Source organism: Pseudophryne corroboree, chromosome 7, assembly GCF_028390025.1.
Source record: "Pseudophryne corroboree isolate aPseCor3 chromosome 7, aPseCor3.hap2, whole genome shotgun sequence".
NCBI classification, from domain to species: Eukaryota; Metazoa; Chordata; class Amphibia; order Anura; family Myobatrachidae; genus Pseudophryne; species Pseudophryne corroboree.
In genome coordinates this window covers 505,175,301-505,247,389 of record NC_086450.1, presented here as the reverse complement: position 1 = coordinate 505,247,389, position 72,089 = coordinate 505,175,301, and the positions used below count along the sequence as shown (strand labels likewise).

The following is a 72,089-nucleotide window of genomic DNA, read 5'->3' as shown; positions in this document are numbered from 1 at the left end:
GTGCCCAGTCTCCTGCGGAGCCCGTCTATTCCCCATGGTCCTTACGGATTTCCCAACATCCACTACGGACTACGAGAAATAGAATTACCGGTGAGTAAATTCTTATTTTTAAGACAGTTTGTATAAGCATCAATATACTGCCATTATTCCTAAAAGGAACCATTAAAGCCCCCATTAGGAGCTCTATAAAGAGAACTAATTGTTCTTCCATTTAAGATTCTGGTTCCCCATACCCAAACCTATTTAATGACAACTAGGCCTGTTTTTCATTTATTTATTTTGTGTTACCCCTGATAAAGTCGATAAGACGAAACGCGTTGGGTTTGTCAGTCAGAAGTTTTAAACCTATTTTGTGAAGATACTCCCTCTCAAGCTTGCACCTTATAAGAGGTGAGGGAGTATCTAAAATCAACATCTTACAACAAACGCATTTTACTGAATTTTTAAGATTCTTGTCAATTATTACATGATGAACTATGGCCCTCATTCCGAGTCGTTCGCTCGGTATATTTCATCGCATCGCAGTAAAATTCCGCTTAGTACGCATGCGCAATATTCGCACTGCGACTGCGCCAAGTAATTTAACAATGAAGATAGTATTTTTACTCACGGCTTTTTCTTCGCTCCGGCGATCGTAATGTGATTGACAGGAAATGGGTGTTACTGGGCGGAAACACGGCGTTTCAGGGGCGTGTGGCTGAAAACGCTACCGTTTCCGGGAAAAACGCAGGAGTGGCCGGAGAAACGGTGGGAGTGCCTGGGCGAACGCTGGGTGTGTTTGTGACGTCAACCAGGAACGACAAGCACTGAAATGATCGCACAGGCAGAGTAAGTCTGGAGCCACTCTGAAACTGCTAAGTAGTTAGTAATCGCATTATTGCGAATACATCGGTCGCAATTTTAAGAAGCTAAGATTCACTCCCAGTAGGCGGCGGCTTAGCGTGTGTAACTCTGCTAAAATCGCCTTGCGAGCGATCAACTCGGAATGAGGGCCTATATGTAATATTTCATTTGTTCTATTGTATACTATTAAAATAATTTTTTATTAATTGCCCTTGGTCCTCTTGTTTGGGTGATTATCTGGTGAGGAGTGTCTGTTTCAGGTCCCCAGTTACAAACATTCTCCAGTATACGACTCATGCTTCTGAAAATAACGCTGGAAGATCCTGTATAAACACATTTTAGCGCACTTGGAAAATTATTTTTATTATCTCCTATATAATAGCCCAGATCTGTGACTTTGTGATTCATTTGCTAACGCTGGGCGGAGTCACAACACTGGGCGGAGTTAGTCAAATGAGTCACAGATCTGGCCAAATCTACAGGAGACTAGGAGCAGAAGCAGATGGTATGGGCATGGCACAGGCAGGGGTGCATACCTCCCAGCTTTCTTCAGGAGCTTTCTTCAGGCAGATGGAGGGACACACACTCGGCGAAAAGGGGGCGTGGCTTAACGGGAGGGTCTCCATTTTCGTCAGTGAGGGGCTGATTATGAGTCCGGGGGGCCCAGGGCACTTGTGACAGGGGAGCCCTATCTCATTGCTGTGCCTGCTGTGGGTTGGGGGCGTGGCCTAATCGCGGGACGCGAGGCCACGCCCCTTACGCAAATCTTGGGAGTTTTTTTTTTTTAAATGGAATTTTGGCCCCTCAGCTAGGGCTAAATCCAGAGGGGGAGGTCGCTCCCCTCTACACCATACTTGCCTACCTGACCCTCTCCATGAGGGAGAAAATGCTCTGTTCCTGGACTTTCCTGGTAATGTATGATTGCCATCACCTGTGGTGAAACACCTTTCTTATCAATTAACTAGCTCACCACAGGTGATGGCAATCATACATTACCAGGAAAGTCCAGGAACAGAGCATTTTCTCCCTCATGGAGAGGGTCAGGTAGGCAAGTATGATATACACACCCGCACAGGCAGAAGAAAGCAGGGAGACTGCTGCTTCCCTGCAACACCACAGACCTGCCAACACGCAGCAGCGTGTGCTGACTGTAGCACCTGGCTGCCGTTGTTGCTGGGGGAGCTTCTGAGCTGGGACAGAGCTACTCGAGCTGGGGGGCCCCCTAAAACTGTGGGGCCAACAATACGTACCCCCTGCCCACCCCCCCTTAATCCGGCTCTGCTGCTGGAACCCCCCTTAATCCATACCCCCTGATGCCCAATCTCCCTCTGTCTCCACTATTCACCGCTGCTCTGCTAAACAGAACAGCGAGTACAGGAGCTTTCCAACTGACCCCCCCGTTACCGCGGGACACTGCGACCCGCGGGTGGGACAGCGGGACAGACCCAAAAAAATGGGACTGTCCCGCGAAAAACGGGACATTTGGGAGGTATGGGGGTGTGTGAGGGGGTATGCCGTACAGACAGACGGGCACCGGCTCACTGTGTGCTTGACCCCCCCCCTCTCTGGCGCGGAGGAGCGTCACTTTCTGGCACACTCCACGCTTCTTAGCTGCAGTTTTGTGGGGCACCTGCCGCTGTGCAGGTTCCGTACTGCCTCTGTTATCTCCAGCCCCGGCAACCCCACCGCTAGCTGCAGCGCTGCCACCCACAGTGAGGTGCTCCCAGCTCCTTCACACACTTTAGCCGGCGGGTAACGCTGCAGAAGTCCGAGCTGCTTGCAGGCTCCGACCCCCTCCTCCCTCCAGCCGCAGCATATCCTGGGGGCTAACCAGTCACTCCCAGTCTCCCCTTAGCACAGTGCCCGGCAGCTGCGCGAGGTCTGCGGTGTGTGACTGAGGAGGGGGGGAAGGATGCGGACGGGCAGAGGAAGCAGGACTCCAGCCTAAGAGAGTCAGCCATGCCAAGTCTCCACCAGCAGCAGATCCCAACAGGTTGGAGTGGAACAGCAGCAGCCAGCAGCAGTGACTCCGGTAAGACACATCTGTCTGTCACCACTGTTTTGTCCCTAATACCAATCTCTCCCGTGCCCTGTGTTCTGTCATGTCCCTGTCACCCCTGGCCTTGCCCTGCCACCCTTATCCTGGCCCTTTCACCCTTATCCTGGCCCTGTCACCCTTATCCTGGCCCTTTCACCCTTATGCTGGCCCTGTCACCCTTATGCTGGCCCTGTTACCCTTATGCTGGCCCTGTTACCCCTATCCTGGCCCTGTTACCCCTGTGCTTGCCCTGTCAACCCTATACTGGCCCTGTCACCCCTGTCCTGTTCCTGCCACCCCTACCCTGGCCTGTCACCCCTATCCTGTCCCTGTCATTTCTGTCCTGGCCCCGTCGCCCCTGTCCTGGCCCCGTCACCCCTTTTCTGACCCTGTCACCCCTGTCCTGGCCCCGTCAACCCTGTTCTGACCCTGTCACCCCTGTCCTGGCCCTGTTACTGCATACCCTCTAACTACCTTTTTGGCAGGTACAGTACCCACACCGCCTCCAGACCTCTCTCCAATGCACCACACCTCCGCACCTTCCCCTCCACCACATGCGGCACTCCACCCCTCCCCCACACGCTGTGCCTCCAGACCCCCTACACCACCCGCGGCTCCCACTTCTCCGCCCCTTCACCACCCACAGCACCTCCAGGCCCCCTCCACCATCCACCCCCTTTATATGTCTCCCCCCACACCTGCCCCCCTCCACCCGCAGCATCTGCAGACACCCTCCTCCATCCGCGGTCCCCCCCTCACCTACCCCTCCCCCACCAATGGCACCACTGCACCTGCCCCTCCACCACCAGCAGCACCTCCGGACCTCCTTCCCTATGCGCCGCACCACCCGTACCTGCCCCTCCCCTACCCATGGCGCCTGCGGACCCCTACCCCACCCCTGGCACTCCCGCCCCTTCCCATCCCACAGCACCTCCGGAACCCTTCACCCATCCACAACATCCCCACACCTGACCCTCTCCCATCCATGGCACCCCTGCCCCTCCCCCACCTGCAGCACCTCCCGACTCTTCCCCAATCTGCATCCCCCACTCCTCTGCCCCTTCCCCACCCGCAGCACCTCCCGACTCTTCCCCATCCGGGCCCCACCCCCACTTCTGCCCCCCCTCCACCTGCAGCATCTACAGACACCATCCGCAGTCCCCCCCGCACCAGCTACATTCTGTACATCGTGCCCTGCAGGTGCTGTTCACGCCGTCGCAAGGGGCTGCACCTCCTTCACCATCGCACGCCCTTTCATTGTGCAATATTTAACCACTAACAAAGGAATGCAGGTAATACTTTATATAATACAAATATTGAACCCCAGAAAGGCATGCAAGGGTTAAGGGGGCGTAGCCCCTTGCGACGGTGTGAAGAGCGCCCGTAGGGCGCGATGAAGCACCTAGTATATATATATATATATATATATAAAATATGCAAGTGAATATATTTTTATATATATGAAAAAATTATTTTCATGATGCTGTAGCCTGTACATGATGCTGTAGCCTGCCCTGTCCTCCACTCCCGTACTTCTCCCGATGCACGGTGCTCTTGCGAAGCACACAGGGGCCCTTTCAAAATTTTGCTATGGGGCCCATAAAGGTCTAGTTACGCCCCTGGCTGCCAGCCAGGAGCCACTCACCGCCACCAGCCGCTCACCGCCGGCAGCCGCTCAACCGCATCAAATGGCGGTCAGATGGACCTCACCGCACCAAATCAGGTAATGTTCCTCTGCTGTCACCCTCTCTCCCTGTCGTTACTGTCCCTACTGTCACTCTCTCTCTCCCTGCTGTCACTCTCGTCACTCTCTCCCTCTCTCTCCCTGCTGTCACTCTTGTCACTCTCTCCCTTTCATCTCTCTCTCTCCCTGTCATCTCTCTCTCTCCCTGTCGTCACTGTCTCTCTCCCTGTCCCTGCTGTCTCTCTCCCTGTCCCTGCTGTCACTCTGTCTCCCTGTCCCTGCTGTCACAATTTCAGCTCATTCAGTGTGCTATAATGTGAATTTCGGCTCGTACCATGTGCTATAATGTGAATTTCGGCTCGTACCATGTGCTATAATGTGAATTTCGTCTCGTACCTGTTTTGTTCATACGTTTGTAAATCCAGTCATCAGGACACAGAGACATGTGAGTTCACTGCTGTGCTGTTTATTCCATCACCAACTCCAGGCACACTGCACACTGGAGCACCCACTTCCCAGCATCCCCCTGGTCCCAGGGACCATCACTGAAGATTCAGGCTTACACATGTTAGTAAGGGAGTGTCTACAAATATTAAGCATTCTAATACACTAACATCACATCCTCTTTTCTTTAAAGATAAGCCCTGTACGCTTCAATGCAACAATTAACAATGTCATATTAAGAACATCATCTAACACGTTTCAATGAGTCTCTCAGGTCTGCGTATTTCCCTTTTGGGTCTTTCATACACAGTCTGCGTTTCATCGACCATATTGGACCTTTCTAGAATCGTGGTTTGTTCACCATTATCAGGATCATCATACATGTCAGATGAAGGGTATTCTTCAGTCATGTTGTCTTCATTATGGTTAGGTTGAGATCTTAAATCCACCCAATTTCTTCTTACTTCCGTTCCACACTCTGTACGTATAGTATAAGATCTTGGTGCTACTTGTGCTTGCACAATACCTTTCTGCACCCAAATACCTTTCTCATGATCTCTGAGACGGACTTGGTCACCCGATTTTAGATCAGATAAGCTTTTTGCTCGCCTGTCATGGAACAGTTTCTGTTTCGCCTGTTGACATTCCTTACTCAGTCTGACCAACGCTGAGTTATGTGTATTAAGCAGTTCATTATGTATCGGGAGATTTGCGCTAATCCTCATTCCCATCAGCATTTGTGCAGGAGAAAGTCCATTCTGTAAAGGTGTATTGCGGTAGATTAAAAGACTTTTGTAGAAATCTTCTTTACCTTCTTGAGCTTTTTTCATGAGACTCTTTACAGTTTTTACTGAACTTTCCACCAACCCATTTGAGCGTGGATAGTGGGGACTTGACGTAGTATGGACAAATTCCCACTCATCAGCAAATTGTCTAAATTCAGCACTGTAAAACTGAGGACCATTGTCAGTGAACACTTCCTTAGGAACACCATGCCTTGCAAAGATTGACTTCATGCAATTGATTACGGCTTTACTAGTAGTTGTGTGTAGTGTCTTCACCTCAGGGTAGTTAGAGCAATAATCAGTCACGACAATGTACGTTTTCCCATTACAATCAAACAAATCTGCGCCAACTTTCTGGTACGGTCTCTCTGGCACTGCGTGAGGACTCCGTGGCTCGACTTGTTGTTTCGGTCTATACGTAAGACATAATTCACATGTAGCTGTAGTCTGTGCTATGTCTTGGTTCATTCTTGGCCAATACATAACTTCACGCGCTCTCCGCTTACATTTTTCTTCTCCTAAGTGGCCTTCATGTATCTTGAACAGCATAGTTTTTCTTAGTCGTACAGGTATGACCAACCTATTGCCTTTGTAAATAATACCATCGACAACTGTAAGGTCACTGCGGTACATCCAATAATCATGGATAGACAGCGGGCACGCATGTTTTTCTGCTGGCCAACCTTTCAGAATGATATCTTTCAACACTTTCATTGTGTCATCTGTCTCAGTTTCTTTCCTAATCTGTTCTTGTCTTGCAAGAGACACTGGTAGAGAAGCTACGATCATATTAACATAGGCTTCTATCTCTTCATCCATCAGACTTTTGGAACCTTCACTTTTGTCCACAGCACGAGAAAGTGTATCAGCAATGTACATGTATTTGCCGGGACAGTACAGCAAGTGTATTTCTGTAGTCTGATAAGCATTCGTTGAATTCTCATGGGACAGTCATGCAATGATTTAGTCATCATAGCTACCAATGGCTTGTGGTCAGTTTCCACTGTAAATGTTTGACCATACACAAACTGATGTAATCGCTCACATGAATATGTGATTGCTAAAAGTTCTTTCTCTTACGTCCTAGAGGATGCTGGGGACTCCGTAAGGACCATGGGGATAGACGGGCTCCACAGGAGACATGGGCACTAAGAAAGAACTTTAGGTATGGGTGTGCACTGGCTCCTCCCTCTATGCCCCTCCTCCAGACCTCAGTTTATTACTGTGCCCAGAGGAGACTGGGTGCATTACAGGGAGCTCTCCTGAGTTTTCCTGAAAAGAAAGTATTTTGTTAGGTTTTTTATTTTCAGGGAGCACTGCTGGCAACAGACTCCCTGCAGCGAGGGACTGAGGGGAGAGAAACAGACCTACTTTAATGTCAGGCTCTGTTTCTTAGGCTACTGGACACCATTAGCTCCAGAGGGAATGGAACGCAGGTCTCACCCCGCCGTTCGTCCCAGAGCCGCGCCGCCATCCTCCTCGCAGAGCCGAAAGATAGAAGCCGGGTGAGTATGAGAAGAAAGAAGACTCCAAAGGCGGCAGAAGACTTCAGATCTTCATTGAGGTAACGCACAGCGGTAACGCTGTGCGCCATTGCTCCCACACAGCACACACACGGCAGTCACTGTAAGTGTGCAGGGCGCAGGGGGGGCGCCCTGGGCAGCAATAAGGACCTCGAAATCTGGCAATAAACATATATACAGGCTGGGCACTGTATATAAAAGAGATCCCCCACCAGTTTTTGAATATTTCAGCGGGACCGAAGGCCGCCGCTGAGGGGGCGGAGCTTGTTCCTCAGCACTCACCAGCACCATTTTCTCCACAGCACACCGCTGAGAGGAAGCTCCCCGGACTCTCCCCTGCTTACCACGGTGAAAGAGGGTTTTAAAGAAGGGGGGGGGGCACATAATTTGGCGCAAATAGATGAATACAGCGCTATCTGGGTAAACATACTGTGTTTTTTCCTGGGTCATATAGCGCTGGGGTGTGTGCTGGCATACTCTCTCTCTGTCTTTCCAAAGGGCCTTGTGGGGGAACGGTCTTCAGATAAGAGGATTCCCTGAGTCTGTGGTGTGTCGGTACGCGTGTGTCGGCATGTCTGAGGTAGAAGGCTCTCCTAGGGAGGAGGTGGAGCAAATAAATGTGGTGTCTCCGTCGGCAACACCGACACCTGACTGGGTGGATATGTGGAATGTTTTAAGTGCTAATGTAAATATATTGCACAAAAGATTAGAGAAAGCTGAGTCCAGGAATTATGCATAGAGTCAAGCCCTGCCTGCCCCTATGTCGCAGGGACCCTCGGGGTCTCAAAAGCGCCCACTATCCCAAATAGTAGACACTAATACTGACACGGATTCTGACTCTAGTGTCGACTACGATGATGCAAAGTTACAGCCAAAATTGGCTAAAAGTATTCAATATATGATTATTGCAATAAAGGATGTTTTGCATATCACAGAGGAGCCCCCGGTCCCTGACACGAGGGAACACATGTATAAGGAAAAGAAACCAGAGGTAACCTTTCCCCCATCTCATGAGCTGAACGAGTTATTTGAAAAGGCTTGGGAATCTCCAGACAAGAAACTGCAGATTCCCAAAAGGATTCTTATAGCGTATCCTTTCCCGATCAAGGACAGGATACTGTGGGAATCCTCCCCAAGGGTAGACAAAGCGTTTACACGCTTATTTAAAAAGGTAGCACTGCCATCCCAAGATACGGCTACCCTCAGGGATCCTGCTGATCGCAAGCAGGAGGCTACATTAAAGTCCATTTACACGCACTCTGGTACCTTACTCAGACCGGCGATAGCGTCGGCTTGGGTTTGTAGCGCTGTAGCAGCGTGGATGGATACCTTATCGGCAGAATTGGATACCCTGGATAAGGATACCATTTTGTTAACCCTGGGTCATATTAAAGATGCTGTCTTATATATGAGGGATGCTCAAAGAGACATTGGCCTACTGGGTTCTAGAGTCAACGCTATGTCCATTTCTGCTAGACGAGTCCTATGGACCCGGCAATGGACAGGTGATGCCGACTCAAAGAGGCATATGGAGGTTTTACCTTACAGGGGTGAGGAATTGTTTGGGGACGGTCTCTCGGACCTGGTCTCCACAGCTACGGCAGGTAAATCAATTTTTTTACCTTATATTCCCTCACAGCCTGAGAAAGCGCCACATTATCAAATGCAGTCCTTTCGGTCAAATAAAAACAAGAGAGCACGAGGATCGTCCTTTCTTGCCAGAGGTAAGGGCAGAGGGAAAAAGCTGCCAACCACAGCTAGTTCCCAGAAGCAGAAGTCCTCCCCGGCCTCTACAAAATCCACCGCATGACGCTGGGGCTCCGCTGAGGGAGTCCGCCCCAGTGGGGGCACGTCTTCGACTTTTCAGCCACATCTGGGTTCACTCACAGGTGGATCCCTGGGCAATATAAATTGTCTCCCAGGGTTACAAGCTGGAATTCGAAGAGGTGCCCCCTCGTCGGTTTTTCAAATCGGCCCTACCAGCTTCTCCCCCAGAGAGGGAGATAGTTTTAAATGCAATTCAAAAATTGTGTCTTCAACACGTGGTGGTCAAAGTTCCCCTGCTTCAACAAGGGAGGGGGTATTACTCAACCCTATTTGTAGTCCCGAAACCGTACGGTTCGGTCAGACCCATTTTAAATTTAAAATCCTTGAACCTATACTTGAAAAGGTTCAAGTTCAAGATGGAATCGCGGTCATCGCCAGCCTAGAACGGGGAGGATTTTATGGTATCTCTGGACATAAAGGATGCATACCTTCATGTTCCCATATATCCACCTCATCAGGCGTACCTGAGATTTGCGGTACAGGATTTGCGGTACAGGATTGTCATTACCAATTTCAGACGTTGCCGTTTGGGCTTTCCACGGCCCCGAGGATTTTCACCAAGGTAATGGCGGAAATGATGGTGCTCCTGCGCAAGCAGGGTGTCACAATTATCCCATACTTGGACGATCTCCTGATAAAAGCTAGATCACGAGAGCAGTTGTTGAACAGCGTGTCACTTTCACTGAAGGTGTTACAGCAACACGGCTGGATTCTCAATATCCCGAAGCCACAGTTAGTTCCTACGACTCATTTGACCTTCTTAGGCATGGTTCTGTATACGGACCAGAAAAGGGTTTATCTTCCGATAGAAAAGGCCCAGGAACTCATGTCTCTGGTCAGGGACCTATTGAAGCCAAAACAGGTGTTGGTGCATCACTGCACTCGAGTCCTGGGAAAGATGGTGGCAGGTTCCATGTGAGGACTTTCCAATGGGACCTACTGGACAAGTGGTCCGGGTCACATCTACAGATTAATCAGTTGATCACCCTGTCCCCCAGGGCCAGGGTATCTCTCCTGTAGTGGCTGCAGAGTGCTCACCTTCTGGAGGGTCGCAGATTCGGCATTCAGGACTGGATTCTGGTGACCACAGACGCGAGCCTCCGAGGTTGGGGAGCAGTCACACAATGAAGAAGCTTCCAAGGTCTTTGGTCAAGACAAGAAACTTGTCTTCACATCAACGTCCTGGAACTGAGGGCCATATACAACGCCCTTGCGGAGACTTTGCTTCGCGACCTACCGGTTCTGATTCAGTCAGACAACATCACCGCAGTAGCTCATGTAAACCGCCAAGGCGGCACAAGGAGCAGAATGGCAATGGCGGAAGCCACCAAGATTCTTCGCTGGGCGGAATATCATGCGGGCGCACTGTCAGCAGTGTTCATTCCGGGAGTGGACAACTGGGAAGCAGACTTCCTCAGCAGACACGATCTACATCCAGGAGAGTGGGGACTTCATCAGGAAGTCTTCGCACAGATTGCAAGTCAGTGGAGCCTGCCCCAGATAGACATGATGGCGTCCCGCCTAAACAAAAAACTACAGAGGTATTGCGCTAGGTCAAGAGACCCTCAGGCGGTGGCAGTGGACGCCCTAGTGACACCGTGGGTGTTCCAGTCGGTCTATGTGTTTCCTCCTCTTCCTCTCATCCCCAAGGTGTTGAGAATAATAAAAGAGGAGTACAGACAATTCTCATTGTTCCAGATTGGCCGCAAAGGGCCTGGTATCCGGATCTGCAGGAAATGCTCACAGAAGATCCGTGGCCTCTTCCTCTAAGACAGGACCTGTTACAACAGGGGCCCTGTCTGTTCCAAGACTTACCGCGGCTGCGTTTGACGGCATGGCGGTTGAATGCCGGATCCTAGCGGAAAAGGGCATTCCGGATGAGGTCATTCCTACTCTGATAAAGGCTAGGAAGGACGTGACAGCTAAACATTATCACCGTATATGGCGGAAGTATGTTTCTTGGTGTGAGGCCAGTAATGCTCCTACGGAAGAATTCCATCTGGGCTGTTTCCTTCACTTCCTACAAACTGGAGTGAATTTGGGCCTAAAATTAGGCTCCATTAAGGTTCAAATTTCGGCCCTATCCATTTTCTTTCAGAAGGAATTAGCTTCTCTCCCAGAAGTACAGACTTTTGTGAAGGGAGTGCTGCATATTCAGCCTCCTTTTGTACCTCCGGTGGCGCCTTGGGACCTTAACGTGGTGTTGAATTTCCTTAAGTCGCACTGGTTTAAACCACTTAAAACAGTGGAATTAAAATATCTCACTTGGAAAGTGGTCATGTTGTTAGCCTTGGCTTCGGCTAGGCGAGTGTCGGAGTTGGCGGCTTTGTCTCATAAAAGCCCCTATCTGGTTTTCCATATGGATAGAGCGGAATTGCGGACCCGTCCTCAATTCTTGCCTAAGGTGGTTTCATCTTTTCATATGAACCAACCTATTGTGGTGCCTGTGGCTACACGTGACTTGAAGGATTCCGAGTCCCTTGATGTGGTCAGGGGTTTGAAAATGTACGTAGCCAGAACGGCTAGAGTTAGAAAAACAGAAGCACTGTTTTTCTTGTATGCAGCCAACAAGGTTGGCGCTCCTGCTTCAAAGCAGACTATTGCTCGCTGGATCTGTAACACGATTCAGCAGGCTCATTCAACGGCTGGATTGCCGTTACCAAAATCAGTTAAGGCCCATTCCACTAGGAAGGTGGGCTCTTCTTGGGCGGCTGCCCGAGGGGTCTCTGCATTACAATTGTGCCGAGCTGCTACTTGGTTGGGTTCAAACACCTTTGCAAAGTTCTACAAGTTTGATACCTGGCAGAGGAGGACCTCCTATTTGCTCAGTCGGTGCTGCAGAGTCATCCGCACTCTCCCGCCCCTTTTGGGAGCTTTGATATAATCCCCATGGTCCTTACGGAGTCCCCAGCATCCTCTAGGACGTAAGAGAAAATAAGATTTTAAACCTACCGGTAAATCTTTTTCTCCTAGTCCGTAGAGGATGTTGGGCGCCCGTCCCAAGTGCGGACTACTTCTGCAAGACTTGTATATAGTTTTGCTTACATAAGGGTTATGTTACAGTTTTCATCAGTCTCGGTCTGATGCTGTGTTGTTTCATACTGTTAACTGGTTCGTATATCCCTAGTTATACGGGGTGGATGGTGTGGGCTGGTATGAATCTTGCCCTTGGATTAACAAAAATCTTTTCCTCGTACTGTCCGTCTCCTCTGGGCACAGTTTCTCTAACTGAGGTCTGGAGGAGGGGCATAGAGGGAGGAGCCAGTGCACACCCATACCTAAAGTTCTTTCTTAGTGCCCATGTCTCCTGCGGAGCCCATCTCTCCCCATGGTCCTTACGGAGTCCCCAGCATCCTCTACGGACTAGAAGAAAAAGATTTACCGGTAGGTTTAAAATCTTATATTTTCTATCTGAGCATACCTTGTTTCAGCACTTGTCAGTGCTCTTGATGCATAGATTACTGGTTGCCATGTATCCTCATGTTCTTGTAACAGCACTGAGCCTAGGCCAAATTGCGAAGCATCTGCTGAAATTCTTATTCTTTTCGCAGGGTCAAAGAATTTTAGCACTGGTTGCTCTGTAATGATCAGTTTCAAGTTTTTCCAGAGAGTTGAGAAATAAACTTTCCTAAGTAAGTAATCATTCCTAGGAATCTTCTGACGTCGTCATTGTTGTTAGGACGTTCCATGTTCACTATGGCTGATATTTTCCTTGGGTCTGGTTTTACACCTTGATCCGAGACCACGTCGCCCATAAAGGTAAGTGTATTCACGCCAAATTCACATTTGTCCTTGTTTAGCTTTAGATTCACTTTCTTGACAAGTTCCATTACTTGTCTCAATCTAGAATCATGTTTTCCTTTGTAGATCCCCAGACAATAATGTCTTCCATCATTGTTTCAACACCTGGAATATGTTCAAAAATCATGTGTATCTTTTTGTGATATACTTCTGGAGCAGACAAAATTCCTTATGGTAGTCTAAGAAATCTGTATCGACCTTCTGGTGTATTAAATGTACAAAGCTTTGAGCTGGCCTCATCTATCTTCATTTGCCAGAATCCTGAAGATGTGTCCAATTTTTGAACCATTTTGCTCCCGCAAATTGCGACATTATTTCATCTCTGGTTGGTAGTTTGAAATGTTCTCGTTTAATAGCTTTGTTTAAATCTCTGGGGTCTAGACATATTCTGAGTTGTCCATTTTTCTTTTCAACAATTACTAAGGAGCTTACCCATTCAGTAGGCTCATCAACTTTCTGTATCACACCCAAGGTTTCCATGCGATTTAACTCTTGTTTCAGTTTTTCTCTCAGCGCAAACTGCACTTTTCTACAGGGGTGTATCACTGAAGAAACCTGCGTGTCTATATTTATTTTATGCTCTCCAGGCAAACAATCTAGACCTTCAAACAAGTTTCTGTATTCTGTAAACATCGATTTGCAGTCATCTTCTACTTGTGATGTCACCATAAAAACTTTCTTTAGCAAGCTTGGTTTCTCACAGGAACTTAATCCTAGAATCGGTTGCACATTTTTATCCACAATCAGTAGAGATGTTTTAAACTGTTGTCCCTTATATTTCAGTGTCACTAAGCATGTACCTTTCACAGGAATTTCATCCCCAGTGTACCCTTTAACTTTCACTTCGGCTGGATGAATTTTAGGTTTTACTCTAAAAGTCTTATAGTCTTGAAATGATATTAAATTCACCTGCGCGCCAGTATCAAGCTTAAAGGGAATGACAATCTCGTTCACAGTTAAAGGGAATATCCATTCTTTCTTATCTGCACGGCAAAGTTCAATGCAATCCACAAAGAATTCATCTGTTTGTTTAACAGCATGCACTTTGGTTGTTTTACTTTTAATTTTACAGCATTTGGTAAAGTGATTAAGTCTACCACATTTCATGCAGGTTTTACCATAAGCAGGGCACATTTTAGGATTGTGAGCATTTCCACATCTACTACACATTTCCATATTAGACTGTGGCTTAAACTGCTTCATTATTGAGTATGGAGGTTTGCTTTGCTCTGTTTTCTGCACTACATATACAGCAGCATCAGCGTCCTTGTGTAACTTTTTGGCTTGAAATCTAGTTGTGATGTTAGTGTATTAGAATGCTTAATATTTGTAGACGCTCCCTTACTAACATGTGTAAGCCTGAATCTTCAGTGATGGTCCCTGGGACCAGGGGGATGCTGGGAAGTGGGTGGTCCAGTGTGCAGTGTGCTTGGAGTTGGTGAGGGAATAAACAGCACAGCAGTGAACTCACATGTCTCTGTGTCCTGATGACTGGATTTACAAACATATGAACAAAACACTAGTTATTTCTGCAGATCTACACATAGTCACTGCCTTTTCTAGTGTTAGATCTTGCTCTCTCAGCAGTCTCTCTCTGAGTCCACAGACAATACGATCTCTAATCAGTGAATCCTTTAAATCACCAAACTCACAGGTTTTACTGAGTTATTGCAGCTCTGTAACATACTGATCAAATCCATCTCCAGACTTCTGATCACATGTGAAAAACTTATATCTTTCATATGTCACATTTTTCCTTGGCACAAAGTAATCTTCAAACTTTTGCATTATAGAAGATAGCACCATATTCTGCCCCTCAGCAAACTGAAAACTATTATAAATGTCCAGCACATCCTCTCTTATCACATGGAGGAAAATGGATGCCTTCGTTTTGTCAGCCTCTGAATCAGCTCCACATGCAGCAAGATATATATTAAACCTTTGCTTAAATCTTTTCCAGTTTTCAGACAAGTTACCAGACATCAGCATGCCGGTTGGAGGAGCTAGTTTATCCATGGTTACTCACTGTTTGAAGATAGGAGCACACGGCAGGCTTTGCAGGCACAGAGTATCACAGCCTTACAGACTTCTGCAAAATTCTTTCACACTCTGAGAGCACTAGCAGTCCAAGTTAAACTTCTTCTGACACCATGTTTTGTTCATACGTTTGTAAATCCAGTCATCAGGACACAGAGACATGTGAGTTCACTGCTGTGCTGTTTATTCCATCACCAACTCCAGACACACTGCACACTGGACCACCCACTTCCCAGCATCCCCCTGGTCCCAGGGACCATCACTGAAGATTCAGGCTTACACATGTTAGTAAGGGAGTGTCTACAAATATTAAGCATTCTAATACACTAACATCACAGTACCGTGTGCTACAAGGTGACTTTCGACTCATTCAGTGTGCTACAATGTGAATTTCAGCTCGTACCGTGTGCTATAATGTGAAAGGGGCACCAGTACTAGATAGTACAAGGGGTTCTAATACACGGTACACGCCCCCCTTTGAGTGGCCACGCCCCTTTTCCATACCCCCACTTCAAAATTTCCACTTCAACCACTGTATGTGTGTGTATATATATATATATATATATATATATATATACTAGGTGCTTCATCGCGCCCTACGGGCGCTCTTCACACCGTCGCAAGGGGCTACGCCCCCTTAACCCTTGCATGCCTTTCTGGGGTTCAATATTTGTATTATATAAAGTATTACCTGCATTCCTTTGTTAGTGGTTAAATATTGCACAATGAAAGGGCATGCGATGGTGAAGGAGGCGCAGCCCCTTGCGACGGCGTGAACAGCACCTGCAGGGCACGATGTACAGAATGTAGCGGGTGCGGGGGGGACTGCGGATGGTGTCTGTAGATGCTGCAGGTGGAGGGGGGGCAGAAGTGGGGATGGGGCCCGAATGGGGAAGAGTCGGGAGGTGCTGCGGGTGGGGGAGGGGCAGAGGAGTGGGGGATGCAGATTGGGGAGGGGTCCGGAGGCACTGCAGGTGGGGGAGGGGCAGGGGTGCCATGGGTGGGAGAGGGGCAGGTGTGGGGATGTTGTGGATGGGTGAAGGGTTCGAGAGGTGCTGTGGGATGGGAAGGGGCGGGAGTGCCGGGGGTGGGGTAGGGGTCCGCAGGCGCCATGGGTAGGGGAGGGGCAGGTACGGGTGGTGCGGCGCATAGGGAAGGAGGTCCGGAGGTGCTGCTGGTGGTGTAGGGGCAGGTGCGGTGGTGCCATTGGTGGGGGAGGGGTTGGTGAGGGGGGGACCACGGATGGAGGAGGGTGTCTGCAGATGCTGCGGGTGGAGGGGGGCAGGTGTGGGGGGAGACATATAAAGGGGGTGGATGGTGGAGGGGGCCTGGAGGTGCTGTGGGTGGTGAAGGGGCGGAGGAGTGGGAGCCGCGGGTGGTGTAGGGGGTCTGGAGGCACAGCGTGTGGGGGAGGGGTGGAGGGGAAGGTGCGGAGGTGTGGTGCATTGGGGAGAGGTCTGGAGGCGCTGCGGGTACTGTACCTGCCAAAAAGCTAGTTGGAGGGTATGCAGTAACAGGGCCAGGACAGGGGTGACAGGGTCAGAACAGGGTTGACGGGGCCAGGACAGGGGTGACAGGGTCAGAAAAGGGGTGACGGGGCCAGGACAGGGGCGACGGGGCCAGGACAGAAATGACAGGGACAGGATAGGGGTGACAGGCCAGGGTAGGGGTGGCAGGAACAGGACAGGGGTGACAGGGCCAGTATAGGGTTGACAGGGCAAGCACAGGGGTAACAGGGCCAGGATAGGGGTAACAGGGCCAGCATAAGGGTAACAGGGCCAGCATAAGGGTGACAGGGCCAGCATAAGGGTGACAGGGCAAGCATAAGGGTGACAGGGCCAGGATAAGGGTGACAGGGCCAGGATAAGGGTGAAAGGGCCAGGATAAGGGTGGCAGGGCAAGGCCAGGGGTGACAGGGACATGACAGAACACAGGGCATGGGAGAGATTGGTAATAGGGACAAAACAGTGGTGACAGACAGATGTGTCTTACCGGAGTCACTGCTGCTGGCTGCTGCTGTTCCACTCCAACCTGTTGGGATCTGCTGCTGGTGGAGACTTGGCATGGCTGACTCTCTTAGGCTGGAGTCCTGCTTCCTCTGCCCGTCCGCATCCCTCCCCCCCTCCTCAGTCACACACCGCAGACCTCGCGCAGCTGCCGGGCACTGTGGTAAGGGGAGACTGGGAGTGACTGGTTAGCCCCCAGGATATGCTGCGGCTGGAGGGAGGAGGGGGTCGGAGACTGCAAGCAGCTCGGACTTCTGCAGCGTTACCCGCCGGCTAAAGTGTGTGAAGGAGCTGGGCGCACCTCACTGTGGGTGGCAGCGCTGCAGCTAGCGGTGGGGTTGCCGGGGCTGGAGATAACAGAGGCAGTACGGAACCTGCACAGCGGCAGGTGCCCCACAAAACTGCAGCTAAGAAGCGTGGAGTGTGCCAGAAAGTGACGCTCCTCCGCGCCAGAGAGGGGGGGGTCAAGCACACAGTGAGCCGGTGCCCGTCTGTCTGTACGGCATACCCCCTCACACACCCCCATACCTCCCAAATGTCCCGATTTTCGCGGGACAGTCCCATTTTTTGGGGTCTGTCCCGCTGTCCCACCCGCGGGTTGCAGTGTCCCGCGGTAACGGGGGGGTCAGTTGGAAAGCTCCTGTACTCGCTGTTCTGCTTAGCAGAGCAGCGGTGAATAGTGGAGACAGAGGGAGAGGGGGCATCAGGGGGTATGGATTAAGGGGGGGTTCCAGCAGTAGAGCCGGATTAAGGGGGGGGGGGGCAGGGGGTACGTACCGTTGGCCCCACAGTTTTAGGGGGCCCCCTGGCTCGAGTAGCTCTGTCCCAGCTCAGAAGCCCCCCCCCCCCCCCCGTCCTGCCAGCAACAACGGCAGCATTGTGCTACAGTCTGCACACGCTGCTGCGTGTTGGCAGGTCTGTGGTGTTGCAGGGAGGCAGCAGTCTCCCTGCTTTCTTCTGCCTGTGCGGGTGTGTAGGGGGGAGCGACCACCTCCTCTGGATGTAGCCCTAGCTGCTAGCTGAGGGGCCAAAATTCCATAAAAAAAAAAAAAACACGGAATTTGCGTAAGAGGGCATGGCCTCGCGGGCTGCGATTAGGCCACGCCCCCAACCCACAGCAGGCACAGCAATGAGATAGGGCTCCCCTGTCTCAAGTGCCCTGGCCCCCCCCCGGACTCATAATCAGCCCCTGGGGGCATGCCAGCAGCTCACAGAGCACTAGGCATGCCCCCTCATTGACGAAAACGGGGCCCTCCCGTGAAGCCACGCCCCCTTTTCGCCGAGTGTGTGTCCCTCCTTCTGTCTGAAGAAAGCTCCTGCAGAAAGCTGGGAGGTATGCACCCCTGCCTGTGCCATGCCCATACTATCTGTTTCTGCTCCTAGTCTCCTGTAGATTTGGCCAGATCTGTGACTCATTTGACTAACTCCGCCCACTGTTGTGACTCCGCCCAGCGTTAGCAAATGAATCACAAAGTCACAGATCTGGGCTATTATATAGGAGATATATATATATATATATATATATATATATATATATATATATATAAAATATTCACTTGCATATACTGTACTTCACGACAGTCCCCATGTTGGTGGGGTTGTTCCATCATCCCCTGGCTGGTTGGTCAGCATGTTCATCCAAATTGTAGCCGTTTTTATGCAAAGTCCCCTATGTGCATTTGTAATACTTTGCTGAGAATCACTAAATGCTGTGTTTCCTCCTTTGTTATGCTTTGCAGCTGTTTTCAGTTGTTGGTTTTTGTGTCTTGCATTTATCTTTGTTTTCAGCAAGTGAAATGCGTGCCTGAGTTGGTTGAGATCAGATTATTGAATATCTTGCAAAGTTTTAACTTTATGGTAGACAGTTGATTACACCCATATTTCGCTTAATGCGGTTTAAGCTTTTGTGTGTATAATATTTTCCATCATCCATTGAGGGGGGCCACAATCTATATTCGCTTACCAAAAAAGTTAGGCTTGGGCCGGCCCTGAACAAACACTTACTGTAGGTAATCTTTATTTTTCCAGCTATACAGTAGAACTACATGTCCCAGCAAACTCTGTCAGCCAATGCATACACTAACTCATAGCTTTATCCTATTGAGGAGGTCAGAGAGTTGATGTTGTGACGAATACATTACATGGGCCTCACCTATATCATCTGGGTTAAGGTGCAAAATTCCAAACACTGCTTTAGTGTGGGACTGGGGCCTTACGGGCCCACCAGTAGGGCTGGCCATTGATCACTGATACAAAGTCATTGGTAGTCTATGCCCGATTTTAAATACCATTTTAAAAAACATTAATCGGGGGAACCAGACGCTGCCCCGCCATTGATGATACAGAAACCTCCGATGGTTGTTGTTTTTTCCTCCAGGACACAGAGCCTAGCTCCACCCCAACCGCTATGCACCCGTGACGCCGCACCCCTGACATCAAAGTTAACCAGCAATGGTACTATTGATGGTGACCATCGATGGTTGCCAGGGCCCATTGTAGCAATGTGTCCAACCACTGAATAGGTGTGGTCATCACAGGAGGGGGTGTGACCTTTCCACAACAGCATGTAATGCATTCCCAGACACGGTACTGTGGGGGTCATTCCGATTTGATCGCTAGCTGCCGTTGTTCGCTGCGTAGCGATCGGTGTAAAAATCTGCATTTCTGCGCATGCGTATGCACTGAAATGCGCAAGCGCGACGTATTGGTACAAAGAGAATTGTGGTTTTGCACAGGATCTGGTGACGTTTTCAGTCGCACTGGCAGCCGCAAGAAGATTGACAGGAAGGGGGCGTTTCTGACCATTTGACGTTGGCGTTTCTGACCAACTGACCATTTTCTGGGAGTGTTTGGAAAAACGCAGGCGTGCCAGGGAAAACACAGGCTTGGCTGGGCAAACGCTGGGCAGGCGTGTGATGTCAAATGCCAACCCTCCAACGTTAGAATCAACGCACACGAAGAGTAACTACAGGGCTGGTCTTGTTTTGCACAAAATGATTTTGCAGGCGCTCTGCTGCACAAGCGTTCACACTTCTGCAAAGTGAAAATACACTCCCCAGTGGGCAGCGACAATGCGTTTGCACGGCTGCTAAAAACTGCTAGCGAGCGAGCAACTTGGAATTACCCACTGTGACCAATACAGTCTAATACACCTGACCAATGCCACCTTTAGTTATAATGATAATAATAATAATAATAATAATAATAATAATAATATAATCAATGGCATCATTAATAGTAGAATAATAATCTGAACCACCTTTAGTTTGAGACGTATAATCGGTGATCCTTTAGTCTAATAATAATGACAATAAGTACCCTCTGTGCCTCTCACAGTCACTGATACACACTCTGTGCTTCTCACACACTCAGACACACACTCACTCTGTACCTCTCACAGACACACACTCTGTGCCTCTCACGCACTGATACACACTCTGTGCCTCTCACACACTGATACACACTCTGTGCCTCTCACACACTGATACACACTCTGTGCCTCTCACACACTGATACACACTCTGTGCCTCTCACACACTGATACACACTCTGTGCCTCTCACACACACAGACACACACTCACTCTGTACCTCTCACAGACACACACTCTGTGCCTCTCACGCACTGATACACACTCTGTGCCTCTCACACACTGATACACACTCTGTGCCTCTCACACACTGATACACACTCTGTGCCTCTCACACACTGATACACACTCTGTGCCTCTCACACACACAGACACACACTCACTCTGTACCTCTCACAGACACACACTCTGTGCCTCTCACGCACTGATACACACTCTGTGCCTCTCACACACTGATACACACTCTGTGCCTCTCACACACTGATACACACTCTGTGCCTCTCACACACTGATACACACTCTGTGCCTCTCACACACTGATACACACTCTGCCTCTCACACACTGATACACACTCTGTGCCTCTCACACACTGATACACACTCTGTGCCTCTCACGCACTGATACACACTCTGTGCCTCTGACACACTGATACACACTCTGTGCCTCTCACACACTGATACACACTCTGTGCCTCTCACACACTGATACACACTCTGTGCCTCTCACACACTGATACACACTCTGTGCACTGGTGTTTCTATAATGGGTGCAGTGTGTGTGGTGCACATAATAATAATAATAATAATAATAATAATAATAATACTTTATTGTCATCAATAGTTCAAGAAAAAAATACATAAACAATCAACGAAACTAAAAGCAAGCATATACAGAGACCATGAGAACAGAAAGAGCACTCCTGAAACCAAGACATTCTCAATTATCAATTTATCTCGGCTTTGTCCGGTTTAACATGTTTACTGCTGTTGGGAAAAAACTACCCCTTAACCGGTTAGTCCGACAAAGAATAGAACGATAACGCCTATTAGATGGCAACACAGAAAACATCCCCACATTAGGATGAGATAGATCTCCCAAAATACTTCTCACCTTAGTGAGGAGCCTCTTTTCATATATATCCTGAATACAGGGCAAACTAACTCCAATAACTACTCGCAGTTTTAACCACTCTCTGAAGGGACTTACGTTCTATGGCAGTACAGTTACCAAACCATACCATAATCCCGTATGTAAGGACACTCTCTAAGATGGGCAAATAAAAATGTACTAAAATCTCCTTACGTATTCCCGCCATGCGCATTTTCCTCAGTAAAAACTGAGTCCAGAGGGGGCCCCTACCGCACACGCTGCACCCATTTTGTGAATACTCACCCCTCCGGAGTCCCGCGGCGACGTCCACGACGGTGTTAAAACCATTTTGCCCATTTTCACGGAGTTCTGTGCATGCGCAGTAGAGAAATCTCAGGGAAAATGGCCACCGCGCCATTTTCCCGGGGATCTGCGCATGCGCAGTAGAGTCTGAGCACTCTAGTGCTCAGACTCTCCCCGCTGCCGGAAGAGAGGAGGGGGCCCGAACGGAGGAGGCTGCACCCAGGCCTCCTCCTCTCTTAAAACGCAGCTGACTCTGTGCCTCTCACACACACAGACACACACTATGTGCCTCTCACAATCACTGATACACACTCTGCCTCTCACACACACACACACTATGTGCCTCTCACAGTCACTGATACACACTCTGCCTCTCACACACACACAGACACACACTATGTGCCTCTCACAGTCACTGATACACACTCTGCCTCTCACACACACACAGACACACACTATGTGCCTTTCACACACTGATGCACACTCTGCCTCTCACACACTGATGCGCACTCTATGCCTCCATACACACTCATACACACACTGTGCCTCTCACACACTGATGCACACTCTGTGCCTCTACACACACACTGATGTGCACTCTGTGCCACTCACACACTGATACACACTCTGTGCCTCTCACACACTGATACACACTCTGTGCCTCTACACACACACATACTGATGTGCACTCTGTGCCTCTCACACACTGATACGCACTCTGTGCCTCTCACACACTGATACACACTCTGTGCCCCTCACACACTGAGGTGCACTCTGCGCCTCTCACACACACAGACACACACTCTGTACCTCTCACAGACACACACTCTGTGCCTCTCACGCACTGATACACACTCTGTGCCTCTCACACACTGATACATACTCTGTGTCTCTCACACACCGATGTGCACTCTATGCCTCTCACACACACTGATGCACACTCTGTGCCTCTCACACACACAGACACACACTCTGTGCCTCTCACACACAGTGACGTGTAGTCTGTGTCTCTACACAAACACTGATGTGCACTCTGCCTCTCACTCACACTGTCGCACACTCTGTGCCTCTCACACACTGACGCACACTCTGTGCCTCTCACTCACACTGACGCACACTCTGTGCCTCTCACACACTGACGCACACTCTGTGCCTCTCACACACTGACGCACACTCTGTGCCTCTCACTCACACTAACGTGCACTCTGTGCCTCTCACTCACAGTGATGCATACTGTGTACCTCTTACACACACTGACATGCACTCTGTGCCTTTCCACACACTGACGCACCCTCTGTGCCTCTCACACACACACTGACACGCACTCTGTGCCTCTCACTCACACTGATGCTTACTGTGTGCCTCTCACACACACTGACATGCACTCTGTGCCTCTCACACACACTGACGGCACTCTGTGCCTCTCACACACACTGACACGCACTCTGTGCCTCTCGCACACACTGATGCCAATCTGTGCCTCTCACACACACTGACGGCACTCTGTGCCTCTCACACACACTGACGCACTGTCTGTGCTTCTTACACACACTGGCGCACCCTCTGTGCCTCTCAGACACACAGACACATTCTGTACCTTTCACACACACTGGCGCACCGTCTGTGCCTCTTGCACACACTGATGCCACTCTGTGCCTCTCACACACACTGACGCACCCTCTGTGCCTCTCACACACACTGACGCATACTCTGTGCCTCTCACACACACTGACGCATAATGTGTGCCTCTCACAGACACACAGATGCATTCTGTACCTTTCACAAGGTTCTGCTCATACAGGGCAGTAGTTATACACATTTATGGTGTCTATGCAAAGTCACATCTATATATACTATAGTCAGCGCCAGAGGTTTTTTTGTATTTTATTTGATAATTATGCAATATCATATTTCAATTAAAAAAAAGAAAATGTATTTAAAAAAACAAAAATGGAGATATTACTGTTTAAAGTGGTTGAAGTTAACGTTTGTTAGAGTCTGTTCTGCAGGTAAGGGGATGAGGCGTAATGATTGTACATGAAAAGGTGTTAATCCAAGGAACTGGTCTGGATGCGTTTCTCCATCACCTGTGTGTGATTTCTTCAGCGGACACTCATCGGTGGAAAACACATTAGAATATCGGATAGTAAGATTCATTAGTTTTGCTGGGGCTAAGGGGGACTGCGAGCGATCTCGTAGCACCTGTTCTGGCCATGTATAGAACAGGTCCTGCGCATGCGTAGACCCACAAACACTGGATTAGTACGTTACTCTGAATCAGGCCCAATAATAATAACTACGAGCAGCACGGTGGCATGATGGTGAGTGTGTAGGTGGAATTGCCGGCTACTTAGAGAGCCGCTCGATTTCACACACTTCTTTTGCACCAAGGATAGGGCTTGTTCACATGCCGTCTTATAGCGATGATGGCTACTTTTACAGGCTGGTTTATAGGGGTGGCAAAGATCCACATTTATTTCAGAATGCCCAATGTGGCCGCTGTGAAATGTTTAAGATGCGTAATTCTATGTATTCCTTAATTTTAATATTGATATAATACACACAACTGTGTAAATGCCATATATCAACTGAGGCCTCACTGTCCATCAGGAGGCGGGGCCAACATCTCATCCTTCGGAACAAATATTGCATTCAGCACAATGCCAAACTTTTCTCTGAGCAGGTCAGGGATCTCCTCATCGCTGAGTTCTTCGGTGGTCTTCACACTCCCACCGCCCTTGATATACTCTGTGCTGATCAGCTTGCGTCCGATGTAGGTCAGTCTGCCATCTGGTAGCTTTAGGGAACAGAGAGATTTGCAAACAAAGAGAGACCTTGGTGAGGTCTGGAGAAAGTCACCCATCTCCCTGAAGTCCTCAAATCTCCTCTCTTCAAGGGTGAACTTGTACAGGCTCCTCCACTGGTCATTGTCCTCCTTCCTTTCCAGGTGCCACTCTCCTGCTTCCACCCGTACCCGAAACACGCCACTGTCCTGCTCCTCTTCCCATCCTGCCTCCACTGGAAATGGATCCAGGATTCCATCTCCGAAGCCAACATCACAAAGCCACCGCCTGCCCTCCAACTCCACACTCAGTATCATGTGGTCAAACGGAGGTCCAAAAACACAAGTGAATGGGTTCATTGCTTTGGCCGATAGCACCAGTGGCTGGTACCCCAACTCTTGTAACACCCACAAGAAAAGGCCGTTGTTTTCAAAACAAAAGCCCCCTCGTTTTCTCAGAACAATTTTCTGATAAATCCAGAGGGTATCCAGGATAATTTTCTCCCCGATGTGCATACTGAGGCTCTCGAATGGTACAGAGAACAGGTGGCGGCGATGTAGCTCCCGAAGCGCTGAAAGGGACGGTGTGGAGAAATCTGGTTTCAATTCTGTGATTCCAATCCTCTGGAGATAGAGGTTCAAATCCATCTTGCAAGAAACGCGCTGAAATACAATATATAAATATCATATATCTGATCAGAAAATGTACAGTGCATAATGTAAATGTTGTTTTAATATATAGAATAAGCCATATCAACATATCATACCCAACCCCATTCCAAGACCTACTGTATCGGATGGTGGCCAAAGTTGGTATATCTACTGGAGACGTGGACCAGTGTAACTTGGTGAAATTGCTCAAACCTCAATGACCATGATCCATTGGCCTAGAGAGAGAATCGTAACCAGTAAGTAAAGCAGACAATTCTGGAAGGCATGGAGAGACACTGGTATGCTTATTAGAGAGACGCAGAGTGGTGACTCCTGAATCAAAAGTACCCAGGTGGGGGGAAATGTTCTGGCCTATCTGAGAGTGGGTGGATAGTGAAACTGCTTGCTGCACAGACCTGAGGGATAGTAGAGATTTTATAGGTTCCTTAAAAAGGAACTAGAGAGAAACAGAATTATCCTGAGAGGCCAATACAAGGAAACAGTAATGGAGGAGGCAAGATGACTAATCGCTGTTCCTAGTGTGGTGGTGCAGGACTCTTTCCCTTTGCAGAAGAAGAACCTTCCAGCTCAAATAAATAAAAACAGTGGTTGTCAGGAAACTGGGAAAGGGGCCAGTAGACTACAGTACTGGACCCACTGCAGGACAGCTCCAGGCATCCCTAATAACTTGATGGGGCTGGCTCTTCACCTCTTTGCCTATAGCAGTAGGCAGCCCTGTCAAGTCCTCCTAGATCGTGCATGTCAGTTGCCACCCACATTTTAGATGGGATACTGGCACAGGCTACATAGTCATAGGGAGTCATTGCTCCAGTGGAGCACCCAGCAGGAAACACACTGCTTGGGGGCATGATTGGCTTCAATTTAAGGGGCACCAACTAAAATCTTGCCTTTGGGATCAAACTGGCCAGGGCTGTCTCTGGGTGTCAGTGATATCCCTCCTTAGTGTTTTTACACCCATTATCTTGAATTATCATTTGAGATATGGGTTACCAACATTATCCTTCAATCTAGAACGTGACTCACACATTAGAGTTCTCAGTGGAAGTTGCTGCAGTGTTTCTGGAGTGTAGTTGAGTTGACCCTGGTGGTATTGGTCTATCCACAATCAGGAGCTGACAGTAGAGAAGCATTGGTAGGAATAACACCATATTTGGGATGCCTGCCCTGTTGTCCCAGAAGGTGGGACATCTACCCCCCCCCCTCCCCCCCACACACACCATCTTCACCATCTACTATGCCTGTCTCACAGCCTACTAATGGAAGGAAAAATAAGAGGATCATGTGGAGCTAACACTTGGCTAATTGTCCCATCACTTTTGAGGCAGCCACATTACATTTGCTCCAAAGAAGTACGTTATTTGATAGATGATAATGATGAAGAAGAGAGCTCCATCACCATCCTCACTCAGAGATTGAGACTGTGACCTGGAAAGAGCTGTAGGGATCCCACATTCAACTAAATAATGTTACACTGCTCAAGGAACAATTGTGCCAAGCTCCATATATGGAAATATATCAAACAGCAGTTGATCGGCCTACTGGATACAGGATTAGTTATCAAGTCGAGATCCCTAATGCGCACTGAGTGAGACATAGCACTACATAATAATCAGATAATACGGAGATCTTAGTTGTGTATATCTGCAGATATAGGGTTAAGCCCCCAGGCCGATCGGCAAGGCGCCTCCGTCACTGGGGGTCCCTAATACTAGGTGTGGGTCCGGGGTGCGAGACCCCATCATGTCGGCACAGGCCGGCTACCCCAGGTCAGCACACAGGTGAAAATTAGTAAGGGTTAATAAGAAGCACATAAGTGCTATGTAAGAGAGGTGTGATTAAAATAATACAAAAATATATACAATGTGATAGGGGGAAAAAACATAAGTGTTAATAAAGTGTTAGGGTGTGCCGACCTGAAGCAGCCCAGCCATACCGACACAGGGAAAAATCGCACCCCACACACACCCCATAAATAATAACCAATATGTCTGGGTCTAATGGCCCAGTGTAAGGCCACATGATAATGGCTCCTACAGCATCTGAGAGCTAGCTTACCTGGAGACACCCCTAGCTTCTCCAATGGCACTCTGGAGTCAGCAATCCCTCCTAATGCTGACCCATCCATGCATCTTTGAAATACAATATACATTTATTGGCAAGCTGCTCAATCAGATTGTGATGTCACTCAGGTGCTAAAAGGGAGGGGTAATTCTGGGTAAAAGAAAAACATATAGCTATCCCTAATGCACACTGAGTGAGAAATAACACTACATAATAATCAGATAATACGGAGATCTTAGTTGCGTATATATGCAGATACAGGATTAGTTATCAAGTCGGCAAGTCTTTATGTTCAATCAAAGTGGAAAGAAAAGTGGAGCTATATATCTGTATACAAGCTGAGCTGACCTTACTAGATGGCTGGGGAGCCCAGTGGACCAGATCACAGTCCACAACTGTCCTAGTGCTGGGATGTTCTCAGCAGGAATTGAGACTCTCATTTACAAAAAAAAAAGAAAAAAACACAGGAAAGTTGAAAGGAAGGAATAGTATATACTGTATATTCACTCAGGTGGTCTAGAGATTGGAGATGGTGCCAATGGGTACCTAAATCTGCAGCCTGAAGAGCATGGGGTCTCCTAACAGAGGCCCAGACTAGAAATCTGGAAATACAGAGTATCTCCGGCACTGTGAAGAATTTGAATGAATGAGGGAAGTCACACCCATCTTGCAGGGGACGTGCCTGTGACACATATAATGATAAGGAAAGGTCTTTTACTCACTAATGCAGGTGAACTGTATTGAATAAGAACTGTCTCCCATATGTATACATGCGAATGGAACATGAAAAATAGATCAGACCACATTACTCACCAGAGATAAGCCAAATGTAATAAGGAATGGGCAGTAGTAAATGGGTGCAATAGATTGGTTTTATTTAAAATATTTTATTTAAATCTGATAAAGCGCAATGGACAAACAATTTGGTGTGTGTACTGTATGGTGGTCACTGTGATGCTGTGTGTAATGTATGGTGGTCACTGTGATGTTGTGTGTACTGTATGGTGGTCACTGTGATGCTGTGTGTACTGTATAGTGGTCACTGTGATGCTGTGTGTACTGTATGGTGGTCACTATGATGCTGTGTGTACTGTATGGTGGTCACTGTGATGCTGTGTGTGTACTGTATGGTGGTCACTGTGATGCTGTGTGTACTGTATGGTGGTCACTGTGATGCTGTGTGTGTACTGTATGGTGGTCACTGTGATGCTGTGTGTACTGTATGGTGGTCACTGTGATGCTGTGTGTACTGTATGGTGGTCACTGTGATGCTGTGTGTAATGTATGGTGGTCACTGTGATGTTGTGTGTACTGTATGGTGGTCACTGTGATGCTGTGTGTACTGTATAGTGGTCACTATGATGCTGTGTGTAATGTATGGTGGTCACTGTGATGTTGTGTGTACTGTATGGTGGTCACTGTGATGCTGTGTGTACTGTATAGTGGTCACTGTGATGCTGTGTGTACTGTATGGTGGTCACTATGATGCTGTGTGTACTGTATGGTGGTCACTGTGATGCTGTGTACTGTATGGTGGTCACTGTGATGCTGTGTGTGTACTGTATGGTGGTCACTGTGATGCTGTGTGTACTGTATGGTGGTCACTGTGATGCTGTGTGTGTACTGTATAGTGGTCACTGTGATGCTGTGTGTACTGTATGGTGGTCACTGTGATGCTGTGTGTACTGTATGGTGGTCACTGTGATGCTGTGTGTACTGTATGGTGGTCACTGTGATGCTGTGTGTACTGTATGGTGGTCACTGTGATGCTGTGTGTACTTTATGGTGGTCATTGTGATGCTGTGTGTACTGTATGGTGGTCACTGTGATGCTGTGTGTACTGTATGTTGGGCACTATGATGATGTGTGTACTGTATGGTGGTCACTGTGATGCTGTGTGTACTGTATGGTGGTCACTGTGATGCTGTGTAATGTATGGTGGTTACTGGCATGCTGTGTAATGTATGGTGGTTACTGGCATGCTGTATAATGTATGGTGGTTACTGGCATGCTGTGTGTAATGTATGGTGCTCTCTGCGATGCTGTGTGTACTGTATGATGATAACTGTGATGATGTGTGTACTGTATAATGGTCACTTTGATTACGTGTATACTGTATAATTGTCACTGCAATGCTGTGTGTAGTTTATGGTGGTCACTGCAATGCTGTGTGTACTTTATGGTGGTCACTATAATGCAGGGGTGGGCAATTATTTCAGCTGGGGGGCCGCTTAACACTTCCAGCGAATATTCGAGGGCCACACACAAAATACTCAAAAAGAGTCCCCTTTTTACGCATTACGGCAGACAGCGTGCCCTTTTTTTTACACATTACGGCAGATAGCGTCCCCCTTTTTACACATTACGGAAGACAGCGTCCCCTTTTTACACATTACAGCAGACAGCGTCCCCTTTTTACACATTACAGCAGACAGCGCCCCCGTTTTTACACATTACAGCAGACATCGTCCCCCTTTTTACACATTACGGCAGACATCGTCCCCCTTTTTTACACATTACGGCAGACATCGTCCCCCTTTTTACACATTCCGGCAGACAGTGCCCCCGTTTTTACACATTACGGCAGGCAACGTCCCCCTTTTTACACATTACGGCAGACATCGTCCCCCTTTTTACACATTACGGCAGACATCGTCCCCCGTTTTTACACATTACAGCAGACAGTGCCCCCGTTTTTACACATTACGGCAGACATCGTCCCCCTTTTTACACATTACGGCAGACATAGTCCCCCTTTTTACACATTACGGCAGACATCGTCCCCCTTTTTACACATTACGGCAGACATCGTCCCCCTTTTTACACATTACGGCAGACCTCGTCCCCCTTTTTACACATTACGGCAGACAGTGTCCCCGTTTTTACACATTACGGCAGACATCGTCCCCCTTTTTACACATTACGGCAGACATCGTCTCCCTTTTTACACATTACGGCAGACATCGTCCCCCTTTTTACACATTACGGCAGACATCGTCCCCCTTTTTACTAGTGATGAGCGGGTTCGGATCCTCGGAATCCGACCCGCCCGAACTTCACCTTTTTTTTACACGGGTCCGAGCGACTCGGATCCTCCCGCCTTGCTCGGTTAACCCGAGCGCGCCCGAACGTCATCATCCCGCTGTCGGATTCTCGCGAGACTCAGATTCTATATAAGGAGCCGCGCGTCGCCGCCATTTTCACACGTGCATTGAGATTGATAGGGAGAGGACGTGGCTGGCGTCCTCTCCGTTATAGTAGAACACAGAGTGACTTAGTTAGTTATAATTGTGGGGAGGATTGGGGACGGGGAGCAGCTGTTAGGTAGTACAGTGCAGGGTTTTGATTATACCACCAGTGAGTTTAATCCTTTGTTTCTCTGCCTGAAAAAAACGCTCCGACCACCATATCTGTGCTCACTCAGTGTGCTGCACTGCTGCATGATATATCTGTGCTGAGTGCACTGCTCTGCTCACACTGCCTAATTGTGGGGACTGGGGAGCAGTTATAGCAGGAGTACAGTGCACAGTTTTGCTGACAGTGACCACCAGTCCAGTATACGTTTGTCTGCCTGAAAAACACTCCTGTGTTTTTTTTTCTTTTCTTCATACTAGTTTAGCAGTCTGCTGACAGTGTCCACCAGGTCCGTTATACAGTATATTATATATATAAGCAGCAGTACGGTAGGCCACGGCTGTACCTACCTCTGTGTCGTCAGTGCACTCGTCGTCCATAAGTAATAAAATACTATACTATCCATCCATCTACATTGTATACCTGTGGTGTTTTTTTTTTCTTCATACTAGTTTAGCAGTCTGCTGACAGTGTCCACCAGGTCCGTTATACAGTATATTATATATATAAGCAGCAGTACGGTAGGCCACGGCTGTACCTACCTCTGTGTCGTCACTCGTCGTCCATAAGTAATATAATACTATACTATCCATCCATCTACATTGTATACCTGTGGTGGATTTTAGTTGTGCGCAAAATATGGAGAACAAAAATGTGGCGGTTAAAAAAACAGGGAAAGATCAAGATCCACTTCCACCTCGTGCTGAAGCTGCTGCCACTAGTCATGGCCGAGACGATGAAATGCCATCAACGTCGTCTGCCAAGGCCGATGCCCAATGTCATAGTACAGAGCATGTAAAATCCAAAACACAAAAGATCAGTAAAAAAATGACCCAAAAATCAAAATTAAAAGCGTCTGAGGAGAAGCGTAAACTTGCCAATATGCCATTTACGACACGGAGTGGCAAGTAACGGCTGAGGCCCTGGCCTATGTTCATGGCTAGTGGTTCAGCTTCACATGAGGATGGAAGCACTCATCCTCTCGCTAGAAAAAAGAAAAGACTTGCGGCAAAAGCACAGCAAAGAACTGTGCGTTCTTCGAAATCCCAAATCCCAAAGGAGAGTCCAATTGTGTCGGTTGCGATGCCTGACCTTCCCAACACTGGACGCGAAGAGCTTGCGCCTTCCACCATTTGCACGCCCCCTGCAAGTGTTGAAAGGAGCACCCGCAGTCCAGTTCCTGATAGTCAAATTGAAGATGTCAGTGTTGAAGTACACCAGGATGAGGATATGGGTGTTGCTGGCGCTGGGGAGGAAATTGACAAGGAGGATTCTGATGGTGAGGTGGTTTGTTTAAGTCAGGCACCCGGGGAGACACCTGTTGTCCATGGGAGGAATATGGCCATTGACATGCCTGGTGAAAATACCAAAAAAATCAGCTCTTCAGTGTGGAAGTATTTCAACAGAAATGCGGACAACAGGTGTCAAGCAGTGTGTTGCCTTTGTCAAGCTGTAATAAGTAGGGGTAAGGACGTTAACCACCTCGGAACATCCTCCCTTATACGTCACCTGCAGCGCATTCATAATAAGTCAGTGACAAGTTCAAAAACTTTGGGCGACAGCGGAAGCAGTCCACTGACCAGTAAATCCCTTCCTCTTGTAACCAAGCTCGCGCAAACCACACCACCAACTCCCTCAGTGTCAATTTCCTCCTTACCCAGGAAAGCCAATAGTCCTGCAGGCCATGTCACTGGCAAGTCTGACGAGTCCTCTCCTGCCTGGGATTCCTCCGATGCATCCTTGAGTGTAACGCCTACTGCTGCTGGCGCTGCTGTTGTTGCTGCTGGGAGTTGATCGTCATCCCAGAGGGGAAGTCGGAAGACCACTTGTACTACTTCCAGTAAGCAATTGACTGTCCAACAGTCCTTTGCGAGGAAGATGAAATATCACAGCAGTCATCCTGTTGCAAAGCGGATAACTGAGGCCTTGACAACTATGTTGGTGTTAGACGTGCGTCCGGTATCCGCCGTTAGTTCACAGGGAACTAGACAATTTCTTGAGGTAGTGTGCCCCCATTACCAAATACCATCTAGGTTCCACTTCTCTAGGCAGGCGATACCGAGAATGTACACGGACGTCAGAAAAAGACTCACCAGTGTCCTAAAAAATGCAGTTGTACCCAATGTCCACTTTACCACGGACATGTGGACAAGTGGAGCAGGGCAGACTCAGGACTACATGACTGTGACAGCCCACTGGGTAGATGTATTGCCTCCCGCTGCAAGAACAACAGCGGCGGCACCAGTAGCAGCATCTCGCAAACGCCAACTCGTTCCTAGGCAGGCTACGCTTTGTATCACTGCTTTCCAGAATAGGCACACAGCTGAAAACCTCTTACGGCAACTGAGGAAGATCATCGCAGAATGGCTTACCCCAATTGGACTCTCCTGGGGATTTGTGACATCGGACAACGCCAGCAATATTGTGAGTGCATTACATCTGGGCAAATTCCAGCACGTCCCATGTTTTGCACATACCTTGAATTTGGTGGTGCAGAATTATTTAAAAAACGACAGGGGCGTGCAAGAGATGCTGTCGGTGGCCCGAAGAATTGCGGGCCACTTTCGGCGTACAGGCACCGCGTACAGAAGACTGGAGCACCACCAAAAACACCTGAACCTGCCCTGCCATCATCTGAAGCAAGAGGTGGTAACGAGGTGGAATTCAACCCTCTATATGCTTCAGAGGATGGAGGAGCAGCAAAAGGCCATTCAAGCCTATACATCTGGCCATGATATAGGCAAAGGAGGTGGAATGCACCTGTCTCAAGCGCAGTGGAGAATGATTTCAACGTTGTGCAAGGTTCTGCAACCTTTTGAACTTGCCACACGTGAAGTCAGTTCAGACACTGCCAGCCTGAGTCAGGTCATTCCCCTCATCAGGCTTTTGCAGAAGAAGCTGGAGGCATTGAAGGAGGAGCTAAAACAGAGCGATTCCGCTAGGCATGTGGGACTTGTGGATGGAGCCCTTCATTCGCTTAACCAGGATTCACGTGTGGTCAATCTGTTGAAATCAGAGCACTACATTTTGGCCACCGTGCTCGATCCTAGATTTAAAACCTACCTTGGATCTCTCTTTACGGCAGACACAAGTCTGCAGAGGTTCAAAGACCTGCTGGTGACAAAATTGTCAAGTCAAGCGGAACGCGACCCGTCAACATCTCCTCCTTCACATTCTCCCGCAACTGGGGGTGCGAGGAAAAGGCTACGAATTCCGAGCCCACCCGCTGGCGGTGATGCAGGGCAGTCTGGAGCGACTGCTGATGCTGACATCTGGTCCGGACTGAAGGACCTGCCAACGATTACTGACAAGTCGTCTACTGTCACTGCATATGATTCTCTCACCATTGAAAGAATGGTGGAGGATTATATGAGTGACCGCATCCAAGTAGGCACGTCAGACAGTCCGTACGTATACTGGCAGGAAAAAGAGGCAATTTGGAGGCCCTTGCACAAACTGGCTTTATTCTACCTAAGTTGCCCTCCCTCCAGTGTGTACTCCGAAAGAGTGTTTAGAGCCGCCGCTCACCTTGTCAGCAATCGGCGTACGAGGTTACTTCCAGAAAATGTGGAGAAGATGATGTTCATTAAAATGAATTATAATCAATTCCTCCATGGAGACATTCACCAGCAGCAATTGCCTCCAGAAAGTACACGGGGACCTGAGATGGTGGATTCCAGTGGGGACGAATTAATAATCTGTGAGGAGGGGGATGTACACAGTGAAAGGGGCGATGAATCGGACGATGATGATGAGGTGGACATCTTGCCTCCGTAGAGCCAGTTTGTGCAAGTAGAGATTGATTGCTTCTTTTTTGGTGGGGGCCCAAACCAACCAGTCATTTCAGTCACAGTCGTGTGGCAGACCCTGTCGCTGAAATGATGGGTTCGTTAAAGTGTGCATGTCCTGTTTTTACAACATAAGGGTGGGTGGGAGGGCCCAAGGACAATTCCATCTTGCACCTCTTTTTTCTTTCATTTTTCTTTGCGTCATGTGCTGTTTGTGGAGTATTTTTTTGAAGGGCCATCCTGCGTGACACTGCAGTGCCACTCCTAGATGGGCCAGGTGTTTGTGTCGGCCACTAGGGTCGCTTAGCTTAGTCACACAGCTACCTCATTGCGCCTCTTTTTTTCTTTGCGTCATGTGCTGTTTGGGGAGTATTTTTTTGAAGGGCCATCCTGCGTGACACTGCAGTGCCACTCCTAGATGGGCCAGGTGTTTGTGTCGGCCACTAGGGTCGCTTAGCTTAGCCATCCAGCGACCTCGGTGCAAATTTTAGGACTAAAAATAATATTGTGAGGTGTGAGGTGTTCAGAATAGACTGAAAATGAGTGGAAATTATGGTTATTGAGGTTAATAATACTTTGGGATCAAAATGACCCCCAAATTCTATGATTTAAGCTGTTTTTTAGAGTTTTTTGAAAAAAACACCCGAATCCAAAACACACCCGAATCCGACAAAAAAAATTCGGTGAGGTTTTGCCAAAACGCGTCCGAACCCAAAACACGGCCACGGAACCGAACCCAAAACCAAAACACAAAACCCAAAAAATTTCCGGTGCACATCACTACTTTTTACACATTACGGCAGACATCGTCCCCCTTTTTACACATTATAGCAGACAGTGCCCCCGTTTTTACACATTACAGCAGACATCGTCCCCCTTTTTACACAGTACGGCAGACATCGTCCCCCTTTTTACACATTACGGCAGACAGCGTCCCACTTTTTTACATATTATGGCAGACAGTCCCTTCCCCCCTCCCCTAAACCCATATTGCAGATTTTAACTCCGCGGCCTCCCCACCCCTAAACCTATATGGCAGCTGAAGCGCTGATCCAGGGGCTGGCTGGACAGGGGGTTTACCTATTTGTCACAGTGGCAGACGATCCCCACTGTCCGATGATCCGCGCTGCTGCTGCCGCCTGGAGTCGCTGCTGATGTGGCCTCTCCTGCTCCCGCTCGCTGGCCACCGCTTCTTCTCCTCACTCGGCCGCCGCTCCTGCTCACTGCAGTGCCCGCCCCCCGTGCCGCCCAGCACGCGCATGGTAACAGAGGAAATCCCGGTCAGCTGACCCTGTGACATGACCGGGATTTCCTCAGCGGCGCCGCGTCTGAGAGCAGTGCAATGACAAGCGGCCTGTCGGGCCGCTTGTCATTGCACTCTGGTGGGGCACAGCGGGCCAGGCACGATCGGTCCGCGGGCCGCATGTTGCCCACCCCTACTATAATGTAAAAAGGAATGGGCAGTAGTTAATGGGTGCAACAAATTGGTTTTATTTAATTTTTTTATTTAAATCTGATTATGCGCAATGAACAAACAATTTGGTGTGTGTACTGTATGGTGGTCACTATGATGCTGTGTACTGTATGGTGGTCATTGTGATGCTGTGTGTACTGTATGGTGGCCACTGTGATGCTGTGTGTACTGTATATTGGGCACTATGATGATGATGTGTGTACTGTATGGTGGTCACTGTGATGCTGTGTGTACTGTATGGTGGTCACTGTGATGCTGTGTGTACTGTATGGTGGTCACTATGATGCTGTGTGTACTGTATGGTGGTCACTGTGATGCTGTGTGTACTGTATGGTGGTCACTATGATGCTGTGTGTACTGTATGGTGGTCACTGTGATGCTGTGTGTACTGTATGGTGGTCACTGTGATGCTGTGTGTACTGTATGGTGGTCACTGTGATGCTGTGTGTACTGTATGGTGGTCACTGTGATGCTGTGTGTACTGTATGGTGGTTACTGGCATGCTGTGTAATGTATGGTGGTTACTGGCATGCTGTGTAATGTATGGTGGTTACTGGCATGCTGTGTGTAATGTATGGTGCTCTCTGCGATGCTGTGTGTACTGTATGATGATAACTGTGATGATGTGTGTACTGTATAATGGTCACTTTGTTTATGTGTATACTGTATAATTGTCACTGCAATGCTGTGTGTAGTTTATGGTGGTCACTGCAATGCTGTGTGTAGTTTATGGTGGTCACTGCAATGCTGTGTGTACTTTATGGTGGTCACTATGATGTAAAAAGGAATGGGCAGTAGTAAATGGGTGCAATAAATTGGTTTTATTTAATTTTTTTATTTAAATCTGATTATGCGCAAAGGACAAACAATTTGGTGTGTGTACTGTATGGTGGTCACTATGATGCTGTGTACTGTATGGTGGTCACTATGATGCTGTGAGTACTGTATGGTGGTCAGTGTGATGCTGTGTGTACTGTATGATGGTCACTGTGATGCTGTGTGTATGGTATGGTGGTCACTGTGATGATGTGTGTACTGTATGGTGGTCACTGTGATGACGTGTGTTCTGTATGGTGGTCACTGTGATGTTGTGGTCACTGTGATGCTGTGTGTACTGTATGGTGGTCACTGTGATGCTGTGTGTACTGTATGGTGATCACTGGGATGCTGTGTGTACTGTATGGTGGTCACTGCGATGATGTGTGTACTATATGGGGGTCACTGCAATGCTGTGTGTACTGTATGGTGGTCACTGTGATGATGTGTGTAATGTATGGTGGTCACTGTGATGCTGTGTATACAGTAAGGTGGTCACTGTGATGCTGTGTGTACTGTATGGTGGTCACTGTGATGCTGTGTGTACTGTATGGTGGTCACTGTGATGCTGTGTGTACTGTATGGTGGTCACTGGGATGCTGTGTGTACTGTATGGTGGTCACTGCGATGATGTGTGTACTATATGGGGGTCACTGCAATGCTGTGTGTACTGTATGGTGGTCACTGTGATGATGTGTGTAATGTATGGTGGTCACTGTGATGATGTGTGTAATGTATGGTGGTCACTGTGATGCTGTGTATACAGTAAGGTGGTCACTGTGATGCTGTGTGTACTGTATGGTGGTCACTGTGATGTTGTGTGTACTGTATGGTGGTCACTGTGATGCTGTGTATACAGTAAGGTGGTCACTGTGATGATGTGTGTAATGTATGGTAGTTACTGCCATGTTGTGTGTAATGTACTGTGGTTACTGGCATGCTGTGTGTAATGTATGGGGGTCTCTGCGATGCTGTGTGTACTGTATGGTGGTCACTTTGATGATGTGTCTACTGTGTGGTGGTCGCTGTTATGTTGTGTGTACTGTATGATGGTCACTGCAATGCTGTGTGTACTTTATGGTGGTCTCTGGAGGCTGTGTGTACTGTATGGTGGTCTGGGGAGGCTGTGTGTACTGTATGATGGTCACTGCAATGCTGTGTGTACTGTATGGTGGCAGGGCCGGATTAAGCCTTGGGGGTGCCCGGGGTACTTTAGACAAGGTGGCCCCGGTGGAAGGGGGGGGCTGTGTATAAGATTGTGCATACCTCCCAACATGACCCATTCCAGGAGGGACAACATGCTCTTTACATGGACTTCCCTCTTAATAGAAAGGGGTTTCAGCACAGGTGATTGCAATCATAACTTAAGTAGGAAGTCCAGGTAGAGTAGTGATGTACACCGGACATTTTTCGGGTTTTGTGTTTTGGTTTTGGATTCGGTTCCGCGGCCGTGTTTTGTATTCGGACGCGTTTTGGCAAAACCTCCCTGAACATTTTTTGTCGGATTCGGGTGTGTTTTGGATTCGGGTGTTTTTCTACAAAAAACCCTCAAAAACAGCTTAAATCATAGAATTTGGGGGTCATTTTGATCCCATAGTATTATTAACCTCAATAACCATAATTTCCACTCATTTTCAGTCTATTCTGAACACCTCACACCTCACAATATTATTTTTAGTCCTAAAATTTGCACCGAGGTCGCTGGATGACTATGCTAAGCAACCCAAGTGGCCGACACAAACACCTGGCTCATCTAGGAGTGGCACTGCAGTGTCAGACAGGATGGCACTTCAAAAAAATAGTCCCCAAACAGCACATGATGCAAAGAAAAAAAGATGCGCAATGAGGTAGCTGTGTGACTGAGCTAAGCAACCCAAGTGGCCGACACAAACACCTGGCCCATCTAGGAGTGGCACTGCAGTGTCAGACAGGATGGCACTTCAAAAAAATAGTCCCCAAACAGCACATGATGCAAAGAAAAAAAGATGCGCAATGAGGTAGCTGTGTGACTGAGCTAAGCAACCCAAGTGGCCAACACAAACACCTGGCCCATCTAGGAGTGGCACTGCAGTGTCAGACAGGATGGCACTTCAAAAAAATAGTCCCCAAACAGCACATGATGCAAAGAAAAAAAGAGGTGCACCAAGGTCGCTGGGTGGCTAAGCTAAGTGACACAAGTGGCCGACACAAACACCTGGCCCATCTAGGAGTGGCACTGCAGTGTCAGGCAGGATGGCACTTCCAAAAAATAGTCCCCAAACAGCACATGATGCAAAGAAAAAAAGATGCGCAATGAGGTAGCTGTGTGACTGAGCTAAGCAACCCAAGTGGCCGACACAAACACCTGGCCCATCTAGGAGTGGCACTGCAGTGTCAGACAGGATGGCACTTCAAAAAAATAGTCCCCAAACAGCACATGATGCAAAGAAAAAAAGAGGTGCACCAAGGTCGCTGGGTGGCTAAGCTAAGTGACACAAGTGGCCGACACAAACACCTGGCCCATCTAGGAGTGGCACTGCAGTGTCAGGCAGGATGGCACTTCCAAAAAATAGTCCCCAAACAGCACATGATGCAAAGAAAAATGAAAGAAAAAAGAGGTGCAAGATGGAATTGTCCTTGGGCCCTCCCACCCACCCTTATGTTGTATAAACAGGACATGCACACTTTAACAAACCCATAATTTCAGCGACAGGGTCTGCCACACAACTGTGACTGAAATGACTGGTTGGTTTGGGCCCCCACCAAAAAGAAGCAATCAATCTCTCCTTGCACAAACTGGCTCTACAGAGGCAAGATGTCCACCTCCTCCTCATCGTCCGATTCCTCGCCCCTTTCACTGTGTACATCCCCCTCTTCACAGATTATTAATTCGTCCCCACTGGAATCCACCATCTCAGGTCCCTGTGTACTTTCTGGAGGCAATTGCTGGTGAATGTCTCCACGGAGGAATTGATTATCATTCATTTTGATGAACATCATCTTCTCCACATTTTCTGGAAGTAACCTCGTACGCCGATTGCTGACAAGGTGAGCGGCTGCACTAAACACTCTTTCGGAGTACACACTGGAGGGTGGGCAACTTAGGTAAAATAAAGCCAGTTTCTGCAAGGGCCTCCAAATTGCCTCTTTTTCCTGCCAGTATACGTACGGACTGTCTGACGTGCCTTCTTGGATGCGGTCACTCATATAATCCTCCACCATTCTTTCAATGGTTAGAGAATCATATGCAGTGACAGTAGACGACATGTCAGTAAACGTTGGCAGGTCCTTCAGTCCGGACCAGATGTCAGCACTCGCTCCAGACTGCCCTGCATCACCGCCAGCGGGTGGGCTCGGAATTCTTAGCCTTTTCCTCGCACCCCCAGTTGCGGGAGAATGTGAAGGAGGAGCTGTTGACGGGTCACGTTCCGCTTGACTTGACAATTTTCTCACCAGCAGGTCTTTGAACCTCTGCAGACTTGTGTGTGCCGGAAAGAGAGATACAACGTAGGTTTTAAATCTAGGATCGAGCACGGTGGCCAAAATGTAGTGCTCTGATTTCAACAGATTGACCACCCGTGAATCCTGGTTAAGCGAATTAAGGGCTCCATCCACAAGTCCCACATGCCTAGCGGGATCGCTCTGTTTTAGCTCCTCCTTCAATGTCTCCAGCTTGTTCTGCAAAAGCCTGATGAGGGGAATGACCTGACTCAGGCTGGCAGTGTCTGAACTGACTTCACGTGTGGCAAGTTCAAAGGGTTGCAGAACATTGCACAACGTTGAAATCATTCTCCACTGCGCTTGAGTCAGGTGCATTCCCCCTCCTTTGCCTATATCGTAGGTAGCTGTATAGGCTTGAATGGCCTTTTGCTGCTCCTCCATCCTCTGAAGCATATAGAGGGTTGAATTCCACCTCGTTACCACCTCTTGCTTCAGATGATGGCAGGGCAGGTTCAGGACTGTTTGCTGGTGCTCCAGTCTTCGGCACGCGGTGGATGAATGCCGAAAGTGGCCCGCAATTCTTCGGGCCACCGACAGCATCTCTTGCACGCCCCTGTCGTTTTTTAAATAATTCTGCACCACCAAATTCAATGTATGTGCAAAACATGGGACGTGCTGGAATTTGCCCAGATGTAATGCACGCACAATATTGCTGGCGTTGTCCGATGTCACAAATCCCCAGGAGAGTCCATTTGGGGTAAGCCATTCTGCGATGATGTTCCTCAGTTTCCGTAAGAGGTTGTCAGCTGTGTGCCTCTTCTGGAAAGCGGTGATACAAAGCGTAGCCTGCCTAGGAACGAGTTGGCGTTTGCGATATGCTGCTACTGGTGCCGCCGCTGCTGTTCTTGCTGCGGGAGGCAATACATCTACCCAGTGGGCTGTCACAGTCATATAGTCCTGAGTCTGCCCTGCTCCACTTGTCCACATGTCCGTGGTTAAGTGGACATTGGGTACAACTGCATTTTTTAGGACACTGGTGACTCTTTTTCTGAGGTCTGTGTACATTTTCGGTATCGCTTGCCTAGAGAAATGGAACCTAGATGGTATTTGGTACCGGGGACACAGTACTGTACTGGCGCCCAAGATGGCTGCCTCACCTTTTGTATGCTCCTGATCATCTCCATAAAACAGCTTAAATTCACCACAACTGACCTATGAATCATCATAAATATCCAAGGACTTATCTTGAACTTGTACTACTCTACGCGGACATTTCATCAAAACCAACGGATTGCATTCCTGCGCTGAGATACACACTGGATTGAATCCTGGACTGAATCCTCTGCATATCTCCACTGAGAAATCCTTCAGTTTAGCAGCTGCTGTACTCTGCATTGGACATTACCCAGATAAGGTACTGTGGATTACAACCTAACTTTGGCTACATCCAGCCCCTCACTTAGACATCATCCACCTCTGTTCTCTGAGCAACAAATAACTGACTTATTGCATTAATCTACTAATATCAGTATATTCAGGCTCTGAATTGCTGAAGGCTCACTGTTTAAAATCAGGATCCATTTCCAGGACACGTTGTCACTACCCCCACAAAAAAAAAAAAAAATCTACTTCAAAGGCCTCTCACACTGAGACTTTTCACACCTACACAGTAGGATTTGGCTTCTAACACCTTTCCAAAAGGCTGCCTATCCTAGGATAATTGACTAAATGAGCAGTTATTTTATTTATTACTTGCTTCAAATATACACAATAGGTTATAGCAATAACTTTGTTCATAATCCCATTATAATTTTGGATCACATACCGAATTGGGGGAAAACAAAACACAAAAAGGAAAAACAAAAAAACAAAAAACAAACACTGCTTTCTCTCCCTCTCTCATCATCATATGCAGTTCAAATTTATAGTAATCTGTCATTGATGACCAAATGTATACGTATTGCTCCAGCTTCATTCTTTCACTCCGCCCACCACGCTCTGCAGCTCCTATCACACCATCACAGGCTTCTATTCTCCAATCCCTTGGCATTTTAAAAAGAAAACACAGGCGCATTCGTGGGAAGCGAGCAGGCCGGAAATGTATTTCCCCCGGTAACCATCTAAGTCCTTTGACCACCTGCTCACCCCCATACTCAAAGAACAATCAAATAGAAGTGATACCCAAAAGACGGCCCTGTGTTTGGAAGGACAGAACTGTCTACTCTCACTTTGTGACCCCCATACCCAGAGCTCCTGCACTTAACATAAAGAAAACTGAAGGCCCTCTGGTATGCCCAATCAGGTCAGTCCTTTGTAATGCCAGATCTATAAGAAACACTACTGCAACAATTGCTGACCTTATTGAATCTGCAGATCTAGCCTGTATTACAGAGACCTGGCTAGATGAAAATGCAGCACCTATATTGGAGGCTGCAGTACCAACAAACTACTCTGTCATCCACAACCCAAGACTGGACCGCAGGGGTGGCGGGGTGGCTATCTGCTTCAAAAAAAGAACTTAAACTTAGGGTCCACCCTATTGAAACTACTCGCTCATTTGAGTGCATTGCTGCCCGGAGTTCGACAGGATTAGGTTTCAGAGTACTTCTTATTTACCGGCCACCTGGAGATGGAAAGATATTTCTACAAGAAATTGCAGACACTGTTGCTGGCCTGGTTCTGGAACATCAAATATGGCTCATCCTCGGGGATTTCAATGCATGGGTGGATGATGAGCTCTCACGCCTTGGCCAAGACCTCCTGTGCACAATGAATGGTCTGGGCTTCACACAGGTCATTCCCTCTGCCACACATAAAAGTGGTCACACTCTCGACCTCGTCTTTCAGATTGGATTAGAGGTCACTGACCTAAAAATAAACCCAGTCATCTGGTCAGACCACTACTCCCTCTGGTTCTCAGTTGCAACCCCTCAAATAAGATCTCTATCCGTGCAGTTGACCAGGTATCGTTCAAGGAGGGGTATGACTCCCCAGGCTCTTGCAGCAAATCTGGATCTCTCTGCTATACTGGGTGCCTGTGAAGATCCCTGTTCCCTAGTCCGTTATTATAATAGGGATGTTATGGCTGCAATTGATATTATCGCCCCTGTGCGTTTAAGACCTCGTAAACCACAACGTCAAGCTCCATGGTTCGACAACAGTGTTAGTGAGCTCAAGAAAAGGGGGCGTAGACTGGAAAGACGATGGAGGAAGACTAACCTAGTGGATGACAAAATAAAACTAATAAAGCATAACGAAGAATATCAATCGACAATCACTCGTAAGAAAGCACAGTTCCTGTCAAATGAGATCACAGCAGCAAACAATAGGCCAGCTCAACTTTTCCGCACAGTGGAGATGCTTTGCAAGCCAGCATGCCTGCAGACTGATGAGACCCTCTCCCAGGCAAGATGCAACGAGTTTGCAAACTTCTTTGCAGATAAAATATCCACCATCCGGGCTGGAATCTCCACAGTGCCATCAAAGGAGTGCCAAACTACAAAGCCCGCCAATATAAGCTACCTGCCTTCATGGACCAGCTTTGATCCAGTGGATGTAAAGGACACTGCTGAAATTGCTCGGATTTTGCGTCCCACCACCTGTGATCTGGACCCCGCCTCAACCAAGCTTCTAATAGGTTGTATGGATATAATTGGTCCTGTCTTTACAAAAATTGTTCAATGCTCTTTGCAGACAGGCATTTTTCCTGGACCCCTAAAGGAAGCAATTGTTAGACCGCTTCTTAAAAAACCTAATTTAGATCCCGACTGCATGACCAACTACAGAGTGACCGGTATCAAACCTTCCTTTCCTAGGAAAGGTTATTGAGAAAGTCGTTGCAAATCAACTGGAAACCCGCCTGACAACCCATGATATTTATGATCCATTTCAATCAGGATTCAGGAGAAGACATAGCACTGAAACAGCCCTGGTGTGTGTGTTAAATGATCTTCTGATGGCAAAAGACAGAGGTGACTGTTCAATATTAATCCTTCTGGATCTCTCGGCAGCATTTGATACCGTGGACCATGGGCTTCTGATTGAGCGACTGATACATTTCTGTGGTCTGGATGGCACAGTCCTAAGATGGTTCAAATCATTTCTCACAGGCAGGTCACAGAGAGTATCATCTGGATTATACTCATCACTACCAGTGTCATTGCCATGTGGTGTCCCACAAGGTTCTATACTATCCCCCATGCTTTTTGCAGTATACATGCTCCCATTGGGCGAAATAATCAGGCGCCATGGCCTGGTCTACCACTGCTATGCAGATGATACACAACTGTACTTGTCCTTTGCTCCGGGCACTGATAACCCAATAGCAACCCTTAATGGCTGTCTAGCTGAACTACAGGAGTGGATGAGCGCCAGCTGGCTGCGACTGAACCCGGATAAAACAGAGGTCCTTATGATACGACCGCAACATCAAAGGACAAGACTGCAGCATAGCCAACCAACTGGACTTACACTCGGGGATTCAGAATTACAGACCAGTGATCGTGTGCGGAATCTTGGCGTTGTCCTGGATGGTGGCTTGACACTTAAACATCAGATATCAGCCACAATCAAATCCTCATTCTTTCACCTGAGGAACATAGCCAGAATCAAGCACTTAATTCCCTCAGATGATATGCCAAAAGTCATACATGCATTTGTATCATCTCGTTTAGACTACTGTAATGCCCTCTACCTTGGTCTACCAGCAAAAGAATTGCAGCGCTTACAGCTGGTGCAAAACACAGCTGCCAGGCTATTAACCAACCAGCCCCGTTCTAGCCACATAACACCCATCCTCTACTCCCTTCACTGGCTGCCTGTACGATGGCGAATCATCTTCAAGATTGGCTTACTGAGTTTCAAAGCATTACATGACCAAGGCCCAAGGTACCTCAAACAGCTTCTGACTAGAGATGAGCGCCTGAAATTTTTCGGGTTTTGTGTTTTGGTTTTGGGTTCGGTTCCGTGGCCGTGTTTTGGGTTCGAACGCGTTTTGGCAAAACCTCACCGAATTTTTTTTGTCGGATTCGGGTGTGTTTTGGATTCGGGTGTTTTTTTCCAAAAACACTAAAAAACAGCTTAAATCATAGAATTTGGGGGTCATTTTGATCCCAAAGTATTATTAACCTCAAAAACCATAATTTACACTCATTTTCAGTCTATTCTGAATACCTCACACCTCACAATATTATTTTTAGTCCTAAAATTTGCACCGAGGTCGCTGTGTGAGTAAGATAAGCGACCCTAGTGGCCGACACAAACACCGGGCCCATCTAGGAGTGGCACTGCAGTGTCACGCAGGATGTCCCTTCCAAAAAACCCTCCCCAAACAGCACATGACGCAAAGAAAAAAAGAGGCGCAATGAGGTAGCTGTGTGAGTAAGATTAGCGACCCTAGTGGCCGACACAAACACCGGGCCCATCTAGGAGTGGCACTGCAGTGTCACGCAGGATGGCCCTTCCAAAAAACCCTCCCCAAACAGCACATGACGCAAAGAAAAAAAGAGGCGCAATGAGGTAGCTGTGTGAGTAAGATTAGCGACCCTAGTGGCCGACACAAACACCGGGCCCATCTAGGAGTGGCACTGCAGTGTCACGCAGGATGTCCCTTCCAAAAAACCCTCCCCAAACAGCACATGACGCAAAGAAAAAAAGAGGCGCAATGAGGTAGCTGACTGTGTGAGTAAGATTAGCGACCCTAGTGGCCGTCACAAACACCGGGCCCATCTAGGAGTGGCACTGCAGTGTCACGCAGGATGTCCCTTCCAAAAAAAACCTCCCCAATCAGCACATGATGCAAAGAAAAAGAAAAGAAAAAATAGGTGCAAGATGGAATTGTCCTTGGGCCCTCCCACCCACCCTTATGTTGTATAAACAAAACAGGACATGCACACTTTAACCAACCCATCATTTCAGTGACAGGGTCTGCCACACGACTGTGACTGATATGACGGGTTGGTTTGGTCCCCCCCCAAAAAAGAAGCAATTAATCTCTCCTTGCACAAACTGGCTCTACAGAGGCAAGATGTCCACCTCATCTTCACCCTCCGATATATCACCGTGTACATCCCCCTCCTCACAGATTATCAATTCGTCCCCACTGGAATCCACCATCTCAGCTCCCTGTGTACTTTGTGGAGGCAATTGCTGCTGGTCAATGTCTCCGCGGAGGAATTGATTATAATTCATTTTAATGAACATCATCTTCTCCACATTTTCTGGATGTAACCTCGTACGCCGATTGCTGACAAGGTGAGCGGCGGCACTAAACACTCTTTCGGAGTACACACTTGTGGGAGGGCAACTTAGGTAGAATAAAGCCAGTTTGTGCAAGGGCCTCCAAATTGCCTCTTTTTCCTGCCAGTATAAGTACGGACTGTGTGACGTGCCTACTTGGATGCGGTCACTCATATAATCCTCCACCATTCTATCAATGTTGAGAGAATCATATGCAGTGACAGTAGACGACATGTCCATAATCGTTGTCAGGTCCTTCAGTCCGGACCAGATGTCAGCATCAGCAGTCGCTCCAGACTGCCCTGCATCACCGCCAGCGGGTGGGCCCGGAATTCTGAGCCTTTTCCTCGCACCCCCAGTTGCGGGAGAATGTGAAGGAGGAGATGTTGACAGGTCGCGTTCCGCTTGACTTGACAATTTTGTCACCAGCAGGTCTTTCAACCCCAGCAGACCTGTGTCTGCCGGAAAGAGAGATCCAAGGTAGGCTTTAAATCTAGGATCGAGCACGGTGGCCAAAATGTAGTGCTCTGATTTCAACAGATTGACCACCCGTGAATCCTTGTTAAGCGAATTAAGGGCTGCATCCACAAGTCCCACATGCCTAGCGGAATCGCTCCCTTTTAGCTCCTTCTTCAATGCCTCCAGCTTCTTCTGCAAAAGCCTGATGAGGGGAATGACCTGACTCAGGCTGGCAGTGTCTGAACTGACTTCACGTGTGGCAAGTTCAAAGGGCATCAGAACCTTGCACAACGTTGAAATCATTCTCCACTGCACTTGAGACAGGTGCATTCCATCTCCTATATCGTGCTCAATTGTATAGGCTTGAATGGCCTTTTGCTGCTCCTCCAACCTCTGAAGCATATAGAGGGTTGAATTCCACCTCGTTACCACTTCTTGCTTCAGATGATGGCAGGGCAGGTTCAGTAGTTTTTGGTGGTGCTCCAGTCTTCTGTACGTGGTGCCTGTACGCCGAAAGTGTCCCGCAATTTTTCTGGCCACCGACAGCATCTCTTGCACGCCCCTGTCGTTTTTTAAAAAATTCTGCACCACCAAATTCAAGGTATGTGCAAAACATGGGACGTGCTGGAATTTGCCCATATTTAATGCACACACAATATTGCTGGCGTTGTCCGATGCCACAAATCCACAGGAGAGTCCAATTGGGGTAAGCCATTCCGCGATGATCTTCCTCAGTTGCCGTAAGAGGTTTTCAGCTGTGTGCGTATTCTGGAAAGCGGTGATACAAAGCGTAGCCTGCCTAGGAAAGAGTTGGCGTTTGCGAGATGCTGCTACTGGTGCCGCCGCTGCTGTTCTTGCGGCGGGAGTCCATACATCTACCCAGTGGGCTGTCACAGTCATATAGTCCTGACCCTGCCCTGCTCCACTTGTCCACATGTCCGTGGTTAAGTGGACATTGGGTACAACTGCATTTTTTAGGAGACTGGTGAGTCTTTTTCTGACGTCCGTGTACATTCTCGGTATCGCCTGCCTAGAGAAGTGGAACCTAGATGGTATTTGGTAACGGGGGCACACTGCCTCAATAAATTGTCTAGTTCCCTGTGAACTAACGGCGGATACCGGACGCACGTCTAACACCAACATAGTTGTCAAGGACTCAGTTATCCGCTTTGCAGTAGGATGACTGCTGTGATATTTCATCTTCCTCGCAAAGGACTGTTGAACAGTCAATTGCTTACTGGAAGTAGTACAAGTGGGCTTACGACTTCCCCTCTGGGATGACCATCGACTCCCAGCGGCAACAACAGCAGCGCCAGCAGCAGTAGGCGTTACACGCAAGGATGCATCGGAGGAATCCCAGGCAGGAGAGGACTCGTCAGACTTGCCAGTGACATGGCCTGCAGGACTATTGGCATTCCTGGGGAAGGAGGAAATTGACACTGAGGGAGTTGGTGGGGTGGTTTGCGTGAGCTTGGTTACAAGAGGAAGGGATTTACTGGTCAGTGGACTGCTTCCGCTGTCACCCAAAGTTTTTGAACTTGTCACTGACTTATTATGAATGCGCTGCAGGTGACGTATAAGGGAGGATGTTCCGAGGTGGTTAACGTCCTTACCCCTACTTATTACAGCTTGACAAAGGGAACACACGGCTTGACACCTGTTGTCCGCATTTCTGGTGAAATACCTCCACACCGAAGAGCTGATTTTTTTGGTATTTTCACCTGGCATGTCAACGGCCATATTCCTCCCACGGACAACAGGTGTCTCCCCGGGTGCCTGACTTAAACAAACCACCTCACCATCAGAATCCTCCTGGTCAATTTCCTCCCCAGCGCCAGCAACACCCATATCCTCCTCATCCTGGTGTACTTCAACACTGACATCTTCAATCTGACTATCAGGAACTGGACTGCGGGTGCTCCTTCCAGCACTTGCAGGGGGCGTGCAAATGGTGGAAGGCGCATGCTCTTCACGTCCAGTGTTGGGAAGGTCAGGCATCGCAACCGACACAATTGGACTCTCCTTGTGGATTTGGGATTTCAAAGAACGCACAGTTCTTTGCGGTGCTTTTGCCAGCTTGAGTCTTTTCAGTTTTCTAGCGAGAGGCTGAGTGCTTCCATCCTCATGTGAAGCTGAACCACTAGCCATGAACATAGGCCAGGGCCTCAGCCGTTCCTTGCCACTCCGTGTGGTAAATGGCATATTGGCAAGTTTACGCTTCTCCTCCGACAATTTTATTTTAGGTTTTGGAGTCCTTTTTTTACTGATATTTGGTGTTTTGGTTTTGACATGCTCTGTACTATGCCATTGGGCATCGGCCTTGGCAGACGACGTTGCTGGCATTTCATCGTCTCGGCCATGACTAGTGGCAGCAGCTTCAGCACGAGGTGGAAGTCGATCTTGATCTTTCCCTAATTTTGGAACCTCAACATTTTTGTTCTCCATATTTTAATAGGCACAACTAAAAGGCACCTCAGGTAAACAATGGAGATGGATGGATTGGATACTAGTATACAATTATGGACTGGCTGCCGAGTGCCGACACAGAGGTAGCCACAGCCGTGAACTACCGCACTGTACTGTGTCTGCTGCTAATATATAGACTGGTTGATAAAGAGATAGTATACTCGTAACTAGTATGTATGTATAAAGAAAGAAAAAAAACCACGGTTAGGTCACTGGTATATACAATTATGGACGGGCTGCCGAGTGCCGACACAGAGGTAGCCACAGCCGTGAACTACCGCACTGTACTGTGTCTGCTGCTAATATAGACTGGTTGATAAAGAGATAGTATACTACTAATATTATATACTGGTGGTCAGGTCACTGGTCACTAGTCACACTGGCAGTGGCACTCCTGCAGCAAAAGTGTGCACTGTTTAATTTTAATATAATATTATGTACTCCTGGCTCCTGCTATAACCTATAACTGGCACTGCAGTAGTGCTCCCCAGTCTCCCCCACAATTATAAGCTGTGTGAGCTGAGCAGTCAGACAGATATATAATATATATAGATGATGCAGCACACTGGCCTGAGCCTGAGCAGTGCACACAGATATGGTATGTGACTGAGTCACTGTGTGCTGTGTATCGCTTTTTTCAGGCAGAGAACGGATTATAAATAAAAGTGGTGGTCACTGGTCACTATCAGCAAAACTCTGCACTGTACACTACTGAGTACTCCTAATGCTCCCCAAAATTAGTAAATCAAGTGTCTAAACGGAGAGGACGCCAGCCACGTCCTCTCCCTATCAATCTCAATGCACGTGTGAAAATGGCGGCGACGCGCGGCTCCTTATATAGAATCCGAGTCTCGCGATAGAATCCGAGCCTCGCGAGAATCCGACAGCGTCATGATGACGTTCGGGCACGCTCGGGTTAACCGAGCAAGGCGGGAAGATCCGAGTCGCTCGGACCCGTGAAAAAAAACATGAAGTTCTGGCGGGTTCGGATTCAGAGAAACCGAACCCGCTCATCTCTACTTCTGACCCCAAACTGCCCCACTCGATTACTGTGATCTGTAGATGAAGGACTTTTAGCAGTACCTAGAATCTACCGTAATTCATCTGGGGGTCGAGCTTTTAGTCATGCGGCTCCGACTCTATGGAACTCACTTCCCCGCACAGTGCGAGAGGCCCCAACTATAGAATCCTTCAAAAGTAGACTCAAGGCTGTTTACTCAAGCATTTCCATAATGTCCCTTTTAGTATCTTCATGCTTCTGTATTTTATGAAAATGTACTTCATTATTTTCTGTACTATATTATGCTATGTATCTGTTAAGTGCCTTGAGTCCTATGGGAGAAAGAGCGCTATATAAATAAAATTATTATTATTATTATTATTACCTCAATCAAGTCTGTAGTTGCCTGTGAATTAACGGTGGATAACGGAAACACGTTTCTCACCGCCCAGGCTGCCAAGGCCTGAGTTATACGCTTTGCAGCAGGATGACTGCTGTGATATTTCATCTTCCTCGCAAAGGACTGTTGGACAGTCAATTGCTTACTGGAAGTAGTACAAGTGGTCTTCCGACTTCCCCTCTGGGATGACGATCGACTCCCAGCAGCAACAACAGCAGCGCCAGCAGCAGTAGGCGTTACACTCAAGGATGCATCGGAGGAATCCCAGGCAGGAGAGGACTTGTCAGACTTGACAGTGACATGGTCTGCAGGACTATTGGCTTTCCTGTGTAAGGAGGAAATTGACGCTGAGGGAGTTGGTGGTGTGGTTTGCAGGAGCTTGGTTACAAGAGGAAGGGATTTAGTGGTCAGTGGACTGCTTCCGCTGTCATCCAAAGTTTTTGAACTTGTCACTGATGCTGCAGGTGACGTATAAGGGAGGATGTTCCGAGGGGGTTAACGTCCTTACCCCTTCTTATTACAGCTTGACAAAGGCAACACACGGCTTGACACCTGTTGTCCGCATTTGTGTTAAAATAATTCCACACCGAAGAGGTGATTTTTTTTGTAATTTGACCAGGCATGTCATCTCATCCTGGTGTACTTCAACAGTGACATCTTCAATTTGACTATCAGGAACTGGACTGCGGGTGCTCCTTCCAGCACTTGCAGGGGGCGTGCAAATGGTGGAAGGTGCCACCTCTTCCCGTCCAGTGTTGGGAAGGTCAGGCATCGCAGCCGACACAATTGGACTCTCCTTGGGGATTTGTGATTTAGAAGAACGCACAGTTCTTTGCTGTGCTTTTGCCAGCTTAAGTCTTTTCATTTTTCTAGCGAGAGGATGAGTGCTTCCATCCTCATGTGAAGCTGAACCACTAGCCATAAACATAGGCCAGGGCCTCAGCCGTTCCTTGCCACTCCGTGTCGTAAATGGCATATTGGCAAGTTTACGCTTCTCCTCAGACGCTTTTAATTTTGATTTTTGGGTCATTTTACTGAACTTTTGTGTTTTGGATTTTACATGCTCTTTACTATGACATTGGGCATCGCCCTTGGCAGACGACGTTGATGGCATTTCATCGTCTCGGCCATGACTAGTGGCAGCAGCTTCAGCACGAGGTGGAAGTGGATCTTGATCTTTCCCTATTTTACCTTCCACATTTTTGTTCTCCATTTTTTAATGTGTGGAATTATATGCCAGTATCAATAGCAATGGCCTACTACTATATATACTGCGCACAACTAAAATGCACCACAGGTATGGATGGATAGTATACTTGACGACACAGAGGTAGGTAGAGCAGTGGCCTACTGTACCGTACTGCTATATATTATATACTGGTGGTCAGCAAACTGTGCAAAACTGAAATGCACCACAGGTATGGATGGATAGTATACTTGACGACACAGAGGTAGGTAGAGCAGAGGCCTACTGTACCGTACTGCTATATATTATATACTGGTGGTCAGCAAACTGTGCAAAACTGAAATGCACCACAGGTATGGATGGATAGTATACTTGACGACACAGAGGTAGGTAGAGCAGTGGCCTACTGTACCGTACTGCTATATATTATATACTGGTGGTCAGCAAACTGTGCAAAACTGAAATGCACCACAGGTATGGATGGATAGTATACTTGACGACACAAAGGTAGGTAGAGCAGTGGCCTACTGTACCGTACCGCTATATATTATATACTGTTGGTCAGCAAACTGTGCAAAACTGAAATGCATCACAGGTATGGATGGATAGTATACTTGACGACACAGAGGTAGGTAGAGCAGTGATATACTGTACCGTACTGCTATATATTATATACTGGTGGTCAGCAAACTGTGCAAAACTGAAATGCACCACAGGTATGGATGGATAGTATACTTGCGACACAGAGGTAGGTAGAGCAGTGGCCTACTGTACCGTACTGCTATATATTATATACTGGTGGTCAGCAAACTGTGCAAAACTGAAATGCACCACAGGTATGGATGGATAGTATACTTGACGACACAGAGGTAGGTAGAGCAGTGGCCTACTGTACCGTACTGCTATATATTATATACTGGTGGTCAGCAAACTGTGCAAAACTGAAATGCACCACAGGTATGGATGGATAGTATACTTGATGACACAGAGGTAGGTAGAGCAGTGGCCTACTGTACCGTACTGCTATATATTATATACTGGTGGTCAGCAAACTGTGCAAAAATGAAATGCACCACAGGTATGGATGGATAGTATACTTGACGACACAGAGGTAGGTAGAGCAGTGGCCTACTGTACCGTACTGCTATATATTATATACTGGTGGTCAGCAAACTGTGCAAAACTTAAATGTACCACAGGTATGGATGGATAGTATACTTGACGACACAGAGGTAGGTAGAGCAGTGGCCTACTGTACCGTACTGCTATATATTATATACTGGTGGTCAGCAAACTGTGCAAAACTGAAATGCACCACAGGTATGGATGGATAGTATACTTGACGACACAAAGGTAGGTAGAGCAGTGGCCTACTGTACCGTACTGCTATATATTATATACTGGTGGTCAGCAAACTGTGCAAAACTGAAATGCACCACAGGTATGGATGGATAGTATACTTGACGACACAGAGGTAGGTAGAGCAGTGGCCTACTGTACCGTACTGCTATATATTATATACTGGTGGTCAGCAAACTGTGCAAAACTTAAATGCACCACAGGTATGGATGGATAGTATACTTGACGACACAGAGGTAGGTAGAGCAGTGGCCTTCTGTACCGTACTCCTATATATTATATACTGGTGGTCAGCAAAATTATGCACTGTACTCCTACTATATACTACAATGCAGCACAGATATGGAGCATTTTTCAGGCAGAGAACGTATAATACTGGTGGTCACTGGTCAGCAAAACTCTGCACTGTACTCCTCCTATATAATACTGCTGGTCCCCAGTCCCCACAATAAAGCAGTGTGAGCACAGATATATGCAGCACACTGAGCACAGATATGGAGCGTTTTTCAGGCAGACAACGTATAATACTGGTGGTCACTGGTCAACAAAACTCTGCACTGTACTCCTCCTATATAATACTGCTGGTCCCCAGTCCCCACAATAAAGCAGTGTGAGCACAGATATATGCAGCACACTGAGCACAGATATGGAGCGTTTTTCAGGCAGACAACGTATACTGGTGGTCACTGGTCAGCAAAACTCTGCACTGTACTCCTCCTATATAATACTGCTGGTCCCCAGTCCCCATAATAAAGCAGTGTGAGCACAGATATATGCAGCACACTGAGCACAGATATGGAGCGTTTTTCAGGCAGACAACGTATAATACTGGTGGTCACTGGTCAATAAAGATATTTGCACTGCAGCCCCCTGAAACAAAGTGAAAGGACGCCAGCCACGTCCTCTCACTATCATTTCCAATGCACGAGTGAAAAATGGCGGCGACGCGCGGCTCCTTATATAGAATCCGAATCTCGCGAGAATCTGACAGCGGGATGATGACATTCGGGCGCGCTCGGGTTAACCGAGCCATACGGGAGAATCCAAGTATGCCTCGGACCCGTGTAAAATGGGTGAAGTTCGGGGGGGGTTCGGATTCCGAAGAACCGAACCCGATCATCACTAAGGTAGAGAGCATTTTTTCCCTCCTGGAATGGGTCATGTTGGGATGTATGGATTGTGTATATTAAATTTAGCCCAATGGTGTATATAAGATTTAAACTAATAGTTTAATAATGCCTGGATACTGTTTATAGCTCCACCTAATTGAAAGGCAACTATTTTATAAAATGTTCATGTAGTGGAACAAAGACAACTTAAACAACCTTAAAATACACATAGAAAAATAAAATCTATAATTTGTCTTGTCACATGCAAAAATAGCAGCAGCCTCTGTACTACTTACACACTGGGACAGGACTCAGGAGGACTGTGTGTGTGTGTGTGTGTGTGTGTGTGTGTGTGTGTGTCTCTGGACCCTCATTAGATAACAAGTTACACAGGACTCCCACCCAAGTGTGGAGAGAGCTGTGACACAGGGAACTCACCCTGCGTCACTTACAGCTCTCTCCACCCTCCTATCTCTCCTCTGGTTGGGAAGCTCCATCGATAGATAGTTCATGAAATCTGATACTCCTGTGTTTCTGCATGCACTGCATTCTGTCCTGCTCACATTCTGGCTGTCTGGGTCTGCTGCTGCATAAGAGGGAAGCTAGTGATGTCAGTGTGCTCTGGCCGGGTGTGGGGGGGGGGGGGGCTGACAGAGGGGGGCCCGGGGTACAGTATGCCCTGCATCGCCCCCTTAATCTGGCTATGTATGGTGGTCTCTGGAGGCTATGTGTATTGTATGGTGGTCTCTGGAGGCTGTGTGTACTGTATGCTGATCACTGCAATGCTGTGTGTACTGTATGGTGGTCTCTGGAGGCTGTGTGTACTGTATGGTGGTCTGTGGAAGCTCTGTGTACTTTATGGTGGTCACTGCAATGCTGTGTGTACCGTATGGTGGTCTCTGGAGGCTATGTGTATTGTATGGTGGCCTCTGGAGGCTGTGTGTACTGTATGACAGTCTCTGGAGGCTGTGTGTACTGTATGGTGGTCTCTGGAGGCTGTGTGTACTGTATGGTGGTCTCTGGAGGCTGTGTGTACTGTATGGTGGTATCTGGAGGCTGTGTGTACTGTATGGTGGTCTCTGGAGGCTATGTGTATTGTATGGTGGTCTCTGGAGGCTGTGTGTACTGTATGACAGTCTCTGGAGGCTGTGTGTACTGTATGACGGTCTCTGGAGACTGTGTGTACTGTATGGTGGTCTCTGGAGGCTGTGTGTACTGTATGATGGTGTCTGGAGGCTGTGTGTACTGTATGGTGGTCTGTGGAAGCTCTGTGTACTTTATGGTGGTCACTGCAATGCTGTGTGTACCGTATGGTGGTCTCTGGAGGCTATGTGTATTGTATGGTGGCCTCTGGAGGCTGTGTGTACTGTATGACAGTCTCTGGAGGCTGTGTGTACTGTATGGTGGTCTCTGGAGGCTGTGTGTACTGTATGGTGGTCTCTGGAGGCTGTGTGTACTGTATGGTGGTATCTGGAGGCTGTGTGTACTGTATGGTGGTCTCTGGAGGCTATGTGTATTGTATGGTGGTCTCTGGAGGCTGTGTGTACTGTATGACAGTCTCTGGAGGCTGTGTGTACTGTATGACGGTCTCTGGAGACTGTGTGTACTGTATGGTGGTCTCTGGAGGCTGTGTGTACTGTATGATGGTGTCTGGAGGCTGTGTGTACTGTATGATGGTGTCTGGAGGCTGTGTGTACTGTATGACAGTCTCTGGAGGCTGTGTGTACTGTATGGTAGTCTCTGGAGGCTGTGTGTACTGTATGATGGTGTCTGGAGGCTGTGTGTACTGTATGGTGGTCTCTGGAGGCTGTGTGTACTGTATGATGGTGTCTGGAGGCTGTGTGTACTGTATGGTGGTCTCTGGAGGCTGTTTGTTTTATGGCAATCACTGAGTTCTGGCTGTGTTGCTTTATATTATTTCTGTAGTGTGTGTGTATGTGGGTAACTATTAATGTAATGTCAGGGGTATTCACTGAAGTAACTTATATGCAAATAACGTATTTAAATGTTGTTATTTGAGTTGTGAAACACCTGGGAATGGAGCGCCAATTGTTCCAATATCGTTCCCCCTCATGTCAAAAGCTGCCTACGCCACCGGTCAGCCATATTACTGCTGTCACTAATATAGGTACAGTGACTCAATATCAGCTTCTGCCGGTGTGAGCAACTGTCCGTGTATGGAGGGTATGTCGTTGTTACAGGAGACCGACACCGGAATCCCAACAACCGGTAAAATGCCGGCAGCCAGACTTCCGCCGGTATCCCATCTGCAGGGATATCATCCTCAACCCTTCAGATAATATATCACACCCAATCTCCTTTCTAAAGAGATCCCCGTTATCGCCCATGGTGATCAGGTATAGCTGCATTGGGTGGGCGCCCTCGCTAGGTGAAGTGATTATACCACGCCCATCAGCAGAAACAGAACGGGTGTGGAAGGGGGTGGACAGAATGGAATACCGCCCATATCTGTCCTTGTACATGTGATATATATATTCTATATAACTGCAGACAATGGAGTAAAACTCACCGTCCCGATGAGAGTGTGTGCTGTGCGCTGCAGTCACTTTGCACATTGAACCTAAGACTACAAAGTCCATCCGGAAGATTTCATGGAAAGAGCCCTGAGCTTAACTCCTTCACTTCCAGGACTCATACAGGCTGTGTATAAGGGACCTATTTATCAATTCATATTTCCAGGAAAATGGGTGTTTTTGGAAGTCCACAACCCTTACGTTTAGAGATATGCGGCTGGCACTTTTTCGTGTTTTGTGTTTTGGTTCTAATTCCACTTTTCGTGTTTTGGTTTTGGCTTGGTTTTGCCAAAATCACCCTTTCGAGTTTTGGTTTTGGATCTGGATGATTTTTGGGGGGGAAAACAAAAACAGCTAAAATCACAGAATTTGGGGGTAATTTTGCTCCTACGGTATTATTAACCTCAATAACATTCATTTCCACTCGTTTCCAGTCTACTCTGAACACCTCACACCTCACAATATTGTTTTTAGGCCTAAAAGTTGCACCGAGGTGGCTGTATGACCAAGCTAAGCGACACAAGTGTCCGGCACAAACACCTGGCCCATCTAGGAGTGGCACTGCAGTTGCAGACAAGATGGCACTATTCAAAAACTAGTCCCCAAACAGCACATGATGCAAAGAAGAAAAGAGGTGCAATGAGGTAGCTGTGTGACTAAGCCAAGCAACACAAGTGTGCGGCACAAACACCTGGCCCATCTAGGAGTGGCACTGCAGTTGCAGACAAGATGGCACTATTCAAAAACTAGTCCCCAAACAGCACATGATGCAAAGAAGAAAAGAGGTGCAATGAGGTAGCTGGATGACTAAGCCAAGCAACACAAGTGTGCGGCACAAACACCTGGCCCATCTAGGAGTGGCACTGCAGTGACAGCCAAGAGACACAAACAATTACCACTGGAATTATACGTCCAAATCACTGGAATGAAATGGCAAAATCACTAGAATTATACGTCCAAATCACTGGAACTATACGGCAAAATCACTGGAATTATACGTCCAAATCACTGGAATTAAATGGCAGTACCACTGGACATATACGGAAGTGTCAGACAGGATGGCACTTTAAAAAAATAGTCCCCAAACAGCACATGATGCAAAGAAGAAAAATAGGTACACCGAGTTTGCTGTATAACTAAGCTAAGCGACACAACCACCTGGCCCATCTAGTAGTGTCACGCAGTTGTAACAACCCTTTGCTCTTTTGTCAATGTCACCATCAACTGGATGGTTACGATAATGTTGAGTGCCTCCACCCAAGCTAAATTTTAGGCTCGCCTGGGTAAGCCAGGCCTAAGTGTCCCACACTCTTGTATGGTAGTAGCATTAACCAAATCTGTTCATATGCAGTGAAATTAAATTACCTATACAGATAATTCACCTTCTATTCTTCTTTCAGGTCGTCAATTTCCAGCTGAGAACCGGCACGGTAAGTATGATCACAATTTTAATACCGGAAGAGTTTTATTAAAAGTATCTATATAAATGCATTAAGAGGTGTGGAATCTAAAGATGCTAATATTTTTCCTCACAGACTTATCCTCCTACTATCTATACAACGTGAATTTGCATGCATTACAAAAAAAGATATCAAAATTGTAATATGGCGCTAGACTCACAGAAAAATATGGCTGTATCGGTCAGTACCTGAATACCCGGGTATTTCAATCTGTATGAGTTTTACCGGTAAATACGTTTTAACTGCAGTGCTATCGTTGGGGCCCTTACTATATACTTATATCCATCCTCTGAATTCAATACGGGCGACTAGTGTCAATGTTCCTCTATGGTTTATTCCTCTTCTTATAAATTACTGTAATCCCAGAGGGGAATAAATACTCGGTCACTATTACCCCAGTATGCAAGTCGGGATGACCCTTTGCTAGGCTGTTTCCTCACACTTGGCACTGATATTGAAGTTTGTTAATTCTATTGATGTAACGGGATGCTATAATACACTTGTCAGTCTACATGTATTCATCCACATTAGTCTAGGCTACCTTCTGGCCGACTCGATTTGAATAGGCACCCACTGAGTAAATCTGCTCTCACTGGCACTCTACTTGGATTAAGTCTCTCTACTCCCCCAAGCCTTGTACTGGGCGTAAAGATTCCCTGGCAGCTACTCGGGCTCTCTCAAAACTACAGTTGCTCTGGCCAGATAGGCGATGCAATCTGTGTGTCCTTTCTCACCCGCAGCCCTCTGTCTCTCAACTTAATACTGCGGGAATAGGGCTTATATTGATGCGAGTTTATATCAACTGCGCTGTCGGTATCTGTGCTCCTGCATGGAACTTATATTAGTGTAGGTTTATATCGTTATCGACCTTGTGCCTTAGGTGTTAGTGGCTCTTATTATCTCTGGCTGGTACTATTCTACCTTCTCAGAATTGTACGTCCAAATCACTGGAATTAAATGGCAAAATCTCGGTATCGCCTGCCTAGTGAAGTGGAATCTAGATGGGATTTGGTACCAGGGACACAATACCTCCATCAATTGTCTAAATCCCACTGCACTAATGGCGGATACCGGACGCACGTCTAACACCAACGTAAGTGTCAAGGCCTCAGTTATGAGGGCTTCCATCGTCATGTGAAGCTGAACCACTAGTCATGAACATAGGCCAGGGCCTCAGCCGTTCCTTGCACCTCTGTGTCGAAAATGGCATATTGGCAAGTTTACGGTTCTCCTCAGACCATTTAAATTTCTTTTTTTGGGTCTTTTTACTGAACTTTGGCTTTTTGGATTTTACATGCCCTCTACTATCACATTGGGCATCGGCCTTGGCAGACGACATTGATGGCATTTCATTGTCTATGTCATGGCTAGTTGCAGCAGCTTCATCACTAGGAGGAAGTGGTTCTTGATCTTTCCCTATTTTATCCTCCAAATTTTTGTTCTCCATTATTTTTTGGGAGTTATATAACACAACATGCGGCAGGACCAGGCTTACCTACCCTCCCGCATTCAGCGGGAGGCTCCCGATTTTTAGTTGAGCCTCCCGCTGCCCCGCATACCTTGACAGCCCTCACGGTTTTTACAGGTCCGAGGCTGAAAATATGGACTGCGCATGCGCAAGTCCGGAGAGGTCGGGGGGCGGGGCCAGCACGGGAGACTGCCTGGCTGGCCACAGCATGGTTGTGTGTACTGTGTAGCAGAGGCACACTGCAGCAGGGCTCTGCTTCTGCTTTCCTGTGGTTGGCCCCTCCCACCACACTCGGGGCTGCAGCATGGATCAGCCCAGCAGCAGCTTCCTCCTCCTGGCTCCTGCTCCTCGCCTCTCACTGGAGTGTCTGCACTAGGCTGTCTCCCCTCACTGTCCCAGGGTCAGCTCCCAGCCTTTACTGGAAGGGGCAACATACCCAGGTGGGTGCTGGAGGTAACGTGGGGGAATGGAGGCAGTGTGTTATATAATGTGTGTATAATATGATGTAATCTAGTACTGGGTGCAATATGGGGGTGGGAGGGTTGTGTATAATGCAGTATAATGTGGTGCTGGGTCTATATGGGGGGGGCTGTGTAGTGTACTGTATGCTGGGTATAATGGGTGAGGGGATCTGTGTAATATGGGGAAGGGGGCTATGTACTGTATGCTGTGTTTACTGTAATGTGGTACTGGGTGTAATTATGGGGGGCTGTGTATAATGTAATGTGTACTGAGCAGGGTGGTTCTATAGATACCAGTGCTGCAAGTATGGCGGTATGGCGTACCGGTAAGAAATTCCTAACCGGTACACTCTGGGGCAACGTGTATCTGGTAGAGATGAGCGGGTTCGGTTCCTCGGAATCCGAACCCGCCCGAACTTCAGCTTTTTTTACACGGATCCGAGCGACTCGGATCTTCCCGCCTTGCTCGGTTAACCCGAGCGCGCCCGAACGTCATCATGACGCTGTCGGATTCTCGCGAGGCTCGGATTCTATCGCGAGACTCGGATTCTATATAAGGAGCCGCGCGTCGCCGCCATTTTCACACGTGCATTGAGATTGATAGGGAGAGGACGTGGCTGGCGTCCTCTCCATTTAGATTAGAAGAGAGAGAGTGAGATTGAGACAGAGACACTTGATTTACTGGAGCTTAGGAGTACTAGAGAGTGCAGAGTTTACTAGTGACTGACCACTGACCAGTGACCACCAGTGCAGTTTTATTTAATATAATCCGTTCTCTGCCTGAAAAAAACGATACACAGTGACTCAGTCACATACCATATCTGTGCTCAGCCCAGTGTGCTGCATCATCTATGTATAATATCTGACTGTGCTCACACAGCTTAATTGTGGGGGAGACTGGGGAGCAGTTATAGGTTATAGCAGGAGCCAGGAGTACATATTATTAAAATTAAACAGTGCACACTTTTGCTGCAGGAGTGCCACTGCCAGTGTGACTGACCAGTGACCTGACCACACTGACCACCAGTATAGTATACTATATTGTGATTGCCTGAAAAAGTTAAACACTCGTCGTGTGACTTGTGTGGTGTTTTTTTATTCTATAAAAAACTCATTCTGCTGACAGACAGTGTCCAGCAGGTCCGTCATTATATAATATATACCTGTCCGGCTGCAGTAGTGATATATATATATATTTTTTATATCATTATTTATCATCCAGTCGCAACAGACACAGTACGGTAGTTCACGGCTGTAGCTACCTCTGTGTCGGCACTCGGCAGTCCATCCATAATTGTATACCACCTACCCGTGGTTTTTTTTTTCTTTCTTCTTTATACATACTACATCTCATAATCATCCAGTCTATATTAGCAGCAGACACAGTACAGTACGGTAGTCCACGGCTGTAGCTACCTCTGTGTCGGCACTCGGCAGTCCATCCATAATTGTATACCACCTACCCGTGGTTTTTTTTTTCTTCTTTATACATACTACATCTCATTATCATCCAGTCTATATTAGCAGCAGACACAGTACAGTACGGTAGTCCACGGCTGTAGCTACCTCTGTGTCGGCACTCGGCAGTCCATCCATAATTGTATACCACCTACCCGTGGTTTTTTTTTCTTTCTTCTTTATACATACTACATCTCATTATCAACCAGTCTATATTAGCAGCAGACACAGTACAGTACGGTAGTCCACGGCTGTAGCTACCTCTGTGTCGGCACTCGGCAGTCCGTCCATAATTGTATACCACCTACCCGTGTTTTTTTTTCTTCTTTATACATACTACATCTCATTATCATCCAGTCTATATTAGCAGCAGACACAGTACAGTACGGTAGTCCACGGCTGTAGCTACCTCTGTGTCGGCACTCGGCAGTCCGTCCATAATTGTATACCACCTACCCGTGGTTTTTTTTTCTTTCTTCTTTATACATACTACATCTCATTATCATCCAGTCTATATTAGCAGCAGACACAGTACAGTACGGTAGTCCACGGCTGTAGCTACCTCTGTGTCGGCACTCGGCAGTCCATCCATAATTGTATACCACCTACCCGTGGTTTTTTTTTTCTTCTTTATACATACTACATCTCATTTTCATCCAGTCTATAGTAGCAGCAGACACAGTACAGTACGGTAGTCCACGGCTGTAGCTACCTCTGTGTCGGCACTCGGCAGTCCATCCATATTAATTGTATACCACCTACCCGTGTTTTTTTTTCTTTCTTCTTTATACATACTACATCTCATTATCATCCAGTCTATATTAGCAGCAGACACAGTACAGTACGGTAGTCCACGGCTGTAGCTACCTCTGTGTCGGCACTCGGCAGTCCGTCCATAATTGTATACCACCTACCCGTGGTTTTTTTTTCTTTCTTCTTTATACATACATACTACATCTCTTTATCAACCAGTCTATATTAGCAGCAGACACAGTACAGTACGGTAGTCCACGGCTGTAGCTACCTCTGTGTCGGCACTCGGCAGTCCGTCCATAATTGTATACCACCTACCCGTGGTTTTTTTTTCTTTCTTCTTTATACATACATACTACATCTCTTTATCAACCAGTCTATATTAGCAGCAGACACAGTACAGTACGGTAGTCCACGGCTGTAGCTACCTCTGTGTCGGCACTCGGCAGTCCGTCCATAATTGTATACTAGTATCCATCCATCTCCATTGTTTACCTGAGGTGCCTTTTAGTTGTGCCTATTAAAATATGGAGAACAAAAATGTTGAGGTTCCAAAATTAGGGAAAGATCAAGATCCACTTCCACCTCGTGCTGAAGCTGCTGCCACTAGTCATGGCCGAGACGATGAAATGCCAGCAACGTCGTCTGCCAAGGCCGATGCCCAATGTCATAGTACAGAGCATGTCAAATCCAAAACACCAAATATCAGTAAAAAAAGGACTCCAAAACCTAAAATAAAATTGTCGGAGGAGAAGCGTAAACTTGCCAATATGCCATTTACCACACGGAGTGGCAAGGAACGGCTGAGGCCCTGGCCTATGTTCATGGCTAGTGGTTCAGCTTCACATGAGGATGGAAGCACTCAGCCTCTCGCTAGAAAACTGAAAAGACTCAAGCTGGAAAAAGCACAGCAAAGAACTGTGCGTTCTTCGAAATCCCAAATCCACAAGGAGAGTCCAATTGTGTCGGTTGCGATGCCTGACCTTCCCAACACTGGACGTGAAGAGCATGCGCCTTCCACCATTTGCACGCCCCCTGCAAGTGCTGGAAGGAGCACCCGCAGTCCAGTTCCTGATAGTCAGATTGAAGATGCCAGTGTTGAAGTACACCAGGATGAGGAGGATATGGGTGTTGCTGGCGCTGGGGAGGAAATTGACCAGGAGGATTCTGATGGTGAGGTGGTTTGTTTAAGTCAGGCACCCGGGGAGACACCTGTTGTCCGTGGGAGGAATATGGCCGTTGACATGCCTGGTGAAAATACCAAAAAAATCAGCTCTTCGGTGTGGAAGTATTTCACCAGAAATGCGGACAACATTTGTCAAGCCGTGTGTTCCCTTTGTCAAGCTGTAATAAGTAGGGGTAAGGACGTTAACCACCTCGGAACATCCTCCCTTATAAGTCACCTGCAGCGCATTCATAATAAGTCAGTGACAAGTTCAAAAACTTTGGCCGACAGCGGAAGCAGTCCACTGACCAGTAAATCCCTTCCTCTTGTAACCAAGCTCACGCAAACCACCCCACCAACTCCCTCAGTGTCAATTTCCTCCTTCCCCAGGAATGCCAATAGTCCTGCAGGCCATGTCACTGGCAATTCTGATGATTCCTCTCCTGCCTGGGATTCCTCCGATGCATCCTTGCGTGTAACGCCTACTGCTGCTGGCGCTGCTGTTGTTGCTGCTGGGAGTCGATGGTCATCCCAGAGGGGAAGTCGTAAGCCCACTTGTACTACTTCCAGTAAGCAATTGACTGTTCAACAGTCCTTTGCGAGGAAGATGAAATATCACAGCAGTCATCCTACTGCAAAGCGGATAACTGAGGCCTTGGCATCCTGGGTGGTGAGAAACGTGGTTCCGGTATCCATCATTACTGCAGAGCCAACTAGAGACTTGTTGGAGGTACTGTGTCCCCGGTACCAAATACCATCTAGGTTCCATTTCTCTAGGCAGGTGATACCGAAAATGTACACAGACCTCAGAAAAAGAGTCACCAGTGTCCTAAAAAATGCAGCTGTACCCAATGTCCACTTAACCACGGACATGTGGACAAGTGGAGCAGGGCAGGGTCAGGACTATATGACTGTGACAGCCCACTGGGTAGATGTATGGACTCCCGCCGCAAGAACAGCAGCAGTAGCAGCATCTCGCAAACGCCAACTCTTTCCTAGGCAGGCTACGCTTTGTATCACCGGTTTCCAGAATACGCACACAGCTGAAAACCTCTTACGGCAACTGAGGAAGATCATCGCGGAATGGCTTACCCCAATTGGACTCTCCTGTGGATTTGTGGCATCGGACAACGCCAGCAATATTGTGTGTGCATTAAATATGGGCAAATTCCAGCACGTCCCATGTTTTGCACATACCTTGAATTTGGTGGTGCAGAATTTTTTAAAAAACGACAGGGGCGTGCAAGAGATGCTGTCGGTGGCCAGAAGAATTGCGGGACACTTTCGGCGTACAGGCACCACGTACAGAAGACTGGAGCACCACCAAAAACTACTGAACCTGCCCTGCCATCATCTGAAGCAAGAAGTGGTAACGAGGTGGAATTCAACCCTCTATATGCTTCAGAGGTTGGAGGAGCAGCAAAAGGCCATTCAAGCCTATACAATTGAGCACGATATAGGAGGTGGAATGCACCTGTCTCAAGCGCAGTGGAGAATGATTTCAACGTTGTGCAAGGTTCTGATGCCCTTTGAACTTGCCACACGTGAAGTCAGTTCAGACACTGCCAGCCTGAGTCAGGTCATTCCCCTCATCAGGCTTTTGCAGAAGAAGCTGGAGACATTGAAGGAGGAGCTAACACGGAGCGATTCCGCTAGGCATGTGGGACTTGTGGATGGAGCCCTTAATTCGCTTAACAAGGATTCACGGGTGGTCAATCTGTTGAAATCAGAGCACTACATTTTGGCCACCATGCTCGATCCTAGATTTAAAGCCTACCTTGGATCTCTCTTTCCGGCAGACACAAGTCTGCTGGGGTTGAAAGACCTGCTGGTGAGAAAATTGTCAAGTCAAGCGGAACGCGACCTGTCAACATCTCCTCCTTCACATTCTCCCGCAACTGGGGGTGCGAGGAAAAGGCTCAGAATTCCGAGCCCACCCGCTGGCGGTGATGCAGGGCAGTCTGGAGCGACTGCTGATGCTGACATCTGGTCCGGACTGAAGGACCTGACAACGATTACGGACATGTCGTCTACTGTCACTGCATATGATTCTCTCAACATTGAAAGAATGGTGGAGGATTATATGAGTGACCGCATCCAAGTAGGCACGTCACACAGTCCGTACTTATACTGGCAGGAAAAAGAGGCAATTTGGAGGCCCTTGCACAAACTGGCTTTATTCTACCTAAGTTGCCCTCCCACAAGTGTGTACTCCGAAAGAGTGTTTAGTGCCGCCGCTCACCTTGTCAGCAATCGGCGTACGAGGTTACATCCAGAAAATGTGGAGAAGATGATGTTCATTAAAATGAATTATAATCAATTCCTCCGCGGAGACATTGACCAGCAGCAATTGCCTCCACAAAGTACACAGGGAGCTGAGATGGTGGATTCCAGTGGGGACGAATTGATAATCTGTGAGGAGGGGGATGTACACGGTGATATATCGGAGGATGATGATGAGGTGGACATCTTGCCTCTGTAGAGCCAGTTTGTGCAAGGAGAGATTAATTGCTTCTTTTTTGGGGGGGGTCCAAACCAACCCGTCATATCAGTCACAGTCGTGTGGCAGACCCTGTCACTGAAATGATGGGTTGGTTAAAGTGTGCATGTCCTGTTTTGTTTATACAACATAAGGGTGGGTGGGAGGGCCCAAGGACAATTCCATCTTGCACCTCTTTTTTCTTTTCTTTTTCTTTGCGTCATGTGCTGTTTGGGGAGGGTTTTTTGGAAGGGCCATCCTGCGTGACACTGCAGTGCCACTCCTAGATGGGCCCGGTGTTTGTGTCGGCCACTAGGGTCGCTTATCTTACTCACACAGCTACCTCATTGCGCCTCTTTTTTTCTTTGCGTCATGTGCTGTTTGGGGAGGGTTTTTTGGAAGGGACATCCTGCGTGACACTGCAGTGCCACTCCTAGATGGGCCCGGTGTTTGTGTCGGCCACTAGGGTCGCTTATCTTACTCACACAGTCAGCTACCTCATTGCGCCTCTTTTTTTCTTTGCGTCATGTGCTGTTTGGGGAGGGTTTTTTGGAAGGGACATCCTGCGTGACACTGCAGTGCCACTCCTAGATGGGCCCGGTGTTTGTGTCGGCCACTAGGGTCGCTTATCTTACTCACACAGCTACCTCATTGCGCCTCTTTTTTTCTTTGCGTCATGTGCTGTTTGGGGAGGGTTTTTTGGAAGGGACATCCTGCGTGACACTGCAGTGCCACTCCTAGATGGGCCCGGTGTTTGTGTCGGCCACTAGGGTCGCTTATCTTACTCACACAGCGACCTCGGTGCAAATTTTAGGACTAAAAATAATATTGTGAGGTGTGAGGTATTCAGAATAGACTGAAAATGAGTGGAAATTATGGTTTTTGAGGTTAATAATACTTTGGGATCAAAATGACCCCCAAATTCTATGATTTAAGCTGTTTTTTAGGGTTTTTTGAAAAAAACACCCGAATCCAAAACACACCCGAATCCGACAAAAAAAATTCGGTGAGGTTTTGCCAAAACGCGGTCGAACCCAAAACACGGCCGCGGAACCGAACCCAAAACCAAAACACAAAACCCGAAAAATTTCCGGCGCTCATCTCTAGTATCTGGCACTGCTGGGGCAACATGTATCTGACACTGCTGGGGCAACGTGTATCTGGCACTGCTGGGGCAATGTGTATCTGGCACTGCTGGGGCAACCTGTATCTGGCACTGCTGGGGGCAACGTGTATCTGGCACTGCTGGGGCAACGTGTATCTGGCACTGTTGGGGCAACGTGTATTATCTGACACTGCTGGGGGCAACGTGTATCTGGCACTGCTGGGGGCAACGTGTATCTGGAACTGCTGGGGCGACGTGTATTATCTGACACTGCTGGGGGCAACGTGTATCTGGCACTGCTGGGGCAACGTGTATCTGGCACTGCTGGAGCAACGTGTATTATCTGACACTGCTGGGGGCAACGTGTATCTGGCACTGCTGGGGCAACGTGTATCTGGCACTGCTGGGGCAACGTGTATCTGACACTGCTGGGGGCAACGTGTATCTGACACTGCTGGGGGCAACGTGTATCTGACACTGCTGGGGGCAACGTGTATCTGGCACTGCTGGGGCAACGTGTATTATCTGACACTGCTGGGGGCAACGTGTATCTGGCACTGCTGGGGCAACGTGTATCTGGCACTGCTGGGGCAACGTGTATCTGGCACTGCTGGGGCAACGTGTATCTGACACTGCTGGGGCAACGTGTATCTGACACTGCTGGGGGCAACGTGTATCTGGCACTGCTGGGGCAACGTGTATTATCTGACACTGCTGGGGGCAACGTGTATCTGGCACTGCTGGGGGCAACCTGTATCTGGCACTGCTGGGGCAACGTGTATCTGGCACTGTTGGGGCAACGTGTATTATCTGACACTGCTGGGGGCAACGTGTATCTGGCACTGCTGGGGGCAACGTGTATCTGGAACTGCTGGGGCGACGTGTATTATCTGACACTGCTGGGGGCAACGTGTATCTGGCACTGCTGGGGCAACGTGTATCTGGCACTGCTGGAGCAACGTGTATTATCTGACACTGCTGGGGGCAACGTGTATCTGGCACTGCTGGGGCAACGTGTATCTGGCACTGCTGGGGCAACGTGTATCTGACACTGCTGGGGGCAACGTGTATCTGACACTGCTGGGGGCAACGTGTATCTGACACTGCTGGGGGCAACGTGTATCTGGCACTGCTGGGGCAACGTGTATTATCTGACACTGCTGGGGGCAACGTGTATCTGGCACTGCTGGGGCAACGTGTATCTGGCACTGCTGGGGCAACGTGTATCTGGCACTGCTGGGGCAACGTGTATCTGACACTGCTGGGGCAACGTGTATCTGACACTGCTGGGGGCAACGTGTATCTGGCACTGCTGGGGCAACGTGTATTATCTGACACTGCTGGGGGCAACGTGTATCTGGCACTGCTGGGGGCAACGTGTATCTGGTACTGCTGGGGGCAACGTGTATCTGGCACTGCTGGGGCAACGTGTATTATCTGACACTGCTGGGGGCAACGTGTATCTGGCACTGCTGGGCAACGTGTATCTGGCACTGCTGGGGCAACGTGTATCTGACACTGCTGGGGGCAACGTGTATCTGGCACTGCTGGGGCAACGTGTATCTGACACTGCTGGGGGCAACGTGTATCTGGCACTGCTGGGGGCAACGTGTGTCTGGCACTGCTGGGGGCAACGTGTATCTGACACTGGCAAGTCATGTATTATCTGACACTGCTGGGGACAACGTGTATTATCTGACACTGCTGGGACAACGTGTATTATCTGACACTGCTGGGGCAACGTGTATCTGACACTGCTGGGGGCAACGTGTATCTGGCACTGCTGGGGGCAACGTGTGTCTGGCACTGCTGGGGGCAACGTGTATCTGACACTGGCAACGTGTATTATCTGACACTGCTGGGGACAACGTGTATTATCTGACACTGCTGGGGGCAACGTGTATCTGACACTGCTGGGGCAACGTGTATCTGACACTGCTGGGGGCAACGTGTATCTGGCACTGCTGAGGGCAACGTGTATCTGACACTGCTGGGGGCAACGTGTATCTGGCACTGCTGGGGGCAACGTGTGTCTGGCACTGCTGAGGGCAACGTGTATCTGACACTGGCAACGTGTATTATCTGACACTACTGGGGACAACGTGTATTATCTGACACTACTGGGGACAACGTGTATTATCTGACACTGCTGGGGGCAACGTGTATCTGGCACTGCTGGGGCAACGTGTATCTGGCACTGCTGGGGCAACGTGTATCTGGCACTGCTGGGGCAATGTGTATCTGGCACTGCTGGGGGCAACCTGTATCTGGCACTGCTGGGGCAACGTGTATCTGGCACTGCTGGGGCAACGTGTATCTGACACTGCTGGGGGCAACGTGTATCTGACACTGCTGGGGGCAACGTGTATCTGGCACTGCTGGGGCAACGTGTATTATCTGACACTGCTGGGGGCAACGTGTATCTGGCACTGCTGGGGGCAACGTGTATCTGGCACTGCTGGGGCAACGTGTATTATCTGACACTGCTGGGGGCAACGTGTATCTGGCACTGCTGGGGCAACGTGTATCTGACACTGCTGGGGCAACGTGTGTCTGACACTGCTGGGGGCAACGTGTATCTGGCACTGCTGGGGCAACGTGTATTATCTGACACTGCTGGGGGCAACGTGTATCTGGCACTGCTGGGGGCAACGTGTATCTGGCACTGCTGGGGGCAACGTGTATCTGGCACTGCTGGGGCAACGTGTATTATCTGACACTGCTGGGGGCAACGTGTATCTGGCACTGCTGTGCAACGTGTATCTGGCACTGCTGGGGCAACGTGTATCTGACACTGCTGGGGCAACGTGTATCTGACACTGCTGGGGGCAACGTGTATCTGGCACTGCTGGGGCAACGTGTATCTGACACTGCTGGGGGCAACGTGTATCTGGCACTGCTGGGGGCAACGTGTATCTGGCACTGCTGGGGCAACGTGTATCTGGCACTGCTGGGGCAACGTGTATCTGACACTGCTGGGGGCAACGTGTATCTGGCACTGCTGGGGCAACGTGTATTATCTGACACTGCTGGGGGCAACGTGTATCTGGCACTGCTGGGGGCAACGTGTATCTGGCACTGCTGGGGCAACGTGTATTATCTGACACTGCTGGGGGCAACGTGTATCTGGCACTGCTGGGGCAACGTGTATCTGACACTGCTGGGGCAACGTGTATCTGACACTGCTGGGGGCAACGTGTATCTGGCACTGCTGGGGCAACGTGTATTATCTGACACTGCTGGGGGCAACGTGTATCTGGCACTGCTGGGGGCAACGTGTATCTGGCACTGCTGGGGGCAACGTGTATCTGGCACTGCTGGGGCAACGTGTATTATCTGACACTGCTGGGGGCAACGTGTATCTGGCACTGCTGTGCAACGTGTATCTGGCACTGCTGGGGCAACGTGTATCTGACACTGCTGGGGCAACGTGTATCTGACACTGCTGGGGGCAACGTGTATCTGGCACTGCTGGGGCAACGTGTATCTGGCACTGCTGGGGCAACGTGTATCTGACACTGCTGGGGCAACGTGTATCTGACACTGCTGGGGGCAACGTGTATCTGGCACTGCTGGGGGCAACGTGTATCTGACACTGCTGGGGGCAACGTGTATCTGGCACTGCTGGGGGCAACGTGTATCTGGCACTGCTGGGCAACGTGTATCTGGCACTGCTGGGGCAACGTGTATCTGACACTGCTGGGGCAACGTGTATCTGACACTGCTGGGGGCAACGTGTATCTGGCACTGCTGGGGCAACGTGTATCTGACACTGCTGGGGGCAACGTGTATCTGGCACTGCTGGGGGCAACGTGTATCTGACACTGCTGGGGACAACGTGTATTATCTGACACTACTGGGGACAACGTGTATTATCTGACACTACTGGGGGCAACGTGTATCTGACACTGCTGGGGGCAACGTGTATCTGACACTGCTGGGGGCAACGTGTATCTGGCACTGCTGGGGCAACGTGTATTATCTGACACTGCTGGGGGCAACGTGTATCTGGCACTGCTGGGGGCAACGTGTATCTGGCACTGCTGGGGCAACGTGTATTATCTGACACTGCTGGGGGCAACGTGTATCTGGCACTGCTGGGGGCAACGTGTATCTGGCACTGCTGGGGCAACGTGTATTATCTGACACTGCTGGGGGCAACGTGTAACTGGCACTGCTGGGGCAACGTGTATCTGACACTGCTGGGGCAACGTGTATCTGACACTGCTGGGGGCAACGTGTATCTGGCACTGCTGGGGCAACGTGTATTATCTGACACTGCTGGGGGCAACGTGTATCTGGCACTGCTGGGGGCAACGTGTATCTGGCACTGCTGGGGGCAACGTATATCTGGCACTGCTGGGGCAACGTGTATTATCTGACACTGCTGGGGGCAACGTGTATCTGGCACTGCTGTGCAACGTGTATCTGGCACTGCTGGGGCAACGTATATCTGACACTGCTGGGGCAACGTGTATCTGACACTGCTGGGGGCAACGTGTATCTGGCACTGCTGGGGCAACGTGTATCTGACACTGCTGGGGGCAACGTGTATCTGGCACTGCTGGGGGCAACGTGTATCTGGCACTGCTGGGCAACGTGTATCTGGCACTGCTGGGGCAACGTGTATCTGACACTGCTGGGGCAACGTGTATCTGACACTGCTGGGGGCAACGTGTATCTGGCACTGCTGGGGCAACGTGTATCTGACACTGCTGGGGGCAACGTGTATCTGGCACTGCTGGGGGCAACGTGTATCTGGCACTGCTGGGGGCAACGTGTATCTGACACTGGCAACGTGTATTATCTGACACTGCTGGGGACAATGTGTATTATCTGACACTGCTGAGGGCAACGTGTATTATCTGACACT

General features: G+C 48.4%; 1 protein-coding gene across 1 annotated transcript; it reads right to left on the bottom strand.

Moving 5' to 3' along the window:
- Window positions 1-21,210: 21,210 nt before the first annotated feature.
- LOC134943946 (arylamine N-acetyltransferase, pineal gland isozyme NAT-3-like) lies at window positions 21,211-56,903 on the bottom strand. Its single transcript, XM_063932504.1, has 2 exons — window positions 56,864-56,903; window positions 21,211-25,195 (listed from the first exon to the last, which is right to left on the bottom strand). Exon 2 carries the CDS (start codon window positions 25,178-25,180, stop codon window positions 24,347-24,349), a length of 834 nt encoding a protein of 277 aa, XP_063788574.1. The 5' UTR covers window positions 25,181-25,195; window positions 56,864-56,903; the 3' UTR covers window positions 21,211-24,346.
- Window positions 56,904-72,089: the final 15,186 nt, after the last annotated feature.

Excerpts from the sequence above, each read along its gene's own strand:
- LOC134943946 (XM_063932504.1), bottom strand. The coding sequence starts at position 25,180 with ATGGATTTGAACCTCTATCTCCAGAGGATTGGAATCACAGAATTGAAA.